Below are 72089 nucleotides of genomic sequence, written 5' to 3' on the forward strand. Positions count from 1 at the left end.
AACAGTCCCATCCTGTGGGTTTTTTCTTTTTTGGTCACACCCATGTTGTTTATAGTAACAATACACACTGCTGTTCATGTGAGCCTGACATTCGATTTCATCATGTGCTTGCTGTCTAATATGGTAAAACACTGTAGTCACTATCCTAGCTTTTAAATGAAAATAAAAGCAACTTTTATAGACAACTTAGTGAAAGGATCTTTTGTCTAGGATTTAAAACATCAGCTTTGAGTTTTTGAGGTTGATCTTGGCTTGCTTTCTAAACTTTGGTCACATTCACATGTCCTTTTTGTGATTTTGTGGCTTGACACCAAGCAGCACGTATGGCTGCATTGAAGTCTTTGTAACACATAGAACAGAAGAGCTCATGCTTGTGGGATCCGGCTGCACTTAGAATAATACCAAGGTGTCAATGACATCAAAAAAAGTGTGTTTATTACCAAAATTACACATACATAAAGAAAAGATTAACACAGGCAGATAGATCATAAAACACAAAAAGAAACAATGAATTATTCATACCCAAGCTGTTCATTTTCCCAGTTACTGTCTACCAGGCGGGGAGGATTGCCCTCTTATCTACCCTCAAAGGACCACCAATCACTGTCTCTACTTATTCAATGTCTCCTCAGGTCCCACTCCAGCCTCAGTTAAAGTTCAAGGATCAAAACTCCATAAAAGCTTTTGGGGTTGAAAGATTGTTCTTCCTTGGTTACACAAATACCAAGTTTTACTGTCCCTTAGTAACCCATTGTGATCCTGTGCCCCTGAGTCCTATGTATTCCTTAAAGGCCTTGCTCCATAGGCATCTTATGGACTTTCTGTCTTGAAAAAGCAACAGTCCCATTCATCATAGGTGCAATGTCTGATGGGATGGAGAAATGTTGTCATTTTGTCAACTGTCCTTGGCCTAGCTCTGTCTTTGGTGCCTTCAGGTAAGCTGCATCCTGGGGTATCTGCTGCACCTACAGGGATTACCACCTGCCTACCTACTCTGAGACAGACAGATGTGCACCTATCACCAGTGTGGGTATTCTAATCTCTGTTTGGCATATACCAGGCTTTTTCCTGCCATGACTACATACCATTGCTAGATGTGCAACACATCAAAAACCCAAGGGATTAAACCAGTTAATCACCAGCTGACAGTGCTGATAACCATTATTAGAACATCAGAACAAATCTGAATAAGAACAGGCCATTCAGACCGACATGTTTGTTAATTCTATTCACCTATTATCCTCAAAGTGGCATCAAGTTGAGTTTTGAGTTTTTGAATGTTGTCCACACTACTTGGCAAATTATGTCATATGTTTATGATTTACTGTGTGAAAGAAAAAATATTTTAAAAAATTACATATGTGTCTGAAAAATCTACCCTGAACCAATTTCCTTTTTTGTCCCTGTGACCTCATTGAAGAATTTATTTTAAAGTAACAGAATGGATCCAATATAATATTTCCTTTCATAATTTTGAACATTTCAATCATAACTATTCTTAATCTCCATTTACTTAAACTCAGAAAGGTTAGCTCTTTCAGTTTTTCCTCAAAGGTCATACGTCTCAGTCCTTTAGCCAGTTTAGTCACTCTCCTGTGGACTTTCTCTATTTATGCTACTTATTTTTGTTAGAATTTGGAGACCATAACCGCATAATTTATTTGAGAAGGGCCCTCACTATTGTGTTACATAACTTAACCATAACCTTCTTTGACTTGAACTCCACACTTTGGCTTATGCAACTGAACATCCTATTAGTCTTCTTACTACTCGCTTCTGTCTGTTGTCTGTATTTAGAAAGTGAAGGGTCCACAATTTTGTACCCAAATAGACCCTGCATTTTGAATTCCATCTTCTTTAATTTTGATTGCTCACCTTTCATGTTCAAAAGCCTTCAGAATTTCAACACAAATAATGTCATAGGCAACAGTCTGACAGCTCTGATGAGCTGCTTCCTAATGAAATTAAAGCATGTTAATAAAACATAATATCCCCACATCTAAACTCGGTTCAGCCAACATTGAAACAAGTCAGAAACAAAGCCAGAATGGACTAGGAAATGGAAAGAGAAATACTGTAACTGTCAAAAGTAAACGAAGCTGTTGTTGCACTTCCAAAGTGAAACAAAAGAAGATGAAATGAATGTGCCAAGCCAAGTCTGTAACCAGAAGGTCAATCCTGCCATTCATCAAAGCACAAAAAATGTAAACAAAAAATCATTTTGTAACAATAAATTCTTCATCAGGAAATTGCAACACGATGTACACCAGAGTTTATAGTTTTTATCTGTCTTCTGAGATAACCTGGAAGTGCACGCCATCAACCTTTATGAGGTTGCATTGATGACAACACGTGCTGCTCACTCCCGTGGATAACAATAACATATAAAAGCAACCATAAGCAAAATTTCCATAGAAAACAATAATGGCGGCATGGTAAGAAGTGATTTAAATATAACCATAAGAAAAATACACTAAAAGTAAAATTAAATGTCAGATGTTTATTTCTCTGGTATTAAAAACCACAAATAGTATCCAAATCCATCAAAAAGGAAGATAGATAGTGTAGGAAATCAATCTCACAAGAGACAGAAATAAAGAGTTAGGGAATTGTCCCCTTATAATGTCCGGCAATCTTGAGAAAATCAGAGTTGCAGAAAGTGTGCATAGTACAGAGCAGTTGAAGGTGAGTATATATAGAAAATGGCGACCGGAAGGAAGTAATGATGGAAATGATGTCATGACTGTGTGACCGGAAGTGACATCATCATGAGGCGACCGGACGTGATGTTGCCGGAAGTGGTGTCATCAGGTGGGGTCAGAAGTGATGACATCAGGGAGCGTCTGGAAAGTGATGTCATCTTCGGGAGTCAGAGGCAGAAGTGGCAAAACGGAAGAGGAGCCATTTGGGGAATCCAGGACTGTCTGTGAGTGAATTAATTTGTTGTTTTTCTTTGTTAATTCTGGTGGAAAAAGGAGGGAGGCATTATTACCCAATCTTATATGATTTGATTTTGTCAGTGCAAGCTGCGGACTAGTTGAAATGAGTCATTAGGTATCTCAGACTAGACGACTGTCCCCGGCTCGCTAAGATTATGTAAAGGAACTCTACAACTGAAAATCGCTGGAAAAGTTGTGTAATGTAGCTTTGTGCTTAGGGACCATCAGATCTTGACTTAGATATTTTTCCCCACAGGGAAATTTGACTTTTTACAGGAGCCCTTTAGATAAATAAATACATAAGTAGGTAGATAAATAAGTTAGGTAATAAATATACACACACACTGTGGTCTAATCAGACACTAGAATTACTATAAAGCAAGAAAAATTCAAAAGAAAGTGTGGCAGAAAGTGTGGGACCCATGCTCCAGCTGGAACGCCCCCTTGGCAGTGAATCCAGGGAGCAGACATGGGCTGCACACTATGTCCCCTGGAACGCTTGGTGGCAGCCCCCCTGGGTTGCATCAGGACCACAATCATAGAACACTGGAGCTCAGTCCTGTTGGGCTCCGTGGCCACTGCTAGGGGGAGCTGCATGGCTTCCTGAGCCTGTGTGGGACAGTAATGCAGCCACACCCGGAAGTGCAGCCTGAAGTAAGTCAACGAGCACCTGGAACACTTCCATGGGTCCTATAAGAGGAGCCTGCAGCCACTACTCTGGGCACCAGATTCAGGAGGAGGAGGAGGACAAAGCTGCCTGGGAGTAGTGGAGGAAGAAGTACCTGTGTGTGTGTGTTTTGGTTTCACTTTGGGTGTGTTTGTGCAGGACTGTGTTGAGCCGGTGGGACATGGGGAAGATGTGCCCCATGGCTAAAGAAAAATAAAAGCACTTTTTGATTTTTACACGTGCCTCCGTTGTCAGTCTGTGTCAGGTCGGGCACCTATATAGCACCTTTCACAAAAGAAAACTTCTGTGTTGGCTGTCACAGTCACATTGAGGTGCTATACAGATGTAATGCTGTTGGTATAAAGGAGCCCTAGTCGCGTCTCTTCACACACTTCTGCTGAATGATTAATTGGCTGAAAGTCCTCAGTGTTGTTGTGTGACAGAAAGGAGTTGCAGCATTGTTCATAATGGCACTCAGTTTTGTTTTAATTCTCTCATTCACTACAACAATCACCTTTTTATATCATTTGCCATCTTTTAATTTGTAGGAAGAATGGGTTCATTGGTTATTAAGATTAGCCTTGATGTGGTGACTGCTTCATATGAGACTCTGCTATCAGTGTGGGGCCAAATGCAGGCAAAGTTCTTTCCTATCAGAGACTCACTGGTTGTGTTCCTGTGCATATTCTTGCCAAATGGATGATAGCAGAACACGGGTAAGTCATTGGCTTCTTTAGTAGCAATTTCTCAATTCTTTGATGCTCATTTCTGTGTATCTGGAACTTTATTTCAAGCAGGCTAATGGAGTCACTCAGGGATTCAACATTATGTCAGGTGTGAGATTTAAACAAGAAGCCTGATCTGTTTATGTTGTGAAGGATGGCCGGCCATATATTCCGGCCCACACCTCCAAACCACCAGGTGGAGCCCTCCCAGCAGTATGGAGGCTCCCCGAATTCCAGCAGGGCCTCATGGACCAGGTAGTTTTTATAAACAGCCCTGCTGGATACCATGGGGACCACCAGGAGCCACTGTAGGGAGGCTTACGGAATGCTACATGCCCTATAACCCAGAGGTACGTCCTGATCATATGACCAGAAGGAACGACGTGCTTCCGGGTTGAAGAAAAGAAGCTTTTATCTGACCCGGAAGTGTTCACAGTCTCATGGACAGAGAGAGGCGAAACACTTCCGGGTCAAGGACTATAAAAGTACTGTGGAAAATTTTGCTGGGTGGAAGGGTGGCAATGCGTTTGGAAGTGGAGGATTGATTGATTATTGATTTATTATTGTGTTATTTATGAGTATAGTGGAGTGGAGTGTGCCTCGTGCACATAATTATTATAAAATAAAGTCATATTGGACTTTTATCTGGTGGCTGCCGTCTGATCTGAGGGTTCAAGGGGTCGACAGTGCCTCTATCTTTCACAATGTCTTGTGTATTACCTATTAGGCCACACAAATGCATGACATCTGCCTAACCAATAATATTTTTAGTGTATATGTGTGTCTGAATACACAGTTCACATACACAAATCAGTTTTTTCATATACACTAGCAGAAACAATATGAAAGTACAGTCATTTGCATTCCAAGAAAAAAAATAATATTAGCCTGAAAGATACACCTACAGCTTCCTTTCCCCAACCACATCAAAGAGCCACATTAAAAAAAGAAACCTGATGTGGTTCCTGCTTCATATTAAAATAGCATTAAAGGTCAAGCAAAGACTCAGCAAGCTATTTTACAATAAGGAGTTCTTGTCGAATTTCAGCCAGGCTCCCATAATAATGAAAAATCAAAATAGAGATCTTCTTAATATATTTTTGGTTTCTCTTAGACAACAATGAGATCACAAAGAAATAAATTGAGACGTTTTCTTTTGTCTCATGCTTCTCAGATTTTGTTTCTGAGAAAAAAATACCCCGTTATCCTCACAAGCGTCTCTTCTTGAGTTTCAACAAAGATATCAACAAAGTCACACAGTGGGCTCAAATTTTCCAAATGTTGTCTTGACAAATTTTTTTACAGTATTTGCATTGTGTGCTCAATAATATATGGTGAAATGTATGGTGTGGAGAACAGCCTGGACACAGACAGGCAGACACCGATGGTTTACACCCAAACACACGTTTATTGTACATAACTGCTATTTACAAGTGCACACAACCCGATGCCCCAGCACCACACACCCTCAGTCCAGGCCTCTCAACAACAACTGCCTCTTTTCACCGCCTCCTCTCCTCCGAGCTCCGTCCACTTCGACCCGACTCCAGCTGATGAATGGAGGGAGGCGGCCCCTTTTACGTTCTCCAGTTGCCTCCCGATGAACTTCCGCCGGCACTTCCTGGTGTGGCAGGTGCCGGCTGAGCACCTGGAAGCACTCCGGGTGTTCCTGGTAATCCCAGAGGTGCTGGCGGAACTGCTGACGTCCAGGGCTCTTCAGGCATCCGGGCGCACCCTGGCGGTGACCATGGGCCCCTATAGGGTTGAGCTTCTATGCTCAGTTTCTGTGGTCCCCATACCAACCAGTGCAGCTGCCCTCATGGTCCGGAGGAAGCGTAATTCCTCTTCCGGTCCTTCCAAGCGTCCTGGCTGGGTACCACCCCCAGCCACTCGCACAATGGGTAGTTGTTTGTAGCAATTAAACTCTAATTTACTATGATTACAAAACTGTAGTCCTTGCTTCTGAAAAACATCATTAGTTTCTCTAATTTATATTGCATTCCCCCAATCAGATCATATTCATTCTGGAAGAAAAGGCAGGTAGTGTGGCATAGTGGTTAAGACTTTTGACTTCAAGCCCTGAGTTTGTAGATTCAAATCCCAATACTGACACCATGTAACTATGAGAAAGCCAATTTATATGCCTGTGCTCCAATTGGAAAAACAAAAGAAATGTAACTTATTGTAGCTCAAATGTTGTAAGGTACCTTAGATAAAGGCACAAAACACAAAGTCCTGAAAGATATTACAACAAAGACTAGACAGAAAACTCACAAAATATCAAGCTTTTCACATCAAATTCTCAATTTTGACTCCATTTACCTCAGTTGTATGTCATGTCTCATTCTTGTCTTCAGCTATTTGTCCTAAGGAATTTTAGGAGAAACATCTGTGACAAAGTTCATTCTTAAATTAATTAAAAATGGTAATCTCTTTTAATTCTCATGAGCAATTAACAAACTTTGAACAGTAAAATTTTCCCATGGTATGAGCTTTCTGGCTCATGTTTATTTTAATATCTTTTCACATTTTTGTTATTTCTGATGTATTGTTTGTGTATGTTTTAATTCATTATGGAAATTATTTATTACAGTAATCCCTCCTCCATCGCGGGGGTTGCGTTCCAGAGCCACCCGCGAAATAGGAAAATCCGCGAAGTAGAAACCATATGTTTATATGGTTATTTTTATATTGTCATGCTTGGGTCACAGATTTGCGCAGAAACACAGGAGGTTGTAGAGAGACAGGAACGTTATTCAAACACTGCAAACAAACATTTGTCTCTTTTTCAAAAGTTTAAACTGTGCTCCATGACAAGACAGAGATGACAGTTCTGTCTCACAATTAAAAGAATGCAAACATATCTTCCTTTTCAAAGGAGTGCAAAGCAAGCAGTCAAAAAAAAATCAATAGGGCTTTTTGGCTTTTAAGTATGCGAAGCACCGCCGGTACAAAGCTGTTGAAGGCGGCAGCTCACACCCCCTCCGTCAGGAGCAGAGAGAGAGAGAGAGAGATAGAGAGAGATAGAGAGAGAGAGACAGATAAAAAAAATCAATACGTGCCCTTTGAGCTTTTAAGTATGCGAAGCTCCGTGCAGCATGTCCTTCAGGAAGCAGCTGCACACAGCCCCCCTGCTCACAACCCCCTACGTAAGCGCAAGAGAGAGAGAGAGAGAGAGAGAGAGGGAGAGAGAAAGTAAGCTGGATAGCTTCTCAGCCATCTGCCAATAGCGTCCCTTGTATGAAATCAACTGGGCAAACCAACTGAGGAAGCATTTACCAGAAATTAAAAGACCTATTGTCCGCAGAAACCCGCGAAGCAGCGAAAAATCCGCGATATATATTTAAATATGCTTACATATAAAATCCGCGATGGAGTGAAGCCGCGAAAGGCGAAGCGCGATATAGCGAGGGATCACTGTATTTAGTTTTCAATATATTTGTGTTCTCCTATGTTTCTTGTGCTTTGTGGGGGGAACCAAAAGAGGTGGGACCACCCATGTATCACAACTGAAGGACTACCCTCATCCTACATATTTGATGCTGGGACGCAGGTCCTCTAGGGGATCATTAATGTTTGGAGAGTGCTATTATAGTAAATTATGATATTTTGCTTCTGTTTTTGGCTTTTTGATTACTAGATAGATAGATAGAGATAGATAGATACTTTATTAATCCCAAGGGGAAATTCACATACTCCAACAGCAGCATACTGATACAAAAAACAATATTAAATTACAGATTGATAACAATGCAGGAAAAAAACAGACAATAACTTTGTATAATGTTAACGTTTACCTCCCCAGGTGGAATTGAAGAGTCGCATAGATTGGGGGAGGAACGATCTTCTCAGTCTGTCAGTGGAGCAGGACAGTGACATTGCAGATTACTAGATCTAGTTACTAGATTGCAGATTTAGTTTTGCTGTGGGTTGACTTGCTAGGCAAATTCTTTTTGCTTTTTTGATTTATGCTATTTTTTGTTCTTCAATTATTTATTGCATTAAATGTTATCATTGATAAATTTTGATTATAATAGTAGTAATAATTTTAAAATCTGTCCCTACTTTATAAGAACTAAATAATACAAGAGTACCTTTTACAAACTAAACATATTGCTAACTTTAATTACAGTATATATTAAAGAAGAGATAGGCTTTACAAAATGTGTTCTTCATTTTCCTAGTGGGTAATCTCTGCTCCAGCCCTTATTAGAGCCTATTTATGATTTAAAAATAGTGGGGGTAAATCTTTTTTTTTTAAAAATCTTCAGCTTTTTCTGAAGAGTTTGAGATGTGAAAATTCATCATAAACATACACTTTAGTTTTATTGGACAATAGTTTATTATATCTATATAACTTCTTTTAAAACGTACATATTTTATTTTATAGTGCTAGTTTATTTTTAACTTGTAGTTTTTTATAATTTTTTTAAAATTATTTTTAGCTTTATTGGAACTAGGCTGAGTGACTTATTGTTCTCGTCATACACATTTCATTGTAATGTTGACCCTGTGTTAACCTATATATGACAAATAAAAATAAACCTAAACATAAACCTAAACCTAAACGTATTGTATGCCGATGCTGCCTCAAATTAAAATAATTTTTTTCCCACAGTTGCATTTTAGAAGTCCTAAAAGATGTGGACATTGCTGTTTTAAAAAAAAATCTCTTTATTTTCCCTAATGTGAAGTAGCATATTTTCCTTTTTTGAGTGGTCGTCACATCAGACAATGAGAACTTTCGGAGAACATTTATCAGGTAAGCAGTATGCCCTTTCTGCTTCTGGATTTTCTTTGAGCTCCAAAGTGAAAGTATTTCCATTTTTATTTTTTCTTCTCCATCTGTCTTCAGAGCAGTGGTGTTTCTGCGTCAATGGCCAGTGAGGCACAGCACCACCAGATGTTGTCTGAAATAATAAACTTTTTCCAATTTTAATTCATATATTCAATGATATTTCTTGTCTAGAAAAATATTGTGCTATGACAGATGCAAAATTATTTTTGTGCAGGATGATGCAAGCCTATTTTTACGTGAGGATGCCTAGTTGTATTGACCCTGCAGTGTTCTTACCCCTGGGTGTGTGTGTGTGTGAGACATGTTAAACCTAAAGCGATGAGGCTTAAAAGCTAGAAACCCTTATTCTTGGCTTTAAGATATCCACCATTTTTACGTTTTGTATAAATCAAACTATTGCAGTTCCTATTCAAGCTTTTGCCAAGGAAAGAGGTTTAAAAAAATCCTGTACCATTTGTTCTTTTAAAGGCATCCATAATATTTTGGGAAAAAAAGGAGATCAATCAAGATTTATCTTGAATTTCAGAAACCATTTGATAAGGTGCCGTATGAGAGGTTGGGCATCAAACTAAAAGAAGTGGGAGTTCAGGGTGCTGTGTGTAGATGGGTGCAGAATTGGCTCAGACATGGGAAGCAGAAGGTGATGGTGCGAGGAACCTCATCGGAATTGGCCAATGTTAAGAGTGGTGACCAGTAGGGGTCAGTGCTGAGCCTGCTGCTATTTTTAATATATGTAAATCAGGGGTCCTCAATTACGGTCCTGGAGGGCCACAGTGGCTATGGGTTTTCATTCCAGCCAGTGTCCTAATTAGCACTCAGACCTTGCTGATAATGATTAGTTGGTGTTTAACTCTATGCCTTGTTAGTGTCTTCATTCATCAAAGACAAATTTGAGTTCCTTTGTAGATCAGTGGTCCTCAGTTACAGTCCTGGAGGTCAGCTATGGCTGCAGGTTTTCACTTTAACCAATTTCTTAATTAGAACCCTTTTATTTACTACTAAAGCAATACTTTTTTGGGCTTAATTTTAGTTCTCTTGCCTGTTAGCATTCAGAACCCTTAATATGCCTATTTTAGATTTTATCAGCTGCATTTAAGTTTTAATTGTTGCCTGTTTTCTTAATCAGACATTAGTTAATAATGAGATGCAGATAACCAATAAACGAGCAGCTCTCCAGCTAACGTGCTTACCATGAAGTATCTGTGATACAAAATGTTTAGAAATGAATGAGAGGGGAATTGGAAGGACCGTTAAGTTTAAATCTGTTCTCTTGATTAATGTTCTCACAGAAGGAAACTCTACAGTGCAATTAAAATTGCTCTTGGATGAATGCAAGCATCAATAAACCAAACAGTTCAATACCAAATTTCATTATCAGCATGGACTGCTTTCTAATTAGGAAATTAGTTGGAATAAAAACCTGCAGCCACTTTTGCCCTTCAGGACCGTGATTGAGGACCCCTGATATAAATGATTTAGATAGGAAAATTTTATTTTGCAGATGATACCAAGCCAGATGGATTGGCGGATAATCTCAAATCCATTGACTCTAACGGCCGACCCCTTACCCAGCCGGCAGCTACACCTCCAAGACATGTGGCCTGGATAATTTACTGAGATGAATCGAACTATCAAGCCGTACCTCTAACAAATTACACTTTTCCCCCACAATCGACGGTGTAAATATAAACACGCAAAAAGCAGATGATGTAAAAATAAACTGATTAAATGTATTAAATAAAAACCACAAGACAAATGCAAAAATAGAAACATATAAATATCCCTCCAGCACATCAACAATGAGACACCACCATATATAAATACAACAAAACCCTCCCTTGCCCCTGTAATATATAACACACAACACGAATAACAAAAATGAATGATATACTGAATGATTGTGAACTTGAGTCCAGTTATAAAAACTGTCCTGAATACGGATGACTGAACTAATGATAAATGAGTCGTTTGATTTTCCTGGCAAATGGAGCAACCTCACCGTGATTCCTCGGCGTATGGTGGATGGCGAATCGACCCCGGGATCTCAGCAGATGAAGGATGAAAGACAGTCCGGCAAAATGAAAAACAAACTGATGCAAAGGCGCGATGTGAAAAAAAAGCAAGTAAGTTGATACGTGGTTGAAAACAATTGGTCTCCTTTCTCCTCTCTCCTTTCTGATTACTTAAATAGTCCTTGTGACGGCTGTAATTGATTAATTGCGAACAGGTGTTTTCCAGGTTAGAGGCTGTGGTCTTCTTCCATCATCCGTCCCCCTTTATGGGGACGGCATTTACTGATACACACACAAACAGCAAACGGGACAACGGAAACGAGATGCACTCAGAACTGACATTTGACAACACTAACTATGTAGCCCCGCTACAACTCATTACATGGGGACTTGGACAGCAGATAGGATTGTGCAGATTTGTGGCAGATGAAGATTAATGTCAGTAAATGTAAAGAATTCCATGTGGGAAGTAAAAATGTTAGGTTTGAATATAAAATAGGAGGCATGAAAACCTAAAGTACACCTTCTGGGATGAATTTAGGTTTAACACCAAGGATGTTAAGCACAAGACAGGCTGAGCAGCATTTTGATCTCCATCCACCACTTTACATTTTCTCCCCATGTTGTTGGTTTTTCCTTCTTCTGTCTTTCCAAAGATGCAAAACAGTGGCTGACGGTTGAAAGCTAAAATAAGGCATGGTGGGCCGCATGTCTCTGGGCCTGACCCACCACCTCTTTCCTCTGTGACATATCACCCATTACTTGTGTAGTATCTCTTACTGTTCCACTAACAAACCTCTGCCAAGTCTCATATTTACTGCAGAGAGAGATAACCAAGAAATGCATTTTCACCTCTTCTTCCAGTTTGATAAGTGCACAGAAAAGAGAAGACACAGGAGTTTTTGAAAATAAATATTTTTTATTGAGTGGTATCATTAAATAAATACATTTGAACATGATGGAGGGCTCAAGGCACTTTTTTGATAAAGACAATCTGGAGTTAAGCAGAAGCACAGATAGAAACTCAAGAGCTCAGAGGAAGGAAGTGTGGAGGAAAGAGAGGAGATTAGGTAGGCAAATGTCTCATGTTTGTTTCGTCTGTCACAGAGTTTGTTTCAGGCTGACTAAAAAAAAAATCTGTGAAAAGGGAAGATAATGTTGCCGTCGCATAGGCTTCTGGCAGTCCTTATAGACAAAAAAATAGGTCTTTCATGAGGACTAACAAAAAAAGGTTTGTTCAACCCCCACATACGGTCACGTAAAGTAACGCTTCAAGTCAAGGACCTCAGGTGCTGGAGCTTCTTGAATCACAGGACTATGTCATCTGGCCCGTACCTCATACCCTGTCTGCGTTAATTGCCTCAAAATTTTCTAACTCTTCACTTACCCTCCATAGTCCTGGAGTAAGTGTGGCAGCAGTTCTTTCAGCTCAGTGTCCAACTCTCAGTCTAAGCTTAGATTTAAAAAAGTGGAATCAAGATAAAGAACGGAAAATAAAGTGAAGTCACAATCAAAGAAGGAGCAGAGGAAAAGAAAAAGAAGAAGTAGAGCGAACCATAAAGAGAAGAAAACAAGGAGGGAGATACCGAGGAAATCAGAAATGAGATGTAAGCATTAAAAATGACAAGAGGCAGACATAAAAAAAAAAAGAAATAAAATCGTCAAGTTGTGGGAATAAAGCAGCATATCGGGTATAGTAGGACATGCTTTTAGGCCCATCCATGACAAACATTTTGTACATGAAAGCTAATTCTAGAAAAAACAAAGATACAGAATCTAATACAATGAAAGTAATTAATTTAGCCACTTTAAGTAATTAATTTAGCCACTTTAAGTTGTAATGCCTTAAATAACAAGTGTAGAAGGTGCCTACTATGCAGGTTCAAGCTATCACCATCATTCTTCTCATCCCATCAGATATCAACAGACATTTCTAAATGTCTTATTTTGTTGACCTGCTCACCGATACATTTATAATTATAAATATGTTTAAGTCAAGTCGGACAGTTCCATCCCATAAATTAATAGTAGAAGGTGCCTGCTGTACACATCTGCATGTATCACCATTGCTTTTGACCTCAACAAGCATGTCTGTGCTCATGTTGCGTACACCGCTAATCACTTGGTTCACATTCACCTAAATCATTATCGTAGTGCTTGCTGTGAAGGTTTGAGCTGTAGACATTGTATCTCATTGTATCTCTCTGTCATCAATAGACATGTCTAAAACGCTCAGAGTAGTGAGAGTGCTCACCTCGGGGTTCAAATAATTTTAGATACAATTTAATTATACAGGACAGTCCCCCTTTAAAGTTCCACTGCAGAAGGTGCCTGTCCATCTTGTCGTTACTTCTGACAACAACAGACATTTCTTAGCTTAATGTTTTCTGTACATTGCTCAACAATGAGTTCATTTAGTTTTAGATATACTTCAACAATCTAGAACATTTCCATTCCATGGAACATTTTGTGTCTTATGACTGGGATTATATTTCAAATTAATTTAAATTATATCTCAAGGAAGAGTGGGCAGGTGCATTCTAGGCATTTTTAAGCTGTAACCGGCGTGACGTATCATTGTCTCTGACATCAACAGACATGCCTGGATGGTGATGGTGGACCACGTTACTCATCACTACTCTTTTATATATACGTTTCAGCGTGTTTGATTGGTTTAGTACAAGTGTGTCTCCAGAAAGGACAGTAGGGGTGTCTGCTGCGCATGTTTGTGCCGCATTTCTCATCACTTTCTGTGACATCATCAGAAATGTGTAAACTTTTCACATTGTTGATGCAGATCACCACTGAGTTTATGCCTTTTTAAATAAGTTTAAATAATTAACTCAATGAGGAGCCTACAATTTGAGTCCAAGCCATAACCAGCATGTGCAGTCTTTTGTCCTGATATCAGTAGACATGTCTGAACTTCTGACATTTCCATTATTACTTGCTACTGATTTTACAAAACGTAAATGAAGTTTTATTAATGTAGGCCTCCCTGTGTCGAAGATAGTCTTAAGCAGGTGTTCTATTGCTCATACCTGAGCAGTAGCCAATATATCTCAGTATTGATTTTGTTATTGACACTCTTGCCTGAATATTGTCATGTTACTGACACTGCTCAGTATTGATTCACTGTCTTAAACACCCTTAAATATTATGAAACATGTCCTTGAGTTGTACCCTGAGTATCTCACTACTCTTTCTGATATCAGCTGACATGTCTGAACTTTTCACATCACTGACACTACTCACCCACGTATTTACATCCTTTTAACTAAATTTTAAATCTCTTCTCGAGTATGGACAGGAGAAACCACCTACTGCACATGATTCCCACGCAACCATTATATCTCATGTTACCCTCTGACATCTGCAGACATGTCGGAACTTCTCACATTACCAATATTACTCACTAGTAGGCCACCCTGTAGTGAGAATGGATCGGAGGAGTTGCCTATTGCACATGCTCGGTCTGTAACTTGTAACTCTCCTGATTCCAACTAACATCAACAGACATGTCTGAACTTTACACAACACCCCTTCATCTTCATATTCAAATAAAGTAGGCAGTTCCTTCTTAAGTGTTAATTGTAGAAGGTGTCTCCCATAAACAGGGTGGCTCATCATGTCTGAATGTTTCACATCACCAGTGCCACTCACACTGGCTTTGCATCTTTTAAATAAGTTTTAAGTAGTACAGGCCTCCATATTTAACATTGACCTGAAGAGGTGCCCACTACATATTTTTGGGAAGTAACAAGCGAATCTTATTGTTCATTTTGACATCACCAGATGTGTCAGCACATCTCACATGGACAAAATTGGCGCTTCTGTCTTGTGTGTGATGTTTCTGGTCTATCTTCTGCTACCATGAATAACAGTAAGAGGGGCTTGCACATAGATGGTGGTTTGGATGTTTCCTAAAATGAGATTGGTAAGGCAGGACAAGTATTGAAGAAGCTACATAGAGGATCTTTAACATTGGCTAATTATTTAATCAAAACTCCACAATCTGCCCTTCACTTCACTGGCTCACCAGTGCCCCCTTCCTACAATACTGCCACCTCTTGGTTTTCACATGTATTTATTAAGTCTGCAAAAAAAGGAGGTGAGCTTAGAAAGAGATCGACAAAGTAAATGGGATAGAAACAAAGAGTGGAAGAAAAAATAGAAACGGCATTTCAGTTAGAAAAAGGGCAAAAAGAAGGAAAAGCAAAGGATAAGAGAAAAAATTAGAGAAAGTAAATAGGTGAACAGAAAGACTTGACTGAGTAATAGGAGAAAGGAAGAAAAGGAGACTTAAACCATTAAAAATGAGTAAAGAAAAGAAAAGACAAGAAAAGAAAGACAGAAAAAAGACAAGAATCAAAAAAGAAGGAAAGAATAGATGAGAGATGAGAGTAGGAGAAAAAAATTAAAGGAAACACAGAGGCGTGAGAAAAATAGATAAAAGGAAAGCTAAAGGGAGGTAGGAGAAAAGGAAAAAAGACTGGAAAGAAAAGAAATTTATTAGATAAAGAAGAAAAATTAAAAAGTGGAGAGAAAAGATAAACGGTAGGAGAAAAATTAAAAGATAAAAATAAAGAAAAACGGGCTACTCAGTGCACTGAGATCACTTGGTAGAAAGCACAGAGAAGGAAGGAAGAAAGAGAGATTGGAATGAGCAAACAGAATGAGATAAAGGAAAAAACAGAAAGAATGGAGAGAAAAAGCTAAAGACAAAAGGAAAAATAAAAACAAAGAGGGAGAAAAAGTAAAAACAAAGAGGAGCACAAGCAGAAACAATAGAAAAGAGTCAAGAAAAAGGGATAAAGAGACAAATGAGAAGATCAGAAAGTCAGCCAAAGGGTGAAATTATAAAGATTAAAGAGAAAGAGAAAATAGAAGGAGAGAAGGCAAATTCAAAGAAATGAAATAGATATGAAAAGTCACGGGTTAGAATGTAAAGAAATTAAAAAAAAGAGAAATGAGAACAGAAAGAAAAAGGGGACGAAGAGGGAAAGTACAAAATTAATAAAAAGACAGAAAGTGAATAACAGAAAAGGAAAGATAAAAGACAGAAAAAAAGGAGTGATAATGAAGATATAGAAAGTTAAAATTAAGAAATAGATGGCTTTTAAAGAAAGAAAGAAAGAAAGAAAGAAAGAAAGAAAGAAAGAAAGAAAGAAAGAAAGAAAGAAAGAAAGAAAGAAAGAAAAAGAAAATGAGTAATAAAAGTGAAAGTTATTTCATTTAGTAGGAAGGATATTATTTGCATAGATATGAAACAAAAAAAAAAAACTGACTTTGTGCCCACTACACAACCCCACTGAGGCTGATGGAGACGCTGCACTAAAATGATAAAGCGAGGTCACCAAGACGCTGGCTTACGCTCAAAGTGGCACGCAGTCATCTTGTTGACGAACCGATTTAGTGCTGGGACCACTCAGCTGTCCAGTGCGCCTTAGCAGCCTGTTCGACTGACAGACCTCCGCCCCATAACATCTGCATCTGTGGCACCAGTTACAGGCATATTGTTATCATCTCATCACCCAGATGTCAAGCACACAAATGTGATTAGAGAGCAAAACTGACTTATGAAAGTGATGAGAAACATTTGAAGTGAAATAACTAGACTGCAGAGAACCGTTTAAAAAAATAACATTGAGTGAAGAAGTGGTAGTGAGCAGGATGAGCGCAGTATGACAGCAGAGAATTAGATGCCAGTGAGAAATGAAAGGGGAAAGAGAAACACATTTTAGAAGAAAGTTTACAAGACAGAGCAGTGGGCAAGCAGGATGTTTAGATTGTGAAGGGAAGAAAAAGGAAGAAATAAAGATGGGAGAAGGAGATTATGAGAGGAAGAGGCAAAGAGGAGGCCATCCAGTTGAAGAGGCAAGCAACAGAGAGAAAAAGGACAGCAGAGGAGAGCGAAAGAGAACAAAATCTAGTAGAGGAGCAGAAAGTCAGAGGAGAGTGAGTAGTGAAAAAGAAATGAAAAGAGACATCAAGTCAAGGAGATCATCTAAGAGCAGAACAACTAGGAGAAAAGATGGTTGAAGACATTAGTCAAAAGACAGGCCAGAGTAATTAAGGAGAAAGAGAGTAAAAAGAGGATTAAAGACAATCTGACAGAGAAAGAAATCAGGATTTACTTGGAGAAAGAGATTAACAATTGAGAAAGAATTGAAAAGAGAGAAAGAGTACAGAATTAATACAGAGATCAAGGAGTGGACAGAATCCTACAGAAGAAAGCAGAAAAAGAAAATCCCCTGATAGAGAAAGAAATCAGAAACATCGAGAGAACAAAGGAAAGAGAAATTAATGCCAGAAAAGAGTAGAATACAGTAGATGGGTAGATAGATGGGAGAAAGAGAAAAAGCAGGAAAAGAGAAATCAGCTAATAGAGGAACAGAGAGAAAGAAAAGGCATGAGTGGAGAAACAAAACATGATGGAGAAAGAAAATAGAACAATTCTAGAGAAAAAAGGGGAAAGAAAAAGTTAAGAAAAAGAGAGAAAGAATAAAAAAATAGAAAAAATAAAGATTAAGTGATGGAGGAACAGAAAGAAAGAAAGAAAGAAAGAAAGAAAGAAAGAAAGAAAGAAAGAAAGAAAGAAAGAAAGAAAGAAAGAGAGTAATAAAAGTGAAAGTTATTTCATTTAGTAGGAAGGATATTATTTGCATAGATATGAAACAAAAAAAACTGACTTTGTGCCCACTACACAACCTCACTGAGGCTGATGGAGACGCTGCACTAAAATGATAAAGCGAGGTCACCAAGACGCTGGCTTACGCTCAAAGTGGCACACAGTCAGCTTGTTGATGAACCGATTTAGTGCTGGGACCACTCAGCTGTCCAGTGAGCCTTAGCAGCCTGTTCATCTGACAGACCTCCGCCCCATAACATCTGCATCTGTGGCACCAGTTGCAGGCATATTGTTATCATCTCATCACCCAGATGTCAAGCACACAAATGTGATTAGAGAGCAAAACTGACTTATGAAAGTGATGAGAAACATTTGAAGTGAAATAACTAGACTGCAGAGAACCGTTTAAAAAAATAACATTGAGTGAAGAAGTGGTAGTGAGCAGGATGAGCGCAGTATGACAGCAGAGAATTAGATGCCAGTGAGAAAAGAAGGGGAAAGAGAAACACATTTTAGAAGAAAGTTTACAAGACAGAGCAGTGGGCAAGCAGGATGTTTAGATTGTGAAGGGAAGAAAAAGGAAGAAATAAAGATGGGAGAAGGAGATTATGAGAGGAAGAGGCAAAGAGGAGGCCATCCAGTTGAAGAGGCAAGCAACAGAGAGAAAAAGGAAAGCAGAACAGAGCGAAAGAGAGCAAAATCTAGTAGAGGAGCAGAAAGTCAGAGGAGAGTGAGTAGTGAAAAAGAAATGAAAAGAGACATCAAGTCAAGGAGATCATCTAAGAGCAGAACAACTAGGAGAAAAGAGTGAAACAGAGTGAATGGTTGAAGACATTAGTCAAAAGACAGGCCAGAGTAATTAAGGAGAAAGAGAGTAAAAAGAGGATTAAAGACAATCTGACAGAGAAAGAAATCAGGATTTACTTGGAGAAAGAGATTAACAATTGAGAAAGAATTGAAAAGAGAGGAAGAGCACAGAATTAATACACAGATCAAGGAGTGGACAGAATCCTACAGAAGAAAGCAGAAAAAGAAAATCCCCAGATAGAGAAAGAAATCAGAAACATCGAGAGAACAAAGGAAAGAGAAATTAATGTCAGAAAAGAGTAGAATACAGTAGATGGGTAGAAAGATGGGAGAAAGAGAAAAAGCAGGAAAAGAGAAATCAGCTAATAGAGGAACAGAGAGAAAGAAAAGGCATGAGTGGAGAAACAAAACATGATGGAGAAAGAAAATAGAACAATTCTAGAGAAAAAGGGGAAAGAAAAAGTTAAGAAAAAGAGAGAAAGAATGAAAAAATAGAAAAAATAGAGATTAAGTAATGGAGGAACAGAAAGAAAGAAAGAAAGAAAGAAAGAAAGAAAGAAAGAAAGAAAGAAAGAAAGAAAGAAAGAAAGAAAATGAGTAATAAAAGTGAAAGTTATTTCATTTAGTAGGAAGGATATTATTTGCATAGATATGAAACAAAAGAAAACAACTGACTTTGTGCCCACTACACAACCTCACTGAGGGTGATGGAGATGCTGCACTAAAATGATAAAGCGAGGTCACTAAGACTCTGGCTTAGCAAACAAAGTGGCACGCAGTCAGCTTGTTGATGAACCGATTTAGTGCTGGGACCACTCAGCTGTCCAGTGAGCCTTAGCAGCCTGTTCGTCTGACAGACCTCCGACCCATAACATCTGCATCTCTGGCACCAGTTACAGGCATATTGTTATATTGTTGAGCTGTGAAGTAATCCAGAAATGCAAGAGGAGGGCAAAGAATGGAAGCAGAGAAATAAAAATGCCTGATTGAGAAAGAAAGTGGAATCATTTAGAGACAGAGCAGGTAGAGAAGGAACAGAGAGAAGTGAGTAGATAGAGCAGAATAGGTGCAAAGTGCAAAGAAAGTGCAAAGGAAGAAATAAAAAAGATAGCAGGAGGAAAAGAAATCTGGTAAAAGAAACAACAAAGAAGAAAACTTTAGGGGACAGATTAACAAACAGAAAAAAGAAAGAAGAATAAATCTAGACAAAGATGGGTAAAAGAGCTAATGAAGACAAAGAGAGAAAGAAGTGATAAAAAATAGACTGAGTAAAATGAGAGGTTAGGTGATGGAGGAACAGAAAGAATTAAAATAGAAAAGCAAGAGCAGCGAAGTTACACAGAGGCAAGTTAATAGATAGTGTAGAATACAATAGATGAGGACAAAGAAGGAAAACAGAGAAATAAAATAATCTGATTTAGAAAGAAAGCAGAATTATTTAGAGAAAGAAGAAAAGAGCAGCTAGTGAAGGAACAGAGAACTGAGTAGATAGAGCAGAATAGGTAAGTGCAAAGGTGGAAAGGTAAATGAAGAAAAGAAATCAGAAGAGATCAGCTAATAGAGGAACAAAGAAAAAGCATTTAGAAGACAGGTTAACAAACAGAAAAAATAAAATATAAAAGAGTAATGGAGGTGAGTAGGTGGACAAAGAAAATATTATGGAAAAAGAAAGTAGAATAAATCCAGAGAAAGAGGAGGAAAAACTAATGAAATAAAAAGAGAAAGGAGAGCTAAAAGAATTGACAGTAAAATCGAAAGGTTAGCTAATGGGAGAAATTAGAGAAATTAATAAAGAGAAAAGAATAGCTGACAGAAAATGATGCAAACTGAAACAGAGAAGATCAAGAAAGAAATAAGAAAGGAATATGTATAGAGAAACAAGGATAGAAACTCAAGGAAGAACAAAGAGGATGAATAGAAAGGAGAGATGGGGGAGTGAGAGACATAAATGAATAGACATAGTAGAATAGATAAGGGCAAAGGAGGAGAGCTGATCTGTTAGAGGTACAAGTATTAAGAATATTAGGAAAAAAAGAGGCAGAATAGAACAGAGAAGGGAAAAGGCGGCAAGCAAAGGAAAAATGCTTGAGAAATAAAGCGCAACACACCATGCGGAAGAAGAATTGAATGTAGAAACAGAGAAATAATACACAGACAGGATGAATGAACAGGCAATAGTGAAAATGTAAAAGCGAAAGTGGGAGAGAAGAACTCATGGAAAAACAGAGACTGAATACAGAAAAGATAGAGACAAAAAGATAGAGATAAAATAAAGAAGAGTAGAGGAGGTGAGTAGAGAAATGAAAATTAAATAACAAAGAAAAAAGCAGAATCATATAGAGTAGGAGGAAGAATGTAGAAAATTGAATAGACAGAGCAGAATAGTTAAAGGCAACTGAGATGACCTGATAGAGAGGCAAAGCAAAATGCATCTAGAAAAAGAGGGAGAGAGCAACTAATGGATGAACTGAGAGAAACTAGTAGGCAGAATAGAGCAGAACAAAGAAGGCTAAAGGAGGTGAGCTGAGAATTACAGATCGTCTGATAGAGAAATAAAGTGGAACATATCAAAAGAAGAGAGGAGAGAGAAATTAATAGAAGAAGTGAGAAACAAATAAATAGTAAAAGCTGGATATTATCTAATAGAGAAAAATAAAAGATTTAATAAAAAAGCAGATAACAAAGTTGTAAGATTAACTGATAGAGTGAAAGTGAAAAAAGGAAAAAAGAGATAAAGACTTAAAAAGAGCAGAGCAAGATGTGAAAGGTGGGATCCCTTTGATTATCCCCTTGGAACCCACTGATAGCCTAAGATCAAAATTGGGGGTGATGGGGGGGGATGCATGAAAGTACAATTCATACATATGTTATAGTTTTACAGGAAAATGATACAGCAGTCAGTAGGCAGCATTTTACTGGGAGGACTAGAAGGCAGCTATCAGCGGGCATTTCAAGAGATGGGCAGAGTCACAGCCTACCTGGCAGGGAAGGGAAGGAAATGGCATCCTTGAGAGGATTCAACAGGCATGAAAAATTTTGAGGGGAAAAAAAGGATACATAATATGCCATGCATTTATTTGTGTTTGAACAGCATCACAGTAAGTTACTAATACAGTGATAACTACAGACTGCACTGCTTCACCCCCCAAATGACATGCCTCTGCCTTCTATGAAAACTGCCTTAATTCCACATGATGAAACTGCCATTTCGGTGATGGGCACTAAGTGCTAAGTGAAAGTTCTACATGATGCTGGTCAGAGGCCCATAAGTGGTGTATCTGTGTATGATATCATTTGCCTATTTCAGATAAGTTTATTGCACCTGACAGCATTCTCTGCAGCTAATTTATTTCATATTCCACAATGCAGTTTTTAACCAAAACTGACAAAGTAATAGATCCCCTGTTACTATGGTTTATTTCACACACTGAAATAGAGTATCAGATATGGGGATAGGAGGCAAGCAGAAATGAAGAAATAAAGAGGGAGAGAAGAACTAATGGAGGAATAGAGAGAAAGATCACAAAGAAGAGATTCCTGATTGGAACAGCACATCTAAGGAGATGAGCTGAAATAAAAAGTAAAGCAGAAAACATGCAGAGAAATAGAGAGAGCAGCTGATAGGCACAAAGAAAGAAATAATAAAGAAGAAAGATAAAAATATGCAGAATGAAATAGATATGGCCAAAGGAAGTAATTAGAAATGGGGAGAAAAGTCAGAGAGAGAAAGGGAAAAGAGGCAAACAGAGAAATAAAATTGAATATGTGTAGAGAAAGCTACAACTAATGGAGAAACCGAAGAAAATTCAGAGTAGAAGAAATTAGTGAACAGACTGAACAGAACAGATAAGAGTAAAGGCAGAGAACAGAAATGGAGACTACATTTTAGAGTAGTAGATGAGAATTAAAAGTTGGAGAGCAAAAGATGGAAAAAAGAAAAAGAAAATAAAATAGATCAGGATAAAGGAGGTGAGCAGAGAAATGAACAAATAAAGTATAATCTACAGTATCTATCTATCTAAAAGATGATCAGAAAAAGAGGGAGACAAAGAATAATGGAGGGAAAGGTTACAGAGCAGAGATTCTTGAAGCAAGCAGCACAGAAAACATGCAGCGAAAGAGGGAGAGCAGCCAAAAGGAAAGAAAAAATAAGGAAAAGAGATAAATATAGAAACACAATAGAAAAATATAAAGGGAAAATGGAAAAAAATTAGAAAGAGACCAAAGGAAAGAAGGTGAGCAGAGGAAAAAAAAATGTCTAGAGAAAGCAGAAGAGCAACTAATTAGAGAAATAGAAAGAAAAAGTACAAAGTAGAGGAAATTAGTAAACCAACAGAATAGGCCAGATAAGGGCGAAAAGAGCAAACAGAAATGGAGACCATTTAATAGAGTAACAGAGGAGAATAAAAAGTGAGAGAGTAAAAGAAAAATAGAAAAATAAAATAAACAAAATAGATCAAAGCAAAGGAGGCGAGCAGGGAAATAAAACAAAAGAAGTCAAGAAAAAGAAGGAGAACAGCTAATAGAACAATAGAGAGAAAAGAATGAAACCCATTGAATATGCTAAACAGAATAGATACAGTAAGGGCAAATCAGGCAAGCAGAAATATAGACTGTTTTAGACTGTTTAAGAGAGTAATAAAAGAGAATAAAAAATAGGAAAGCACATAATGGAGTAACAAAGGTGATCAATAGAAGAAATAAGAAAAGAGGAAAGGAGCAGATCAAAGAAATAAAAGATGTATTCTGCTATCTTTCTCTTTCAGATTGTCTTGTTTCCCTCTTTCCTCACATGGAGAAATTAAGCAGAATACATTTAGGAAAAGAGGGAATGAAGAATGAATGGAGGAACAGAGAAATAGAAACATGTGAGAGATACAGGAACAGAAGAAACAGAACAGCTAAAGGCATCCATGAGCAGATAAGTAAAAATATTACATAAAGAAAGAAGGCAGAATAAGTCCAGAAAAAGAAGGAAAGATTATCTCATGGAGGAACAGAGAAAGAAAAATGAGCAAACAGAATAGAAAGGAGAAGGAGGAAAGCAAGAATGGAGTTAGAGAAATAAAAAAACAACATGCATAGAAAAAGAGGGAGAGAACAACCAGAGCAACAATAGAGAGAAAAGGAAGATTGAAGGGAAAAAGAGACTGAAATAATGTGACAGAAAAGTAAAGCAGAATACATCTAGAGAAGGAGGAAAAGAGCAGCTGATAAATGAAATGAAAGACTAAAGAGGAGATTACCAAACGTAAGAGAAATGCAAGTCAGAAGAAAAAAGACAATTTAAAAGAGAAATTAAGCAGAATACATTGAAGTAAAGAGGGAGAACACAAAGCAAGAAAAGAGTGATAGTATGGAGGAGAGAAGAATTTTAAAGCTAGATGATACAGATAAAGAAGAATAAATGTGGGTAAAGAAGGAAAGGAGCTGATAGAAGAATAGAAGAGAGTGGCGATTAAAGAGAACGGGAGTCAGCTGAAGAGGTGGAATAGAATGGAATACACAGGAGAGAAGGAAATTATTAGAAACGGAGACACTCTGACAGAGAAATAAAGAAAGAGATCAAAAGGAGCTAGTAAAGGAAATGAGGGAAATGTTACAGCATAAAGAATTGTCAAGTAGAACAGCAGGAGACACAAAGAAATGGAGTTGATTTGATAAAGAAGTTGCAGATTAAACAAAGCGGGATAGCTGCTAATAAAGTAAAGAGAGCAATAGCAGAGAGGAGAGGAGATTTTTGAAAAGAGAAACAGAAAAATATAACCAAAGGCAAAGGAGGTTAGTAGAATCAAGCAGAATCTGAAGAAGGAGTGAAAAAGGTAAGAAAGGAAACAAGATAAATAGAATAAGACCTAAAAAGATGAGTAGAAAAAAAGAATCAAACAGAAGTTTTTCTCAGCAAAGTGGGAGAGCAATTGGATGAGGAACAGAGAGAAAAACTAAAGAAGGAAAAAAACTGATAAATAGAGAAACAGAAAAGAGCAGTTGAGAGGAAGCAGAAAAAGAGACCATCCGACAGAGTAATAAAGAACAATTCTTGGACTAATAGGAAGAGAACATCTGATGAAGAGACAGAAAATTGAGGGGAGTGGGCTATTGGAGAAACTGAGTGGAAAAAGAGAAATGGAAGAGAGCAGCTGGAGACATGAGGTGACTGAAATAAAGAAGAATAATACAGATAAAAGGGAGAGAGCAATTAATGGAGATATAGAAAAACACAGCCAAGAGAGAAAGGAGCCATAAAGTAAACAGAGCAGAATAAGAGAAAGTGAGGAGAGCAACTGCAGATGTAATTTAGCAGAAATAAAGGAGAATACCTGTAGGTGAGTAGTGGAGGAAGACAGAAAGTAAAGGTGAGGGGAAAACAGCAAAGGAGCTGTTGATAGAGAAATATAATAGAAGGCATTCAGAGGAAGAGGGACAGCATCTAATAGAGGAAATGAGAGTAGAAAAAGAGTAAATAGGAGATTAGCAAAGAAAAATAAGTATAAAGAAGGCAGAGAGTAGTAAAGGTGATTTAATAAAGAAATAAAGAAGAAACAAAGTGAGAAATATGAAAAGGGAAAATAATTGGACAGGCAAACAGAAATGAACAACTAAGAAGAAAACAGGTGTAGTAAAGCAGAATACATCTGAACAAAGAGGGGTGGACATCAAATAAAGAGGAGAGGAGACAAGAGGAGATGATGAAGCAGACAAATAGAATAGAATAGAATAAAATAGAATAGAATAGAATAGGCAAAGGAGGTGTGCAGAAACAAAGAGAAGGATATTGAAGAGGAAAGAAGAAAATTAGTCACCTGGCAAAGGAAAGGGCAAAGAGAAAAGCAATAAGAAAGGAAAGGACGCAACTAAACAAATGGAAAGGATTTCTTGAGAGAGAAGGAGGTAAGCAGAAATGAAGAGTGAAAGAAAAATAGAGGAGAAGGTAAATGAGAAGGGCAATTAATAGAGGAAGTGCAGTGTAGTGGAGATGATCAGATAGAACAGGATGCTTAACAGGACAGGAGGAGAGGGGATACAAAGAAATGGTGATAGAAATAAAGGAGAATTTAGGTAAAGAGAGAGTAACAAAGTTAAGAGGTGAAAAAAGAATATAGAAAGAGAGCAAAGCAGGTGAGCAGCTATAAAGACAACATTATAGAGAAATCGATCACAGAATAGACAAGTCTTTAATAAAGAAACAATGAAGAATAGAGGAGAGAGTGCAAGAGAGAGACTTCATAAAGATGGAAAAGAGGAAAACAACTAATAGAGGAACAGAAAAAGAAAGAAAATAAGTAGGGACTGGAGGTACAGAATGAAAGAGCCAAGCAAGATAGAACATCAGAGGAGAAAGGAGAAGTATAAGTAGCTGAGAAAAGTAAAAAAATGAAAGGAGAGTGAAGACCACCTAATAGAGAAGTGACGTGGAATATATAAGAGCTAAATGAGGAAGAAATATTAGAATAAAGACACTACACACTAAAGAATTTTCAAGTTTTGAAAAAAAAAAAGTAAAGAATTGGAGGAAAAAAATAAAGAAGAGAAAAATTAATAAAAAAATGAAAACAGAGCACCAAGCAGGAGAAACAGAATAGAATATTTGAAAGTTAAGAAGTAAAGTAAACAGGAGCAGAAAATAAAAGTATTTTATCGAATACCAAAAGAAATTAATTAAACAAAAGAGTAAAATGTCATACTTATGGATAAAGTAGTGCAGTGATTATTATATTGAGAAATACAGCAGAAAAGCAAACAGGCATGCAGAGGAGAGGCTATTGGAATAAAAGAAACAAAGAAAACAATGAGGAGGAGATCTCAGTAGAAGAGAGCAGAACGTATGTTGAGAAGAGTTAGCTGAACGACGGATGTCAGAGATGAAACAACAGAGCGCTAAAAAGATGAGAAGAGTGCAGCAGTTAAGAAAATCAGCCAAGTGTCTAGTAAGCAAGAGGACAGTAAATAGGGAGAGAGGAGATATCAAGAAAAAAGATGTAGCCAGTTATAGAGGAGAAGAGAGAAGCATTGTCATGGTCTGTGAGTAACTATTACAGTACAGAAAATGCCAGTTAGAGAGCCTGAGCAGAACTTGTAAAAGAAAATGTGATAAAATATATCAAGGGAGGTGCAAGAAATAAATTAACAGCACAGCCAAAAAAGGGAGTATCTAGTAAAGGAGCAGATAAAAATCCAAGCATGTTATAGGTGACTTTATCTAACAGGAGTGGAATGATTGAGCTTCATTGATCTATGAGTTTTAAAAGTTAAAATTAACCCTCCCATTAAGGTGTACTGTACATGTTCATGTATACATAGGGCAAGCACAGTGGAACAGTGGACTGCTCTACTGCATCTGTATCAAATTGTGGTCCAGTTAACTTGTTTTGGAGTGTGCACAATTCCTAGGTGCCCTCATATATTTTCTGTAGGTAGCTCAGATTACTGTATACATCTCAAATACAGGGTGACTCTCTATAGGCCTGGTGGGGATGAGTGTGTCCAACAATAGACTGGTACCACCACCAGAAGTATCTTCTTTCCTCCTACCAGTGCTTCTGGGACAAGCTCAGGCTCCCGATGGCAATACAGTTATTAAAAGCGAGGTCAGAAAAAGGAAGGAAAAAATTAAAGGGAGCATACCGTTGATTGTATAAGAATTCATATGGCTAATAATTAACACAGACAATAGAAACATAGTAAATCAAACATCAAGTAGATTTGTTAAAAGAGAAACTAAAGAGATCATAAAAAGAAAAGAAGATGAGCAGCTGATAGAAAAAGACTGAAAAGCTCTACAGCATGGACAGTCACTAAAACTGAAACAAAAAGGAGGCATGTGAGTAAGTAATGAGGAACAGAGAGAACCAGAGGTAGGTGTTGAGTAAATAATAACGAAAGAAGGCAGAGGAGTTAGTAGAAGACAAGAGGAAACAGAGCAGGTGGAATAGAGTGTTAGACTAGACTAGAGCTGAATACCAAAGGGTAAAGAAAAGAAACAAGAGTAAGTGAAAAAGGGGTACCTAAGGAAAATGAAGGAGGAAAGTAGAAGAGGATTAGAAAAATAAAATGACTACCTAAAAAAAGAAGAGAGAAGGATGGAGTAGAGTCTTATATTAGAATAGAGGTGAAAATCAAAGAGTAAAACAAAAGAAACTACAGTAAGAAAAAAAGATGAACCTAAGGAAAATGGAGGACAGTAGAAAAGGATTTCAATATTTAGAAGATTGCCTAATAATAAAAGAGCAGACAGTCAAAAGAGAAAATTAAATATGAAATAGAGCAGGGTGGAGGAGAGTGTTATATTAGAAAAGAGGTGAATATCAAAGAGTAAAGGAGGTTGGGGCAAGGGGACAAGAAAAAAAGAAACCTATGGAAAAGAAAATAGGAAAAATTGCATGAGAGTTAGAAAAATAGAAAGGTATTTAATAAAGTGTACTGCCTGACTGAAACAGGAAGAGGAGTAATTACAAAAAATAATATCTGGAGATGTAAATGCACTTGTATTGAAAAATCAGAAAACGTTCAGAGTGAAAATGTCAAAAAGGAATTTCAAACAGAAAATGCTAACCAAACTCATTGTGAAAATTGTGCGCTGATTTCCCCAAAAGTCTGTTTACTGATTCCAGAATCTTAGATGCTGCCATACCCTCTAGGAGATGACATCATGTGATGCAACATCTAGGTGTCACGTGGCAGCAACAGGCTACATTGCTACCAACAGCATGGCCAAAATGCTGGCACCTGTAGTACAGAATATGGCAGCATGAAAATAAATAAAAATGCTAGAATTTTGTTACACCTTAAAAATGAAAACATGTTACAGAAATAAGTGCAAAACTTAAATCTGGACTGTTCAAAAACCAAAATCATAACATCAGGAAAAGGAACACGAGGTGAAAGAGAAAGGGAAATGAGTAAATAACAGTGGAAAAGAAGAAATAGAACAAGATGGAGGAGAACTAGAAGAAGATAGAGTAGAATATTATAGTAGAGTTAAATATCTGAGAGCAGGTAGAAGAGTTAAGAATATAATCAAGACTGAAAAAACTAATTGAAGTTTAGAAAAAGAGGAAATTATACACAAAAGGAAAGGATCAGAATGTTTAAGGGAAAAGAAAAAGAGGAATTAAAAGTAGAAAATTTGGAATAGAGCAGAGAGGAGTAGAGTGTTATAACAGAGTAAAGATGAGTTCACACATAAGATTATCAACTAGAGAAAAATGTTGAAACCTAAATTAAAGATGACTATAGTCAACACTGAGGAAGCAATTTAAGATTAAATAATAAGAAAGTTAAACCAAAAAAAGAAGTAAAAGGAGCAGATTGTTTAAAAGAAAAGAAAATTAGGAATGAATAGTGGAAAAGAGAAAACAGTAGGACTTGCACATTATTTTAAATATCCAAGAGTAGAGGAGGATGACTTGCAGTAACAGATAATCAACTAGAGAAAAACAGTGTATAGTCTATAGAAAACATTGAAAAAGTTAATAGCAAAAGAGGAAATTGCACAAAAAACTTAAAGGAACAGAGCATTGAAAAGAAAAAGAAACAAGGAGCTAATAGCAGAAAAATAGGAAATAGAGAAGGGTGGAGTACAGTGTGATAGTAGAGTAAAGTAGAGCTGAATACCTAAGCCTAGAGGAGAATGAGTTGGCACAAAGAGAAGATTTACTAAAGAAAATACTGGAAGCCTAAGGAAAAAAGAGAAGGTTATATAAAAGGGAAAGGAGTGGAAACGAAAATGAGGAATTAGGAGTACAAAATAGAGCAGAGTGGAGTAAGGTGTTATATTAAAGTACAGATGAGTGTCAAAGACTTGAGAAGCAGAAGTCGAAGTTAGAGAAATAAGTTAAATCAAATGAAAAGAGAAATACAGCCCACCGTGGAAGAGCAAACAAAAAAACAGGAAATTATCGAATAATGAAAAAGATCAGAATATCTGAGAGTAAGGAGATATTGCAGGAAAGAGAAAGAGGGCTTATCTAGTAAGGAAATGTGAGCAGCATTGTAAGTTTGTAAATGGAAGTTCATTATATATGAACAACATAACAATCTTAAACTTGTTAACTCTAATTCAGGGTCACAAGGTATATCAAATGTAACACCAAAATTGAATTGTTGTTGGTTATTGATGTGAGAAATTAATTGAAAAAGAGAGTGAGAAAAAGTAGAGAGTGGAGAATCTATTTAAACAGGAGTACAGCTGCAATTTAGCAGTATGTGAGCAGTTATTAGAGGATGGGTGGAAAATCTACAAATGTGTGGTAGAGAAACAGAGAGGAATAGTAAAGGAGGTGAGTGTCTAACAGAATTAAAGAGAACTTAACTTTGTGTGGAATATATCACTGAAGCAAAAAGAGAAGGGCACGACTTGACAGGTAAAAGAAAATCAATCAATAGAGATGAAGGCTGGCAGTGGAGGAGAACATTGGATAAAGGCATCCAGAGAAATATTTAAATTGTGCAACTGAAAAAGATTGAGTGGTATAGGTACAGCAGACACCTTTGGATATCATTGACACAAGTGTGATAAAAAATCTAACTAAATTAAAATGAAACATAGATGAGCAGGAGAGGAGGAAGCCAGATAGTCACATCATAGAGCACAGTAAATGGAAATGGTCACTCAAAAAACTGGACTGACATGCAGCCTAATCACTAGTGGCAGTTTGTTAGGATTTATGAACAAAGTCCCAATTCAGAGAATGAGTATTTTATAACATAATTAAATATTGATAGGACTGCTGTATAATGGTGTTAAGTTAGTGCTACTGGTTTACAGCTCCCAGGGCTTTTCGAGTTCTTTAATTCAAGGCATGTTCTCAACTTTTATTAGAAGTCTAACATGGACACCGTTTGCTTTGTATGTTCTCCCAGTTTCAATGTAGAGTATTCTTTGTATACTCTAGTTTGCTCCCAAAGACATCCATGTTAGGCTTGTTGGTGGTTCTAAATTGGCCTTGTCAGCACAAGTGTGCTCTGTGATAGACTGGCACCCTATCCAGTCTTTGGTCTTGTCTTGTACATAATGTTAGTGATAGACCTCAGCTCACAACAAACATCCGATGGAATAAGTGAGATGAGATGATGGATGGGTAAATATTTTGATAGATGTTGAGAGGGGAGCCCACCCCAGAACCTCTAGGATGAGAAGAAGGTGGCAATAGCTGGGCTAGACTCTGCCCCATCACAGAGTCACATAATGGGGCTGACACTAGCCCAGAATGCCAGAGAGAAGAACATCACAGCAGAACACCAGCAAAGACCACTGAAGAGAAGTTCAAAGCGAAACAGAGATCAGAGAATGAAGGAGGAGATGACAGAATCAAGACACAGGCCAGAGTTTTATTGAAAGAGAGCAGCAGATAAAAAAAGAGGAAAACAGAGTTTAAAAATGAGGATGTTTATTAGCTGAGAGGCACATGTTTAACACAAAGGAGGACACAATGCAGTGTGGAAAGAAAGGAAAGAACCAGAGAATTTAGAAAAGCAAGCAAGAAAGAAAGAAAGGAAGGAAAAAGAAAGAAAGAAATCCCTTTGCTGTGCAATATATACAAACCTATCCCCTTCCCTTAACAGGAAACTCCCTTTTTTATTTGGCTTTAGCCCTTTCACAATTCTCTACTGGCCATTGTGGAGCCACATGACCATTTTGTCACTTCTCTTGTCACTCTTGGGCTCCTGTCACTTCTCACATGGCAAGCTTGCTCCCTGACTCCTAAAGCTTTTTAAAACCAGTGATGGAAAGTGATGCCTAAAATGAGGTAGTGATGCCAAATTATTAAACTCCAGATTGTGTTTCTCCTAACAAACCTGCCCCGTCCCATTCAAACCCACAGTGCCCTGCCCCTGCCCACCCTGCTCCACATCACCCTGTCACCCCACTCCACTACCCCCATTTGACTGTAATACTTTAACAAAGATAAATACAAGGAGATGATTGACAAATGTGCACTTTGGTGCAAGAGCCCAAGAAATGTCCCTGAAGTTGTCTTGCTAAAACACTTATAAGCATCAAGTTTTTTTGTTGATGTTGTGTTTTTGTTTGTTTATGAATTTCCAAAAACAGGAAATTGTATCATTTCCACCATGGAAAACCTGACTTCTGGTCTCATGAAGCAAGGTCAGCATACAACCCCTGATGGCGCTCACTGGCCCTTCTGCAAAACTCTGCGCAGCTGCTCATCCAGGTGGAGCTGGGTGCTGGTCAGTACGGGGTGAAGCGGTTATAGCCCCCACGATACAAACTGGCCTGCAATGACAAAAAAAAAAATTAATTCAGTAATCACTTAGTGGAAATGAGCAACTTATCTCACTGGGTGATTCATGTGAGGAGCAAACCTGACATAGAAAATTGGCAGCTGGTCAGCATAGTGGGCATGAGGTGCGTATGTTGCACGATAGAAGTGGTCTGCCTTTGTCATAAATGCTACCATAGAGGTCAATTTTACCTTATTTAGTTAGTGCTATTACAAAGAACCTTACACAGCAAGTAGGAATACATGAAGAAAATTAAGGTAAAATTTCAATGTTACGCTTAGAAAGCATGATAAATCCTTATTTTATCTCTTCATTGTGATGCTCTTGATACTTTTTGTTTGCAATCATTTTATTCATGTTTATTTGTGTTTTTCTTTGTACAGTGGAAAATCGGTTTGCGAGCATAATTCGTTCCGGAAACGTGCTTGTAATCTAAAGCACTCGTATATCAATGCGAATTTCCCCATAAGAAATAATGGAAACTCAGATAATTCATTTCACAACCCACAACTATTTATATAAAAATGATTAATACAAAATATAAAGTAAAAATATGTAAAACAAATTAACCTGCACTTTACTTTTGAAAAGAATCGTGGCTGGTGTGAGGGAGACGAGAGAGAGGAGAGGAGGAGGAGGAGGAGGAGGGTTATTGTGCAGGACGACTTTCACTCTAACTAACGGAATCCCCGCTATCTGTTGGCTCACTAGAATCTTTTTCTTTTTTTGAGACTTTAACAAGGAAACCTATCCAATGACAGTTGCTTTTGCCTGAAGAGTCACTACACTTAGACACAAAATAAAAAAATGCTTTACGCACTGTAAAGTTTCTAAACCTACAGAAGAGCATCCCGAAGCAACCGCAGGCATTTAGTGCTGTAGCAGTTCTCCGTAAAAGTGAATCAGAAAAGATTGGGGTCAAGCCACTAACCTGGCCCCGACCATGTCTGATTGCTGTGTCTGTGTTTAGGAGAGCTGCAGATCCCGCTACAATAAATAACCGTGCTGTTCCTGTTTCACGCTGAATAAAGATGGTTTTGCTAAAGTACTGAGACTCAGTCTCGTGTTTTGGGGTGCATGACAGGGACTCACACGTTACAACACACACACGTGGTCACCATGCTATAGTAAAAACAGTATACGCTCTTACGGATACTGACTATATGACAGAGGCACGCTGACTGAGAACAAGCATGGGAGACGATTACCCACAATCCCCACGTCACGCTCGCCGGACAAAGTGTATATGTACTACCGTATTGTAAGACGTTTATCAAGTTAAAATTTATTACAAATTACAAGTTCATCTTGCAAAACACTTGCAGACCAAGCTACTCACAATCCAAGGCTTTACTGTATTTGATTTTGTCAATATATAAATGCTTTGTGTTTTGTGGGTGGTCCCCAAACAGTCAGGACCTCCTGCCCATCACAGCCAGGGACTGCCCCCAGTTCTATAAAGGCGAGTGTTTCCTTCAGTTCCTGGGAAGTTCATTGTGAATGTGCTCTGGAGTTGGTGAGTACTTGGGTCCTTTTCTGTGCTTTGTGCTTTATGTGAGTTTCTGGATTTTTGACTTTCTGCTCTGTTTTTCGACTTTACCATTGGATTACAGAAATAGGAACTGGTTGCTTTTGGAATTGCCTTTGCAGGCATTGTATGTCTTTTGTGTTCATTGGAGCTTCACAGTGTAACAGAGCCTTAATGTGAAGTAAGTCTTTTTCTTTAAAAACATCCACATTTACCCTTATGTCTACCAGGGGTTTGATGGTATATCCCTCTCTAGTGGGCATTTTGGAAACATTTTCGCAACTTTTTAATGTGTTGAACTCCAAGTTTATGGAGATGGCTAGGCACAGAGCTTGTTTTAATAAGTAGTCTCTCAAACTATAAAGGTAAAAAAAATGCTGTTATTCCGTCTTACATAATGCAAGAATAATAACATCACTCATATGCCACCATAACAAATGATAAAAAATAATAATCAAGATGAAAAATGCCGAACTAAAAAAAAACTTTTCTGAACATCACAAAACTTATACTGATTATCAAGACACTGTAAAATGACAATAAAAAGGAAGAGGAGAATCGTAAATTAAAGAATGGGGTAAAGGTCAAAACTGAGAGTCAAGGAATTATTTCATTAGTGCCGAAAACACAATCGGAAAAATTCAGAGTCAAAAACTTAGCGAAGAACTAAATAATGATCTACTAATGGAACGAAACAAGGACCATTGTGTTGTCACAAAATTGATGTCACAAACAAGCATACCCTTGAGAATTTCGGGAAAGATCTTCATGGAAAAGGCAGAAATGTAAACCTAACATAATGGTGGCAAAACGGGAAACAAAATGGCGTCACAACAAAATGGGATTAAATAATGAACTTCCACAAAACAGGTTCAAGACAAAATTAAACCCCCAATTTGAATTTGTTGATCTAATAAGAACTGCACAAGAATTTACACAAAAAATTATATAAGTGAAGTTCATAACACTACTTCCACTAGAAGGGTGGTTCACCCACTTGCTTCTCGAAAAGTGCCATCATCATCTCTAGTCTCTCAATCTCTTTCTCTCTCAAACATGGCTTCGCACTTCCTTCTGCCAGTCTAGCCCTTGCCCTCATTCAACTCTTGACCACAAGCTCAGTAGATCTATGAATTCAAGGCACCTTTAACGTCCATCCCTCGGTATTACTTTAGCTACTAGGTCCTAATATTCCTAGCAAAGACATTATTCTAGAGTTCATTTGAGTTACTCCTCTGACATTGCTGAATCTCATCACCTTCTTTAATTGTGACATGTCTCCAGGCAGCCCATCTGCTGGCTCAGAACTTGACAATAAAACACTGTCTCTGCCCACCCAGCTTAAGCCAATGTCACACTACACAACTTGTAGTGGTTGGATATCTCTGATTGCCAACTGTAGTTGCTGATCTCATCCCTGGCCCATCTCAGTTTACATGACTTAAAACTGCTGGCCATGTTACTTTTAGTGATTGCATGCTAACCTTTCAGCACAGTCCTTCTCACCCATTTTTCTGAGAACTGATAATGTGCTGCCTGACAGAGATGGTGTTGTACAAAGGGTTAGCAGGCGCGGTGATTTCAGTTGCAATCTCTGCCTTCCTTTTGATTGTTTCGATTCTGTCGTGGTATGTACAATATGAGACATCAGACAGACATCTCTTCTGTTTTTGAGGTCCAAAACATCTGTGTTCTAATTCCTCATCACTGCATTATATGCACTATACTTCCAGATGATCATTTATTGGTTATCAGCTCTCATACATACAGAGCCCTCCCCTATGACTAGCAAGTTACAGACAAGTTGGATGGGGTCACTTGGCATGTCACTTTATACAGCTCGCTTCATAGAAGCACACAACTGACTGGCACAAATTCACTAAGTTTATGTAAATGAAGGCAGTGACTGAAATCAAAGAAAAAGTCGCATAATGTGAAATGGCCATCATGGACATATGTTGCTCTCAATTATTCTTGAGGTCTGTCAACCTCTTCTGGACCTCTGTGGTTTCTTTCTATAAAGAGGGGGCAGCATTCCTGACAATTGCCACACAAAATGAGTAACCAGAACCTAATACTCCACACACATGGCAACTGGATTCAGTATTAAAACTCATGATGGTAGGTGCTCTCCACTGCAAGTCCAGGCTGCCCAATAAGAATACTGGCTACACAAATGAAGGATAAGTAAAAAAAATACAGAAGTACAGAGTTAAGAGTCTGGAAACACCTGGCAGAAAATGACAATAAAAATCAATGAACCGAATGAGTGTTAGAGTGTAAGTACAGTAAGAGCAAACTGACAGCAGCTGAGCTGAGCAGGGGACAGGTCAGGATGTACAATATAGCAGAAGGGGTTCTGTGTCACAATGTCAGAAAGACAAATGGATAACTCACCACTGTCCCCACTCCATAGGTGGCGGTTGGTCCAACAGTGTGGTGATAAGGGTCGGCGGCTGCTGTATATACTCTGCCGTACCTGCAGAGGTAAATCATAAATTACTGTTCAGCAATCAAGAATTTGAATTGCATGATGTTGGATTATTGCCTATTTTATGGTGACCATGCAGGCAGATACCAGCCATATGTGCAAAAGTCATTCTGTTCTAAGAAAATTGAATGCCTCACTCCCATCACTTTCCTCAAGACAACCACTGCCCTCATCATTAAGGAGGACTTACCCATCACTATAGGTAGTGGTGGCAGATGCTGGCTGAGCCACCCGGTAGGCTGGATATCCTCCCTTGAGAAAAGGATGAACGGAGAGAAAGAGACAGAGAGAGAGAGAGAGAGAAGGGGGAGGTTAATATGGTAAAATTAACAAAAAATTTATCATTAACAGACTCAATGAGTAGGATAAATCCAAAGATTTTGGTACTTACATAAACTTCTGCCCCATAAAGACCATCTTGGTAAACAACACTAGAAAAACACCAAAAGATGTAATCAGCTTACAAATATGATATAAGAACAATCTAATGATATTCTCAGAATTAAATCAATTAAGCAAGAATGGCTTAAACCAATTCAGGTAGCACTCCAATTTATGAACCCCACCCAGTACAGGTCACAGTAGAAGTCAAGAAAGAACAACAGAAGAAGAGACCATTCAGTCAGTCAGGTTTGTCTGGTTAGCTAATGGTTGTGCTGTCCCAATATCTGAGGCAGAGAAGTTTTCATGGTCTCTGCTTCAGCTTTATTGCTTAGTAACTGTAATAGTCATTTGGAAAAAAAGTCTAAATAAGCTAAAAATAATACTAAACAACACAATAATGAACTGTCTTAAAGGAAAGAGTAGTCAGGTAGCAGGCAAGGGACTTTGGATCCAGGCAGCAAAAGTAATGTTACCCAAAAATCTGAAGATTTTCTGACAAATTGATTTGAATTACCAATGGAGGACCATGTTGGGCCCTCCATAACTGACTTGATTGCCTACTTTTCTACTAGATACTTACCCAGGGTAGGCTGGGACAGGTGTAGGAGTAGCAGTAGCAGTGGCCGATCGAATCGTGTTGTAGACAGCACGTCCTCTCCCTCGCAGAGTTGCCCCCCTGTAGGCCAGCGCTGGTGCGGCAACTGGATATGGGAAACTGGCCACTGGAAAAGAGGAAGGACTATAGTGAGCAATACTGAGTGAGTGATACTGATCCTAGCTGTAATGCTTCAGCCATGTGACCTCCAAATAAAATGACAAACAGAAAACAAAAGTTCAGCCCAGTTTTAGTGTCCTTCACTGCAAACTGGAACAAAGTGCCATATTGCTTGCCAATGTAAATTAACACAAATTGTATGTACTGTAGATTTTAATGGTATCTGAAATGTATAATACTCACAAGGTGTGTGAAAAGACATGAAGACTTAAAATAATTATTGCAGAATATTAATGATGAACAGAATGATTGACTAAAATCTCTTGAAAAGAAAATATTTTCAGGTAATCTTAAACATAAATGAAGTCACAATTTCACAGTTTGGTGAGTTTGTCTTGAGTGATAAACAACAGGAAAGATGAAGTCTGCTAAAATACACCCAAACTGACTTTGATTACTTTAACAGCAGTGCTCTTAGAGCCAAGACTTCTAAAATTGCTAGCATCCGCCAAAGGGATTTTTGGAGAATGAAGCTAATTCTGCCAAAGCAATCAGCTTCTGTTGATCTGCATGTGCCAGCCTAGACAAGTGAAAGCCTTTGAGAGCCATAAAGCAATTAAAATGTGTAAGAAAATAAGTCATCTGTTTGACTTGATATGCTTGATTTCATATTCAATTGCCTCAAAACTGAGTCACACCATTCATTAACTCGAAGAAGAATTTCCTGAGAGGTTTTCTTGTTATAACTAGTTCACTTCAAACTGAAAGGAATATAAATTCATCCATTTTTGACAAAAGTGTCTGAACCTACTGTGGTAGCATCAGGAGCCAAACCCAGATGGGACATCAGTCTATCACAAGACACGCTAGTTCATATTTGGCCCATTGTTCATTTATTTATCACCTTTCTGTAGTGAACGGTACCTGAAGGTGCTCTACAAGTAGACAGATATATTACAATTAACCTAACAAACCACATGTGGGAACTTGAGGGGAATAAAAAACTGTCTGATGTGTGACGAGTGTGTAAACTACATACAGAGAGTGACCACGCTGGAACTAAACGCAGGCCCCTTGTGCTATGAGGCAGCAGTATAGATAGATAGATAGATAGATAGATAGATAGATAGATAGATAGATAGATAGATAGATAGATAGATAGATAGATAGATAGATAGATAGATAGATAGATAGATAGATAGATAGATAGATAGATAGATAGATAGATAGATAGATACTTTATTAATCCCAAGGGGAAATTCACAAATTTTAAACAACAGCACCACCATAATACCCTAAAAGGTGACAGATGATAACTGCTTTTCATTGCTTTCATATTTCTTTTAATTATTGGATCCTTCTAGTCCAGGATTTCTTTGACTACATTTCAGGCTTTATTGATTATCATTTTTAAAACATATACATTTTATGCTAATGAGAAGATCAACAGCCATAGCTCTTGGTGAAACCTTAACCCACTTAAATGCTGAGAATTCATAAGGGGCCATTGATGCGGATGCTACAAATCACCTCACTTACTGGTGGAAATGTAATGGACATGGCTATCTGCATGGCACAGGGCAGAGCTGGGGCAGGTTTAATAGTTTACAAGCGTCAGTTGAGTTGAATTTGGTCTACTCTGATCATCCGGCAAAAGCTGTAGCTGTCAGCAGGTCAAATGGAGAGCAGAATGGATGGATGGATATGAACATGTCTGGTTGAATGATAAATGGATGAACTGACAGAGATTCATAAATAAAAAGAGACGACAAATAGAGACATAATACTTACCAGTATAAAGCTCTGGTGCATACACTGCTCCCACCATTGGGTTTATCTTCCACCCAGCTGAGGAATATTATGGAAAGATATTGAGAATGAAGAGGTGTTAATGTTCTGCTATTCATGTCTGCTGCACTCAGCAGCAATCAAAGAAATTAGTTTTCTGACTGGAAGTTGTTACACTGCCTTTGAACAGATTATATGTTTCAGATTGTCAACTCAATATTCAAATTTTATTGTTAAACATTCTTTTTTTCTAAAATTTGAGTATGTTTTGAATTTATGCTTTTCCTTTTTGTACATGTTGGCTGCTTTTTAATTTAAATTAGTTTTTCTACTTTTTCTAGCTCTGTAGTGTTTTTGTTTGCTCTCTAGGAGCTAGCTTATTCAAACAGACACTCACATCTGTCCACCAAGAACCAAGTGAGTGAAGCAAATTCTTGACATCTCAACAATCAGGCTTCATTGTTGTCCTATAACCTTAACCCTTGGTTGGCCAAGTGTTTGGTATTCCAAGGGATTTATAACCATCTTCTTAGCTTTTGTTTAGTCTTCCAGTTGCTGTTTTATTTTATGGAAGCTGATGAATGCCAAACATTTTAGAGCATTGCCAGTGTTATATGTGTCACATGCAGATTCAAATGGATAAAGGACAATTAAATGCTTGGGCCTAAAGAGATACTTGAAATTGTGCTTCAGTTCAATTGGTTTGTTACAAGTTGTGTGACTACAAGACAGACTGAAAAGCTTCAGGGCCCAAGCAACAAATGCCAGCTTTTTAGTATTAAAACTTTATAAAAAAATACATATATAAAAATAATAAAGGACTCACCATTGATTAGTGGAGTCTGGGCCTTTTTGGTCACTACTCTTGCTGTTGCGTTATTGACCTGAAGCAAAAGGAATCAGGTCATCAGCTACTGCACATTTGTTACATTGAAATTCAAGTCAAAGAATTATAGAGCAAGAAATTAATAATGACAAGAGCAGCAACAATGTTATTTAAAAGTAAGCTGGCATAATCAGTAGAATTTAGAAACAAATTAGTTGTTCTGGAAATGCAAAGTATGGAATAGCACCAAGGTTAAAAGGAGGTGCAGCAACATTAGGAAGAAAAATCTAAAGGGAGCCTTTTACCTCAATCTTGCGCCCTTCCACTATGGTTCCATTCAGTTTTTCACGTGCTCTGTCAGCCTCTAAGCTGCTCTCGAATGTCACAAAGCCAAATCCCTGATGGACAAGGATAGTGGAAAGTAAGTTAGAAGTTATTATGTAGCACTGATTTCCAAAACAGTTCAAGTAGAAGAGTTACTGTATATACAAGTGGATAATGTAGCACAGATTACAAACAGCCCAAAAGAATAAGATTTCTGAGACAAAATGGTGTATTCTGACCAAATCATCCATCCAGCAGAGCCATAGAGTCACTACACTTTTAAGAGCCATTCAAAAAAAAAAAAAGCTTTACCTTTGATCCTCGTTCATTGAAAATTATCTCAACATCTAGAATTTTTCCAAATTGCTGCAAATAAGGAGAGAAAGGAAGGTAAGAAATGGCATCTACTTCTACTGTCTCCTGGTGCTGCTTAATTCTACACTCGCCCCTCCTATTTAATAATTTCTCTCATTTAGAGACTTTACACAATTAATTCTAATTCTTTCACTTTCTACATTTTATTGTGCTTTATTTATATAACACATAATAGCAGGACTACTTCACAATTGTAATCATCTACTGTCCAAACCCACTCTATTGCAGGTTATAGGGTATTGGGACCGCATGTTTTAGGCTTTGACTACAAGGCAGGATCCAACCAGTCAACACAAAATGCAAAACACTTCTAAACAGAATGAAAAAATGTTTATAGTTGTGTTAATGTTGTAATGAACATTGTACAATATCACAATTTGCTCTTCGTTTCTACTTTTACAACCTCTGGTTGCATCAAAGAGAGGATTTTAAAAGCTCCATATGCCTTTTTGCTCCTTTCCTTTGGACAAAATCAGAAGCACTTTGTCCAAATCACATCTTAAACGGGCCACTGGAAGCCATTGGAGTGTAATCCTGTACCCAAGAGGATGCTCGGTCAACTCCAGGAGGAAAGCCGAGGCAGTGTGACCGGAAAGGCCTTTGAGAGACCTCATCACAGTTAGGTCCAACTTAGCTTTAACTAATAGGTGTCCAAATACAAAAAAAAAGACCCAACCAATATACCTGGACTTAACAAACATCTGTGTTCTGCATTATGATTGGCTGACCATTCCCTACTGGTCTCAACATAGATTGGCACAACATGCAAACGTTAAATGAATTCCATTCTTTATGACACTGCCCACCACACCTCTCCCAAATTCCCCATCTCCTCACCCCAAACATCTGACGCAGGTCAGGATCACGAAAGCGAAAGGGGATGTTTGACACATGCAGGCGTTTCGGCTGTGGCTTTGATGAATCATCTTCATCTTGATGAAGGCTCTGGGTCAAGTCAGCCTGCGATGAGGTCTCCTGCTGAAAGAAGGGAGTGAGAAAGGGTAGGAAAAGGAAGGAAGATGATTTTAATCTGAAATGCGTGCATTTTAGTGCTCATTCTTCAACCTCATTGCAGCAGCATTCTTCCGCAATATTAGACTTGGAAAGAAAGTGACATTATGGTTCAGTTAATGTGTCTCTTGCAAATCCCTGAAGGGATGGGGGGCTGTGTAGTAAATTAGTTGGTGTGCCTCTTCCAGCCAGGGGCTGGTGGTCAGTCAGTCCTTGGCCATGCAGCAGTCGGAAATGACGGTTCTGTTTAACCCAAATGACATTGCAGAAATAAACCAACAAAGTCCATCCAAGCTGGTGGGGTCATTTAATTCATGCCCAGGAGTTAAAACAAAGGTAAAAGCAATCAAGAGTTCTGCTACAGCGAAACATCAGAAAAATGACAAGGCACAGGCCACTGTACCTTAGAGGACTATGATGCAGATTCTGGTTACCATTTACAAGAAGGCAAACCTGTGGCAGCTGAGATCAAATTCTTCAGATATACCGAATACTGTACACTTGTGGCGGACACTACTGAAGATATTGCATGGTGATGTAGCAAGATCTGTGTGAAAGCATGTAGCAAGTAAAATTAGAATAATCTGCTAAGTAATGAAAGTTGTTTTTTTTTGTTCCCTTAATTTTACTCTCAAGCTCATTATCAGTGAAGTGCACATGCCGCCACATTGCGTGGTCTCATTATACTGGTGGGCATTAGACCGTGCCAACAAATCACCATGCATTCAGCCTGACAAACGATTCAGCTTTACAGCGAGTGACCGGAGTGCTGCTTGTGACCCTGTTTGTGCGGCAAGCCACCCCACCCCACATGCAGTCATGTGCCAAGGCCAGAACGCAGATATCCCACGATGCATCACAATGCGATTGGCTACCGTGACAACTACAGCCTTTCTAAATGATTAAAGAAGGCCTACTATGTAAAGATTAAAATGGAACGAGCAGGAAAATCAAACCCTGGGAGGAGAAAGAGGGCAAGTGCAAAAAAGAGAAAACAAGGTTTCCTTCAAGAAATAAAAATCAAGATGCCCAGAGTGAAAAGAAATCCAGGAGGTTATAAGAATAGATTCAGACTGAACTGAGAAAGAAAGAAAGAAAGAAAGAAAGAAAGAAAGAAAGAAAGAAAGAAAGAAAGAAAGAAAGAAAGAAAGAAAGAAAGAAAGAAAGAAACTCAATATTGTGTAACTTATTGCAGCATACTTACATTTTAAAAAGGTTCATTCATTACCTGACTACCTTACAGCTCTCTTAGGCATTATTACTGTGTAATTGCTATGCAGTTATAGTAACAGTGTAGGTAAGTACTTATTACTCTATATCTGACTGTATGCTCACTCTTTTATTTGATGTTCAAAGTTAGTATATTGTAATAATACCTAGTTACACTGCAGGCAGCCAGGAAAATAGTGAGTAATTATATTGTAAGTACACTGTAAATATAAAAAGATTTGTTATATAAAGTAATAAATGTTACATAACTCTAATACTTTCAATATGATGAATGAATGCTTCAGTTAATCAACCAACCAGTAGTTAATTTTATTTTATATTACACAGTCACAGCCACTTCAATGCAAGTGATTAGTCAATAAAAATAATAATAATTAACCACCTTATATTACAGATGATATGCCACTTTTTCACTAGCCAATCAATAAAGAAAGAGGCAGACTCATTGTCTAATAAGGTATGTCACTGATTCTCTGGATTAGAGGGGATTATTCAAGAGCAGATGCTGGAAAATGTGAATCTGTTAACTATGGAAATAAGGAGGACATGTGGTTTACCTGACCAAGCTTCTTATTTATGCACTGATATATCTGCAAATCTTTTCTTGTTCCAGAAAATTTAGGATTGATTAATGACTGAAGAGATAAAACTGTAATGGTGCTGACAAGTTACATCAGCCAGGAATTCAATCAATCAATCAATCAATCAATCACTTTACAGACTAATGAAGCTACACTCATAATATGCTACCAAGGAAGATTATGTCTAGCATCAGCCAAACAACTGGACAGACCTTTACTTTATAATAAATGTTATAAGGCCCTCCCTAGTTTTTAGAGGTCATTAATTGAATCAAACATTCAATCATTCATTGAAGAAAGAAAGAAAGAAAGAAAGAAAGAAAGAAAGAAAGAAAGAAAGAAAGAAAGAAAGAAAGAAAGAAATATCCAACTACAGATCTCAAGCCTTTAAGAGCACAGTTCAACAAGAAATGTAGAATGGATGTACAGTAGGTAAAAATCTGCAAGGATGACCAAAAAAGAAACTTTTTCCAAAACCACAAGAAAAACCTCATACAGGCAAATGTAGTTGCAATAGAAGCAGGGGGTGAAAGTGAAAATCAAAGGTGAGTTGACAGGTCACTGTGGTGCTGCTGCTGCTGCTGCTAAGGTTAAAATTCATTACCCAATTTCCAAAAATCAAATTAATAAAACAGGTGGGGAGCACAAACATACATACAGAACATAGATAGATAGATAGATAGATAGATAGATAGATAGATAGATAGATAGATAGATAGATAGATAGATAGATAGATAGATAGATAGATAGATAGATAGATAGATAGATAGATAGATAAGAAAAGGCACTATATGATAGATAGATAGATAGATAGATAGATAGATAGATAGATAGATAGATAGATAGATAGATAGATAGATAGATAGATAGATAGATAGATAGATAGATAGATAGATAGATAGAACAAGAGGCACAGCTGGTGGGTGAGATGGGGAGGGTTGAATGCCACGATGCCAGAACAGTAAACCTGAAAGTGTTATTCTCAGCTGGTCTGCCTGCCCATGTAATTTTGCCGTCAGTTGGATTCCTGTCTTAGAAAGGAGGAGAAGGTGCGATTAAGAAGGGATAGAAAGGAAAAAAAAAGTCTGCAAGTGCCCATGCTGAAAAGAATTGGGTGAGAAATCAAAAAGATAATGCCAATATTGCTTGGAACACTTCCATCATCATTATTTTTTTATTTGTTTTTAGTAAAGGATTTGAAGCTGAACTGCTCCGGACCTTTGGCTCCTCATTGTAGGATGAAGAAGCACACTACGACCCTTGTTTTGTGTCGTCTGTAAATGTGCACTGAGCTGTGCAGTGAACCAGAAGGACACTATGAGTGTATGAGGCCTTATGAAGATGTATTCTGTACACATTCGTTAGCCAAAGACGTTGTTCTGTTTGACATTCAGGGATCCCTTTTAAGAGATAAAGATGAAACATTTTGGAAGTTTGTGTCGTTTAAAAGGTACATACTATATTGCATTTATATTCAAACTAATATTTAATTGGCCTACTGTATATTGTACCCATAATGTTACAGCCTAATTACATTTAAGGTACTTTTGAAAGTAATTCATTTGTCTTCATTCAGTTGCTTGGATTTTAAATGACTATTTTTATATTATGCTATATTTTCATGTTTATATTGCACTTTTTTATACTGTATTTGTAAATACTAGATAGCATAGTGCTCTCATTGGTGCAAATACACTTAATAAGAATCAATTCCATGTAATTGAACTGAACATTTTTGAAAGCACCTATACAATAATTCCTACATTATCTTCGCTGCCCACCTTCCTTCTCCTTCACCAAATTAAAGCACTCACCGTGCCCGCGGGTACCGTGTTCTCAACACTCTGCTCGGCCAGTGGTGGCTGTGGTGGCTGATAGACTCTCAGAGCATGATCTTGGAACTCTGCCCCTGTGACGGCAGGGTGTGCAGCACTAAACTCCAGTGGGATTCGGCCTGTGGCAGGTGGTGGGGGCTGTGTGGGAGGGTAAGCTGGAGGTGGCCCATAAGCTGGTGTCAGGGCAGGGTCAGCAGTTGCAGAACCTCCATCCTGTGCTGGGGCACCCTGAAAAAAGAGAAAAAGAAAAGACAAAGGCAATATGAACATATTTCTTTCTCTGTATACTTTTTTATACCTCATTTGCAATTTTAATATTTTTTTCTGTCAGCCTCATAAGTGTCTAACAGCTGCTATTTTAGACAGGACTTTGGTCTATCAAAATCCGTCACATTGACACTCAATTATATAGGACTAATGTAGAGTTGGCAGCCAAACTAACACCTTTGGAGAGTGCATATGTGAACACAGGTGGAACAAACACTCAAAGAACAAAGAGACTAGACTCAGTATGATAGATAGATAGATAGATAGATAGATAGATAGATAGATAGATAGATAGATAGATAGATAGATAGATAGATAGATAGATAGATAGATAGATAGATAGATAGATAGATAGATAGATAGATAGATAGATAGATAGATAGAAATGAAACATGCTATATAAACAGAAGGGATTCTGGAAATTGTATTAGACTTCTCTTGAAATCCCTTGAGATTTCATATCTGATTTATAATCTGAGGTATTCTCTTCCTCAACTATGCAAATTTGTCTTTTGAGTAATATCATTGTACCCCACAACTCCATTTCTTGTTTCCAAATTCAGTAATGGTTTCCTATACCTCATCTTGAACCTGGACTCTGTCCGTTTTCTAGATACATAAGGTAACCTAACAATGCAAACAAACAATACGCAGTTGTTTAGGAAAGTGATTTTGATGGAAGCTGCTGCATATGACTTTTTCTCATCATAAGAGAAGTTTTCACCTTATGATTTGCAATCATATATGGGAATGGGGCTTTACTCTGTAAACAGTTCTACCAGGATGGTGGGATGCTTGTCATGGTAAATTTCCATGAAAACTACTCTGCTCATTGATTGCACAGCATTACAAAATACACTGAGAATGGTATGTGTACTCACATTAGAAAATACTGCAGCCCCCATATCCATTGTCTGATAATTTTAAATCTACCTGTTGCTTGAGAAAACTCACTTATACTTAAATACAATATTGCCTACTTTAATGATAAGATTTACATCAGCATGTCTTGCAGAGGGAACCTGTAAAGTTTTGTGTTTTGGCCACCATAATTTTTTTTTGCTTAGCTCATACTAGAGTCATGGTAGTAAATTCTTATAAGGTTTTGACCTGAAACATATCTGAGCCAATTTTATTAGGATGTTAACTTTGGGTTTTGCCCACACATGACTTCAACCAGATAAAAATCTGATCAATCCCTAAGATAGTCCATAAGAGAAGATACAAAAATATGGGATGACACATGTCATACTGTATATTGGACTTTGGAGCTCTGAACAGACATCTGTGAAGCATGAAATGAAGAAAGGAATGGATACATAAAGTAAAAGAGGAGTCCTGAGACTGATTTCAAAGTAACCCGAGTGCAGATATGTAATAAATGACAGAAGGAGACACTGAGGCAGCAGAAGTCGGGTCCTCCAGCATCTGTGACCAAGATCACATGACAGTGCTGTGGAGGGGACTTTACAGGTATTTTTGGACCCTCCCTGGGGACTCACCAGAGACTTGTGTGCAGTACAGAAATGTCCGGCCTGTCCGCCTGCACTTTCAGCTGGAGGACACAAGAAGACTAATGAGATGACATTCTTTACTTAGATATGCCGGGGGGTTGCATGTGTATTCCGAAATATCACTCGGGATGCCTCTTGTGTGTTTACTACGAAGACTGACATTATATCAATAGATTCTGAAGTAATAATAAACTATTTTTTCTTCACGAGCACAAAATAAATATAAAAAGAAAGATGGATTATTTTCAATTCTCCTGCCAATGATTGCCAAAACCAAAAGATGCCAAGAAATGTCTGCAAAATTATATTTCTTTTGCATCAGTTCCATACTCTACTGAAGCGATTATCCTTGTCAGTGGCAGGACGTGCTTAACCATATCCATTTTCATTATTTCAGCAGCTGCTGTGCAATGAATCAGACTTCACATTTGTATGCCTAATTGGACATCAGTGCCTAAAATGAATGGAATAAAGAGAGAGGACCTACAAGATGAGCTACTAAAAATCTTTAAATCATCCACCATCTACCAACAGCCATCGCTGACAGCTGTGTCCAAATGAATAGCAAAGTCATCCAAGCGGCACTGGGCACAAGACAGGAACCAGCCATGGACAAGATGCCAGGGCACACTCTCACATGCAACTACTGTACATTGACTTGGAGTTGCCAACTCATCTTTGGATATGTGTGGAAAGCTCACATAGACAATAGTTTGGGTGGAATTCAAGGCTGGGACGCTGCATCTGTTGATAAAAGCAATAACTTCAATAAGGACTTTACCTTTCTAATAATTATATATTTGCCTTACATAAACTCATAATGATTTATTATTTGTTAGTCATTCTTTATTATTCTTATCTAATTTAATTAGTTTTTTCTTTCCTTGCAACTATTTCTTTGACATCTTGTAAAGCACTGAGCTACATCCTGTGTATGAAAAACTACTATAGAAGTAAATGTCATTGTTGTCCTATACTCAATTGATCTGTTCCTCCATAACTGAACCTAAGTGAGTAAGATCGAGGTGACAAGACCTTCATAACCAGGAATGTCCAAATTAGCTCTTAAATGTATTCATAAGAGTAGTTGAATTAAGCAGGTGCTGAAAATGGATGCTCAGATGTAATAACGTGGTATGGGATTTACCCATAATGCAATTATACACTGTTAAGCTGTCTTTAGATTTTTACCATATGTCTCAAGTAGCTGCTCAGTACACCCCAAATTAAAAACCTTTTCTGACATTTGCGATATTTCCTGCTTCTTACTTTAATGAAATATTTAAAAAGTGTTCTACGACACTTTTTAGGACTCTTTTAAATAATAACTACTGGGATACATGCAAACAATACATGCTAAAAAATGTATGTCATCCTTGATCCATTTTCAAACCTGCTTTTTCAAGGGTTAGAAAGAGAAGGAGCCTATCCTGAGAGTATGAACTGCAAGGCAAGGACCAACCCACCTCAAGGCACATTCAGACTGAAATATTTTAGATTTGCCAGTTAACACCTGGGAGAAAACCCCAGGAAGACACATGAAGAACATGTTTTCCAGGTAGGATCAAAATTATCAGAACGCTTGTGTAATAAGGCAGTGTTAATCATCCTGTAGTCTCACTACTGTGTTATTAAGATCCACCAGTAACACTCCATCTAACACCCAGCCCCGTACTGTAGAAACTGAAAGCCTACAAACACAACGTTTACCTCACATGCTTGCTTATACAGCTGCTTACAATAATAAACACCTCTCCCTCCATTTTCTAACCAACTTATCAAATTCTGGAGAACCAGCCCTGAAAGGGGCCACAGTTCATTAACATACATTAAAGAAAAAAGTACATATTTGCACAGGCAGTAAACAGTCCAGAATCTGAAGACAGAGTTATGCTGCTGGGAGGTCATAACACTTACTACTGTGCGACAGTACCTCACATTATAGTCTTTTTTATAAAATGATTTTTGCTGCCAGACATTTTTGCCATCCACTATTTTAGGTGCAGTTTTGCAAGGAGTCAGAGGTAACCCTGGCAGCATAAACCCCATTTTGGGATGCAGAGGAAAGTGTGTGTTGCAAACTAATAATACACGTTCTCAAAATCCTCAAAGACATCGATAAAGCAGAACTAACAGAATGCTTTCACCTTAAGAGTGAATTACACACTCAAGGACAGTAGTGGAAATTAAAGGACATTGCATTTAGGACTGAAGCCAGGAAGCTCTTCTTTACTCAAGGAGTTAGTGGATTCTGGAACAATCTACCGAGACATATAGTTGGAGCAGACACCTTGAAAACCTCTAAGAAGTTATCTGGATGAGATTTTGGGTCAGCTTAGCTATGAGCTGAATGGAATCCTCTCATTTTTTTCAAATTTCTTATGTTTTTTTGGTGCCTGTCCCTCATGGTGCACACTCAGTGACATTGAGAGAACTTAGTGATGCCAGTTAAACTAATACCCACAATATACTTTCTGGGGATGTACAGCAATTGAATTAAAATGAATGCAATTCATTTGCCATGATTTCACGCACATATTTGAGCCACACAAAATCGCTGTTAGTCCTAAAACCTGTTTTCTGGTTATGGGCACTATGCCCAACCAACATGTAATTAAGAACTGCATATCTGCCCCACGCTATAAAGGCAAGGCACTCTTAAGCAGACCCCCGTGACCCTGTGTTAGGATATAGAAGGTTGAAAATGACTGACTGACTGACTCTTAGAATTCTTACTCAGTGTGTGAGCTGCTTCTGTGTATGATTTTTTTTTTCAAACCTTCCTAATCACTTCCCTTTAAAAACTTCTGGGCCCTCATTTTTTTGCACAGGTCTCAGCCTATGAGTGGGCTGTTAATTGACCCCCTGTGCAAGTGACTTTTCAGCAGGGTTCAAGCTTGGGGAGATCCAGTAGGGTTAGGTCTGAAAGGCTTCGATAAATCAGTTAATTAAATTATTTTGTATAGCACTGTACACAATGATCCCTATTACACTTCATAAGCTAAACAAAAACACAATGCATCCATCCTCCATCCTGAATATGTCACTTATCCTGCTTCTTGTTCAACCTTAAAAAATGTAAAAACAATAACATATTTAGATTGTATAATATTTTCAATAATATCTATGCTTTGCTTCAACTTAAGCAAAAAGTATATAAAAACATTTACTAAATATCCTGCTTGTATAAGTTGCCTCAGGTGAAGATATCTGCCAAATAACACTTTATAATAAAAACTACAGGAATAATAAAAATAAAAAGCTCCAAGAGGTACCCATGCTTCAAGTCCTACCTCCTCTCTGCGGGCCACACTGTCACCACTGGAGGGTGCCTCTCACCTCAGGTGCCACTGACTGAGATGTAGGCTTCCTGGACCCTACATATACACGGCTTGAGCCAATTACAGTGCAGTGGGAGGAGCCAAGCAGTGGATCTGGGTGACCTCTGTCTCCTTGTCCCCCACACCAGATCGAAGCTGGGTTTTTTTTTTTTCACCACTTGCTCACTATCTCCTAAGTGGCTTAAAAAAAAAGAAGCAGAACAAATTTTTGTAGTTGTCCTCATTGTTGGTGGGGGGTGGGGGTTAAATTTAGTAATGCCCAGCTGCTTGTCTATGACAAGTGCTTTTACAAGTGACTGTGGCAGACAGCTGACGCCTAAGTGATAGGGTTGTGGGGGTAGGGACTGAAATAAGAGAAAGGGATTAAGGAGAAAGAAAGGACGGAAGAAAAAAATAAAGAAGGAAAAATGGTAACATAGGCTCTCTCACATGCTGGCCTGCCAATCCTCCTAAATGTCACCAATGTCACTTTGAACCCCGGTAAGGCTGTAGCTTGTTTAGACAAGACAAATTAAAACAGAAGCCTGACGGAAATAGTACTAGTAAGAATTTAGTCAACACCTCCTCCAGTTACATAGGGAGCTACTGGGAGTGTGGACATGATGGCAACCCTACTGGGCCAGAGCTCGTGAAGTGACACCCCAAAGTACATCATCAGCAACCTGGAACATAGCCTCTGTAATAATGTTAAAGATTAACAAATTCAAAGCACATATATGGCCAATTTATCCAGCAAAAAAGAATCAAATGCTATGGATCTGCAAGGGGATTGGCATAAAAATATGCTAAAGTTGGTATTTCTAATCAAATTTAGGGGTATATTATTTATTATTATTTATTTATTTAGAAGGCATCTTCATCCAAGGCGATTTGCAAGCAAGTTATAATACATACAAGAATGACTAGCATCGAAAGCACCAGAGAACGAGAAAGAAAAGTGAGCAGGAGTGAGCAGAACTACTACTGTATGATAATAACTGTAAGCCTGTAGCCCTCTCTTCCCTTGATGTGTGAATTTTAAGTCTACCCAGCAGAAAGAAGAAAGAGAAAATGGAACTAGAATAGACAGTACAGCTCTGTGAACAGTGAAAATGAACTGACGTACCCTCAAGTGAGGAGGAAAAGGGTAGAGGTTGGGGGTTAAAGGGAAGAACAAAACCCAGGCAGATGAAGGCATGTGTGATATGTGTGCTATCACTGTGTAAAAGTGTAATGCAATGGCAGGGACATGAATACTGCTTTTCATATGGCACCAATGAAATCTTGCTGGGCTGAAAGGGTTAAATAAAAAAATGGCAAAAAATGAGAAGATGAGGGTCTTGATTTTAGGTTCCAGTTCCAATATCTATCTATCTATCTATCTATCTATCTATCTATCTATCTATCTATCTATCTATCTATCTATCTATCTATCTATCTATCTATCTATCTATCTATCTATCTATCTATCATTCTTATTCAATCCTGCCAACTACACTATCTATCTATCTATCTATCTATCTATCTATCTATCTATCTATCTATCTATCTATCTATCTATCTATCTATCTATCTATCTATCTATCTATCTATCTATCTATCTATCATTCTTATTCAATCCTGCCAACTACACTATCTATCTATCTATCTATCATTCTTATTCAATCCTGCCAACTACACTATCTATCTATCTATCTATCTATCTATCTATCTATCTTATTCAATCCTGCCAACTACACTATCTATCTATCTATCTATCTATCTATCTATCTATCTATCTATCTATCTATCTATCTATCTATCTATCTATCTATCTATCATTCTTATTCAATCCTGCCAACTACACTATCTATCTATCTATCTATCTACAGTGCCTTTAGAAAGTTTTTAACCCTTTGGAGGTTTTCACATTTTATGATTATACAACATTGATTTACAGTGAATTTAATTTGACTTTTTTGCACTGATTAACAGCAAAGGACTTTAATACCAAAATGAAAACAGATTCTTGCAAGTTGGTCTAAATTAATTACAAATATAAAACACAAAATAATCAATCTCATATTCCTCCCTTTCAAGTCAGTATTTAGTAAATACACCTTTGGCAGACATGATAGCTTTCAATCTATGTGCACAGATCTGTCTCTCTCTATCATTTTGCATGTCTACTCACTGTAGTTTTTCTTCATTGTTCTTTACACAGCTGCTCAAGCTCTGTCAGGTTGCATGCTGATTAAGACCGATCGGCCTTTTTCAAGTCCACCCACAGATTCTCAATTGGATTTTGATCTGGACTCTCACACAGCCACTCCAGAACATTAACTTTATTGTTTTGGAGCCATTCCTGTGTTGCTTGGCTTTATGCTTGGGGTTGTGGTCTTGCTGGAAAACAAGTCATCTTCCAAGGCACAGTTTTCTTGTAGACTACATCAGGGTTTCCTCTAGAGTTTGCTTTAATTTCACAGCATTGATTTTACACTCCCAAGCCTTCTAGGTACCATTACAGAGAAGCAGCCCCATGCTTCATGGTGATGCCTTCACCAAGTTTTTGATAATGTGCAGTGTTCAAACATGACCTTTTTTGTCTGATGGCAATTTTGGACTTAACAGACCATAGAATCGTCTATGAGCTGAGTCTCCCATGTGCCTGTCTGCTGAAATGCCACAAGCATTTTTTAACAGTAGGTTTCTCTTTGCTGCTCTCCCACAAAACTATGACTGGTGAAGCACTTGGCACAGTTGTTGTCTGCACAGTCTCTTCCAATGTCACCTGTTAGCTCTTTCAGATCTCCCTCACTCGTCTTCTTTTACCACAATCATTCATTTTTTTGTAGTCGACCGTCTCCAGGCCAATTTGCAGCTTTGCCCTACTCTTTCCATTTCTTAATGACTGATTTAAATGGACTCTGAGGGATTTTCAGCAACTTGGAGATTTTCTTGTCTTCATCCCCTGATTTGTGCTTTTCAATCACCTTTTCATGGAGATGCTTGGTGTGTTCCTTTGTCTTCACTGTGTACATTAGGCCACTTTGAGCTACTTTTTTTGTATGAAAATGTGCTATACAAATAAATGTTATTATTATTATTATTACTGTCTCACCACAAGTTGGCCCTTTCACATTCAGCTGCATTCATACGACGATCAATTGAAACTCAGACAGGTGACCTCCGTTGAACTAATTCTGGGACGTCTAAAAACAATGGGCTGCACCAGTGATGATTTAGAAGTGTAATTAATTTGTTTGTGTTTTAAATCTGTAATTAATTTAGACCACTTTGTATAGATTGGTTTTCACTTTGACCTGAAAAGTCTTTTTTCTGTCAATTAGTGTCAAAAAAGCCATATTGAATCCATTGTTAGTCAATGTTGTATCACAATAAAATGTGAAAAGGTCCAAGGAGGTGAATACATTTTATAGGCAGTCCCTCTATTCCAATGTTTCATTTATAGAGCCATTGTACCTCTAAAATTCAAATTAATTGCAAATGCCTCATAAAGTATCGTGGAACTTCAGTATAAAGTGGTGTCATTGTGGTTATGTGTATATCACACTGTTGAGTGCTCTGGGACCCAGACTGACCTGTACTTTCTTTCACCCTACAGCTGATTCAGCTGTGTGCATCACTGCAGCCCACCCTCACTGCTGTCCAGCTAGGTGGTCTGAACAAGCCATAAAACAATGACGTCCCAATAACAGCCTGCTGTGCTGTCTTTGTTCATTGGTGGGTTGTACTGCATAGGCCACCTATTTGCAGTTCATTGATTATATTCATGTATTGTAGTAAATTAAAAAGAAAAACCTGTAAAGGAATCCCATATTATAGAAAGTAAATTTGAGCCAATAAATGATTGTAGGGAAGATTTTCTTAAAAGAAAAAAAAAAAAGCCTCACTCTTCACCTCACCGGTATCAGTGATTACTGCATACCTCTCTCATTACAGAGTATGGAAAAATTAGAATGGACTCTGGACACATTAGCGAGATAAAAAATATTGCGGCCATGCTCAGCCATTTGTGGCCTGAGACTCCACTCCATTGTGTTTCAGATCTGCTAATCCCACATTCAAATCATGAACTACTAACTGTATTGTAATGATAACTGTTTTGTATGATTATTATGATCTACATGTTATTTGTCTGGCAGCACGGTGGTGCAGTGGGTAGCGCTTCTGCCTCACAGTTAGGAGACCCCGGGTCCTCCCTGCGTGGAGTTTGCATGTTCTCCCCGTGTCTGCGTGGGTTTCCTCCCACAGTCCAAAGACATGCAGGTTAGGAGCACTGGCGATTCTAAATTGTCCCTAGTGTGTGCTTGGTGTGTGAGGTGCCCTGCGGTGGGCTGGCACCCTGCCCGGGGTTTTTGTTTCCTGTCTTGTGCCCTGGGATTGGCTCCTGTGACCCTGTAGTTAGGATATAGCAGGTTGGATAATGGATGGGATGGATGTTATTTTGTCTATTTTATTGTGTATCTTTACTTCATTGAGTTTTTTATTGGGAATTTTTTGCCCCTGTGATTGCAGCCTCCACCTGTTTGTCTCTGCATTTCATTGCCATTTTATTTTTGTTAAATGCACATTAAATCTGTGTAGTAAAGGCTTGATTTATACTTCTGTGTCAATCCTACATAGCCTACATACGCCATCAAAAACAGGTTTATACTTCTGTGTCGAGCCGCCACTGCTGGGACGTGCTCAACACTGGTCAGCAATGTTTGTAGCATGCAACAAAAGCAAATGATCCGTTGAAAAGCAGGCAGTTTTTGCAGTACAGTATCACCGCTCTCTTACTTGCACATTTTCTTCTGTAGGCAAACATAGTTGTCCCTCACATTTTTAGCACTTTTTTCATAGATTCGCAAACTTCTGAAAATGATTTAGCTGATATTTTGCACCATGAATTAGCAACGGCTTGTTGTCTTTGTAATGTTTGTGATGCTGTATCATATAAATGCATATCTTTTCTAAACTTCTTCAACAAGTTCTTCTCTCATCCTGCTCCATGTTTACTTCAGAATAGCAAAAGTTGAATGGAAATGAGTTTCAGGAAATGCACATTCACCAACCTGGCCAATCAGATTCATAGGGGTCTGTGTAGGGTCCTCGTCAATGCAATGTGTAATCACATTTTGGGGACATGTGTATCAGGCTATGTCGTAGCTACACTGTAGGATACACGGGCTATGGTGTAACTACTGCGTGGGCTTGCCTCAAAAGTTTAATATATGACTTAAGTGAGCATGTCCTGGTACCCCAGGTTTCCTATGGTCCCACAATTAAACAACCACATCTACAAAATGGATGATGATGCAGAAAATATATAAAAAATGTATTCTTAAAATTGTTAATCTCTGTGCATTAGAAAAGTATTATAAGAACATGAGAAAATTAGACACACTATTTTACTAAGTATTAAGATATAAGAGATGGGATTGAAAAGATTTATGCCTGCCTATTTTTTATAATTCTGCATGAGTTAGAAACTACCAATAGTTCATTAAGCCAAATATTAGATGTGCGGGATAGTTGGAGAAGGATGGGCCCCTCGCTTACAGAGAGAATGTGAACTCTTTGGATGTAAATAACGGTAGCAAGCGTCAAGCTAGCAGGGAGTAAGGAGAGGCCTTGTCAAACAGAAATGATGGACAGAGAGGGGCTTTGTCACTCCTTTAGCTAAGAAACATTGGTACAATTAATTAGCGGCAAGATGAGAGCAGTGAAATGATAGGAGTCAGATGAGGATGAATAATGGCTTGTTTGATAAGAATTGTAATAAATGTAAAAGATGCCTAAGGATCAGGGCTCAAGTCATCTGAATTGAGTCTGTGTGTGCGCCATACAATAAATCTTGATTCTGCTGCCTGTCCTGAGACTCTGAGTGGCTTATTTGGGGCTGAGTGTACCTGTGCTGCTTAATCTACATCATAATCTGCCAAATACTGTCTTTGCAACCTAAAAGTAACCAGTGTGCAATTTTTACAGCTTATAAAAATGTAAATGCCATCCAGTTAGCACTTCCACTTGATTTCAGGTTATTTTTCTCAACCGATAGCCTTGGATTTTTGGTTAATTTTCTCAACGTATAGCCTTGCACAAGTCAATTTAACAGTTTTAAAGAAGTCATCGTTAATTTACATTTTCTATAACTGGAAAAATTATTCTTTGTGTTGGGACAAATTCCAGCTCCTATAACCATAAAATGTATTAAGTGAGTTTATAAAATAGATGGCTAGATTAATGAACGAACATTTTTCTTGTTATTTATTGTTCTTTTGAGTTATAATCTTGAGAGTTTTGTAAAGCAACTTGTAATACTATGCTCAGTGTAAAAGACACTTTGAAAAACTGTAGCTAATATAACAATACCTTCAAACTTTCTTGGTTTAATTTAGGATCAAGAGGGGCTGGAGTCACCTAAGGAGCATTAAATACAAACTAGGAACCTTCTCTGGATCTGGGGACAATCCAAAATAAAAAATCAGTCCTCTCTTTATTTTAACATTTTAATATGTTCACTGGACCAGCCAGACTACTGTATCTTCAGCAATGTCTTGCAGCTCTGTATGGTAAACATATTGAAATGTGAGTGCTCATGAAGCATTGATGCATGAAGTGGCAGCAACCTTGAAAAACATATGCACAAAACAACAGTAATTGTGACATTGCTCAAGGAATGCTAAAAATGAAAATTAAGTAATTAATTGAATAAAAATAATCCATTATTTGTACAGTCCTGACAAAGGGAGCCAGAGGTTTTGTTTTGGAGAAAAAATTAGAAGAGTCATCTGGACAGAAAAGAGGTGAGCTCATTAAGGATTAAGAAATCACCAACCAAAACAGAGGAGAACTTAAATGCTCAAAGATGAGACAAACCTGAGACAAAACTGAAGTCAGAACCCTTGAAAAGAAATTGCCATGGAAACTAAATTACTAAAGATAACAAAAGGTCCTTCCTCTGTAAGCAAAGTTCGGACAAAGATAGACACCGCTTGACTTGACCTTAAACAGCATGGCTGCCATACCATGTGACATAATATGCATTCATGTAGCCGCGCTCCTTAGTGATGCAGTACGTCATAGCAACAAAAATCCGACATGGAGATATAAAAACATCATAACTATCATCAACGTCATCATCAAACAACATCTAAACAATAAAAATAAATACAATTTCCCATTGGGATTAATAAAGTATCTATCTATCTATCTATCTATCTATCTATCTATCTATCTATCTATCTATCTATCTATCTATCTATCTATCTATCTATCTATCTATCTATCTATCTATCTATCTATCTATCTATCTATCTATCTATCTATCTATCTATCTATCTATCTATCTATCAAAAGATAAATATAAAAAGGCTTTGCAGTTAGACTGAATAAGATTTATATTATTTATTATATAACTAGTTACGCTTACCTAGATTATAAGGACCATTATGATTTTTTTCTTTGGCCGGCTCCTCCCCATATACCATTATGCCATAGACAATTATATTAAGAATACAAATCAAAGGACAATGCCTCTAATGATCATTAAGGAACACAAACCACCCAGCAACAAGTCAAAGTCACATTGCTGGAAGAGGATGACAACTGTCTGACGGCTAGAATTTTATAAGGTATGTGGACTTTTCAAAATTGAAGGGATCTTTCCTTTCCCAACTGAAATAGTCAGCATGGTGCTTGCCCATGTCCCTACCATAAAGTAAAGTTAGGAAAGAGAATGGAACAATCCTGAGTTCTCCAGCCCACTCAATCCAGTGTGGGGTTGTTGGATTGGCAGGGTGCCCTACTCACATAGGACCAGACAACCTGACATTTTTCATAATGTTAGAGGTGTCAGGTCAGGACAGAAAGTATGCACTGGTACAGTGTGTTGCCATGCCCACCACCTGACTAAACAACTAGGGATCCTGGTTGGAAACCCCCCAGGCAGACACTCGGTCCACTCCCACCCTCCGAAAATGACCGTATATCTGCAGCAGCCAGGTGTTATGTGGACATCACCTTGGCCTGGTCCAGTCACTCGGGCCCTCAACAATGAGGATCCTGCGAACCAGATTACCCTTTTGGAATCAGGCCACACGGCCATAGTGCCTTAACTGACGCTTCCTCAAAATGCAGGTAATGTGCCTCATTTGGGACTTCATGAGCAACCACTCGTTCAACACAAAGTAAAACCAGCGGTACCCAAGGATTATGTCAAGAGACACAGTACTGAACAAGTCCAGTCTTTATCTCAGGTCACTGGATAGCGTCCATGTCTCATAACCATTTAGCAAGACAGGAAACACCTTGACTCTAAAGACTTGGACCTTCGTCCTTTACATAGATATTGGGAGCACCACACAAACTTTTCGAGCGACTTCATGACCCCCCATGCTCTCCTAATCCATCTACTGACTTCATAGGAAGAGTCACCAGAGACATGAATGTCACTGCCGAAGTAAGTAAACCTCTTAAGAAGGTCGACACTCTCTCCGCAGACAGACACACTGCTGATGGTCGTGCTATAGAGGTCATTAAAGGCCTGGCTCTTGGTTTTTATGGGGACACTCGCAAGCCCAGACACTCAGACTCCTCACTCAGTCTCTCAAGAGCTCCGATCAGAGACTCCATTGACTGTGAGAAGACCACGATATTGTCAGCAAAGTCAAAATCAGTGAACCTTTCTTCACCAACTGGTGTCTCACAGCCACTGGACTCCATAACTTTACCTAACACCCAGTCCATGCAAACATTGAACAGAGTAGGAGCTAGAACACACCCCACGACGAACCCCAGAATCAAAGTTCTGCCTCCACTCTGCATAGCACTCACAGTACCAGTGTACAGACCGGCCATGATATCCAGCAACTTTGATGGGATCCCGCAAAGTCTCAGGATGTCCTACAGGGCAGCAAGATGAACTGAGTCGAACGCTTTATGAAAATTGACAAAGGCTGCCAAAGAAACTCAGCTGATATTCGCATTTGCACTCCATAAGAACCCTCAGTGCCAGGATGTGGTTCATGGACTTCTTAGGTTTAAAACCAAACTGGTCCCCATAGATGGTAGTTGAACAAGTGATCATGGATCTTTTGAGGATGACCCTAGTGAGGACCTTACCTGGCATTGAGAACAGTGTTATCTACCTGTAGTTGCTGCAATCCAGGCCATCCCCTTCCTTTCCAGATAGGAAGTGGCAAGTCCTGTTCTCCAGTCAGTTGGGATGACACCTGTCTCCCAAATTGGAAGCAAAAATTTGTTTGCAATGCCAGAAGGACAGCCTTACCCACCAAGCCTGGATAAGATCTCCCCGGATACCACAAACCTGACTGCCTTCCCCTACCTTCAGCTGCGCAATCTCAGTGAGATTGGGGGTTCACAGCTAATTGAGGATCAGCCTCAAGAATAATGGACCCAGAGATATCCAATTGTCCTAGCCGGAGGATCAGCTTTGAGAATTGCTGCTCAAGAGTAGCCAGCCCAGCGGGTCACAACTGCAGTGTCATCCATAAGGATGGTTCCATCAGAGAACTTAGAGAAAAATAGAAGAAGGCATGGGGAGAGAATGCAAATGTCAGACTGAAAATGACCAGGCGTTCAAACCCAGGATGATGGATCCATGAGTCAGCAGTTTCAAACACTGTACCACTGAGCCACTCTATTGTAGAATGCCAAAGGTTGATTTTTGGCTCCCATTGTCAACTGAATCAGTTAATTTACATGTAAACATAGCAGAAGTCAAGGGCAAAAAAAGCCAAACAGTCAAAGGAAAAAATGACACTACTGGGGCAACACAATTCCTCAGCAACTGACAAACAGGTCAAAATGAACTTGTTCTCCTTTAGTGACAGCATAATGATTCAAGTTAACAAATTCCTAGACATGAGCAAAAAATGCACTAAAAAAGATAAATATCTACCAAAAGACACTGATCCAATGCTGCACTTGATACCCCCCACATTCAAGATACTGTGCTGGACACCCCATCCACACTCTGAGATGACAACTAAATACAATTAAGAAGATGCCCTGAAACTGGACTCTGTGCTGTTACTAAATTAGACAAACTTCTCCCCACTGGCTTTTTCAGGGCTCATTTGTACTCTCATTCCTTACTAACTGATTAAAAGTGATTCACTCCAAATCACTTCAAATTTTTATGGTGAATTGCTTAATTGCTAAACTCTGTGCATTTAAAAAGAATAAAAAGGGCAACAACAACAACAATAAATGACTTTATAAATATCAACATCATTAATAGAACTATAAATATATGGTAAATAATAAATAATAACTAAATAAATAACTTAATAACTGAAGTTAACTCCATCAACGAGTTCCCCGACAGTGACGATTTCCATTTTACTTGCAGCTGCTGAGGTCCACACCTCTGAATTCCTGCCCGTCATGTCTGGGACAGTTGTCACTAACAGGTGGATGCTACTGAAGAGAACATAAAGATCTGTGATATCTGAAAACACATAGGCACCATAAAACCATGTAAGGACATCATGTACACCTGACAAGGCAAGTAAAGTGTCCCTGACGGTGGCGATGATGATGACCAGATGTTTTTTATGTATCTAAGACTCTTGTTTTTATCAATAGTGTCTCAGGCTGTTCTTTCTCAACAGTCTATAAATTCAAGTCAGTCTCCTTAAGTGTTCCCTCTGTTCCCTCAACACCCTGTGCCTTAAACCCCTCTGACGTCACAGTGCCACTCCAGGGTTATACCATACAAGGTGGCGCTTGACTGCAGTCAGCCCAAGATTAGATAATGGAGGGGACAAAAAAAGCACAACACTCTCACTGATACTCATTCTGTCTCTGTTGTGTTTTCCAGTCGTCAATTCAGGTCTGATGGTCTATCTCGATCAGATTGCTCTTATTAATAGTGCTCCTTAAATGTTTTTAACAGAAATCAAACTCAGATCCATTGTATTTCATTCCTTGCAAATATTTCTTATTTCTTCCACAGATTTGCAACAAATTACTGTATATAAAAAGATCTGAACATTGGAAGGTTGAGTTTATTTCTGGCAAAAAATTAATGTGCTTATCAAGGGAGGGCAAAGAGCGCTCTGCTGCATCTGGAAGTTACTGGCAGTAAATAAAGTGAATTGGAAAGGCCTGGAAAATAAGAGCATTCACTCACCTTAAATCCATTCACTTAGCCATCTAATGTTTCCCTGAACCTACTTTTATCCAGGACATTGGAGCTTATCCCAGTAGCACTGGATGCAAAGCAGGAACTAACACTGGACTGAATGCCCAGTCTATCAAAATATACATTCACAAATACGCAAACAGTCACCAATGTCATTCATGGATCAGAAAGGAAATTGAACCAAGATCCATGGATTTGAGAAACAGCAACATCAAACATCTTCCATATCATGCTATATTATATTATATTATATTATATTATATTATATTATATTATATTATATTATATTATATTATATTATATTATATTATATTATATTATAGTTATATTCCATCCCAGAGCAGGTTTGTAGGGAAGCTAGAGCCTACACCAGCAAGCATTACACACAAGGAAAGAATAATCTCTGGAGATGATACCATTCCATTGCAGGGAGAACACACGCACACACTTGCACTCAGTCAATTTAGCATTGTTAGTCCATCTAACCTACGTGTCTTTGCGCTGTGGGAGGAAACCCGAGCTCTTGAAGGGAAGCCATTCAAACGTTAGGAGAACCTAAAAGCTCCACTCCACTGCACCACCATGCTGCCCTATATTATATTACTAGCTGTCCCCCGAGGCTTAGTAGTGAAACAGGACAAACTTTGAAAATCAATAAACAAAAAGGTATCACTAGCTAAGCGGAGGCAAGTTACACTCCAAAATGCAGAGGTAGGCCAATTCCCCACTCCTGACTTCACGCTTCCCCCTCCCCTCTGTCCGCAAACTCTGTCTCGGATTAGAGCAAATATATCATTCCTGCAAGGGAACTATGATTCTTAGAGAGATGTGAGAGGTTGCAAAATCAACCGGTTCTAAATCCGTCAAGTAGTTCTCTCTTGAAAAGCAGACAGACATACAGACAGACAGGCAGACATTATATTATATTATATTATATTATATTATATTATATTATATTATATTATATTATATTATATTATATTATTTGTGTTACCCATCTAAGACAGCATTAACATTTACAGTTTACCATCTATTAGAATTTATTTTGTAATGCATTAAAATGCATTGCTTTTGTCATTCCAACAGATGTCACATTACAAACATTTGTAGTAAAAAATGCATTACTACAAATGTTCTTGATATGCCATCTGATAGAATGACAAATGCATTGCATATGTCTCTGTTAGTTTTAAATTCCATGTCCAAGTTTAATTCTTATTAGTAGACTAGCTGTACTACACATATAAGTGTGTCGCAAACTCTAAATATTTTAACTTAAACCTCAACATTAACATTTGTGCATGTTTCTGTTATAATTTTGGTACGGGTATAAATTTGGTACGGTTTTCATGAAAGTACTGTTAATGTTTGTGCACCATCTGGTGGAATGACAAATGCAATGCATTTTATTACTACAGATGTTTCTAATGCACCTTCTGTTGGAATGACAGAGACATAGCAACCAGAGAGAAACTTATCATTATATTATATTATATTATATTATATTATATTATATTATATTATATTATCCATCCATTTTCCAACCCGCTATATCCTAACACAGGGTCACAGGGGTCTGCTGGAGCCGATCCCAACCAACACAGGTGCGCGAAGGCAGGTAACAAACCCTGTGGCAGGGCACCAAGCCCACTGCAGGACCACACACACACACCCACACACCAAGCACACACTAGGGACAATTTAGGATCGTCAATGCACCTAACCTGCATGTCTTGGGACTGTGGGTGGAAACTGGAGCACCTGGAGGAAACCCATGCAAACACGGTGAGAACATGCAAACTCCATGGCAGGGAGGACCCGAGAAGCAAACCCAGGTCTCCTTGCTGCGAGGCAGCAGCGCTACCACTGTGCTAACCGTGCCGCCCTATATTGTATTGTATTGTATTGTATTGTATATTGTATTGTATTGTAATTAAAGACTTCCATTATGGTAATAGTGATTAGGCAGCTATGTTCTGAAGGTTAAGGTTCTGAAGTCTTGGTTTTGAATCTTGTGGCCTAGACACTGTCCTTTGTGCAGTTTGTTGTATGTTCTACTTGTGGTTATTTAGGATTTCCTTACATGTTAATTTTATTTTTTTTTCAATTGAACCAGAATATAATGGTATGGTATTGGTATGTGAGGCCCTGTGATGGAATGACTTCCCAAGGCCTGGTTGGTTTCCTTCTTTGCAAACAATACGGCTGATAATGGCAAAGGCCTAGGTGATCCTGAACTGCATAAGAAAATGGATAGATAGATAATACAATAGATACTTTTTGGCATAATATATATAGTATGTATTTTGGTGCCACAGTGTTCAGTTCTGCTGCTGATAACACCAAATTTCATCTGAGTTCCATTTCTAGCTTAGTCTCTGTTTTGTTGTTGAGTTTTCTGCTTCCTCCTATGTCCAAGAAGTGTGGTCTACATTGGGAATATAATATAATATAATATAAAGTAATATAATAATATAAATAATATAATATAATATATATAATATAATATAATATACTCCGGGCGGGCCACGGGTGGCGCAAGGTGGGTAGCGCTGCTGCCTCGCAGTTGGGAGATCTGGGGACCCGGGTTCGCTTCCCAGGGTCCTCCCTGCGTGGAGTTTGCATGTTCTTCCCGTGTCTGCGTGGTTTCCTCCGGGCGCTCCGGTTTCCTCCCACAGTCCAACGACATGCAGGTTAGGTGATTGGCGATCCTAAATTGGCCCTAGGTGTGTGCTTGGGTGTGGTGGGTGTGTTTGTGTGTGTCCTGCAGTGGGTTGGCACCCTGCCCAGGATTGGTTCCTGCCTTGTGCCCTGTGTTGGCTGGGATTGGCTCCAGCAGACCTTCGTGACCTTGTGTTCGATTCAGCGGGTTGGAAAATGGGATGGATGAATAAATAAAATCCAGGGTCACTAGAGCTATTCTGAACAACACAAAGGTACAAAGTTTGAACCAGAGCTGGATGTGTAAGAGCCTTTCTAGTGATCCACTTCTGTTACACTGGTGCACTCACACATTAGCAAGTTTAGAGTCACCAATTAACATAACTTGCATGTCTAAGTATAACGGGAAGGAAACTAGAGAACCTGAAAAAAGTCAGTCACAGGGAGGAGGTTCAAATTCCACACACGGCCACAACTGAGTGTGGGTTTAAAATGCACAACCCATGATCTGTGACTCTGGCACCACTAACCATTGAGGACAGAATAACATAATACAATAAGTTATAATAAATTAAATGGGCATTTATGAAAATGTAGAAAACACAGCTTCAATAGAACCCTTTGAAGAGATCTAACCCAATTCACTTTTCAAACAAAGATCATTTTCATTTTACTTTCTAAAAAATGGAGTACAGTACAGTCAGCTTTGAAGACTGAACTCACAGCTCTGTGACCTAACTACTAATCCACAATGGCCTACTTCTGCTTTTTTCTAATTTTGAGGGATTACTTCCCAAAAACAGTATTTTCACCCAACTGATCAATCCATTCTTAATCTTAAAACAGGACTAAACCCTGGAAGGGAATCCAATATGGAATTATCTAACATGTTCTTTTGGAATGAAACTAGAAACGCCCCTGAACTCATGTGGCTAAACTGGGAATTTAACCTAATCACTGTAATTAAGAGGCACTAGGCACTAACCATACACATCTTTTAGGAAAGTTGGGCAAATATACAAAATAATGCTAACTAGGATGCATTTAACAAAAATAGAAAATGATAGAACTGGTTAGGTTGAAAGCAGCAGAATTTAAAAGGTACTGTAACTTTTTTCATGGGTAGAGAACCAGAGGAAAATCCACACAAATACTGGACATCTAAGCAAATTCCACACCAATGGGGACCTAACCAGAAATCAAACTTGGGGTTCCCAGAGCTGGTTCTGCTGTGTGGCAGCAGCACTGAAACAATACAATGACATGTTAAGTCAGAAAGCCTGCGATGAAAAGAGGAGATAGAGAGCTGCACCAGTAGTGACTGTCTGGATTGCCCGAACACTGACATGAACGGCCAGGCATGGGCAGGTACACTGATGCTTAGGTTTGGATGTCTGTTTATACACATTACAGGGCCACTAGAGGGTCTCAGAAGAGGCTCACCATAATAAGATCATAAGCTTACATATCAGATCATGGTGACCTATAGTATGTGTATACTGTGTTGGTGTCCATTAGTCGTTAATACACCTGTGTGAGTTCAATGGGGCAGGTCGGTCAAAACTCTTGTATTACTGAAGATTCACAAATGGACATGACAGTGTAGCAATGACAGTGACTTTGGGCTACAGTATGGCCTTTTCACTTGAATGGAAATGATTTGGATAGGTCATGGAAAACAACACATGGAATGTTATAACAAGCTGCTACAGCGACCTTCACCAGCAACACCACCATCTACAAAGGATTTGTAGTGCTTGTGGAAAATTATTTTATATCCATATTTGTTTATGCTTAAAGTACTAGGCTTGTTGTACCGTTAGCCATTATGGAATATAGTGAGAAGGCAAGCAAAATGACACCCTTGATGGGATAACTGAACAAATTACAATATGCAAGCTTTTGAGGCCTGAAGAAGGGGCCTATTACATCTGCCTGAAGAAGGGCCTTTTGAGTTGCCTCAAAAGCTGCATATTATAATCCTTCTAGTTAGGCAATAAAAGGTTTCATTTTGCTTGTTTATCCTTAAGTAACTTATGCTGCAGATCCAATTAGGTCATGATAGTTTGTACCTCATTATAAACTATTATTATTCTGTACTTTACTATGAACTACATTTATATAGTATAAGGTAGTTAACTTTGATGTAAGTAAACACCTGCTTTAAAACTTGGCTACACTTTCCTCCAGGGAATATTTTAAACCCATTCGAGAAGTCACATACAATAACAACTTGCAGTTTAATTTAATACATTTATCTCCTTTTGTGAGAATAATAAAAGTCGTTTACTGTATATAAAGCACCGCCACTGCTCCTGTTTTTAGTGTCAGCTGTGACCAGGTTGCTGTCTTTCCTTTAATGTTGAGCTTAACAAAAGTAAAATCCCGACAGACACGAGGAACGATGACCTGGATCTGTTGAGATGCCAGCACTAACTACTGAGCCATTGTGCCACCACCCTCATTCTTCATTCCCTTTCTAAAACCCACTTATTCCAATGCAGGGTTGTGGGATCTGGCGAGGAACAAACCTTTAATGGGGTTCAAGTCCATTATAAAATGAATCTCTGGCACCCAAATGAAACATAAAACACCACACGCGTTTGGAATGTGTGAGGAAATCAGACAAAACTGGAAGAATGTGAAAACTTTTCATAGACAGTGACCATTCTGCAATTAAATCCAGGCTCCTAGAGCTGAGCCACTGTGTTAACCCTTCTAGTGGTCAGCTTGTTGAAAATAGCCGAGGTGTCATTGCCATTTTTAGGGTCACAGTTTACCCAAGCCCTTACTTGTTCAATAGTGAGGCACTTTTTTAACAAAAAGATCAAGTCAGAAAAAGAAAAGCCCACCAGAGCATCTAGTTGAAGCTGACTTTTCTGACTTCAATGACCTGCAGCACACTTACAGCCACACACAGCTGAGCTGCTGCCAACTGGCTCTGTCTATTTTCAGGAGGTGTGAAATGCTTTGTGTCTCTGTGACGCAATCTGCTGTCAGCTGCCAGTGGTCACAGTTCAAGGTTCTGTGCCAGCTGAGCCCATTTAAGGCGTGTTTTGTGTGAGCGAGAAAGAGGAGTGGACAGGTGAGGAGAACATGATGATCAGACAAAAACTGTTTTGATTGTGTTTATGACTCTGGGGGCTCCCTGAGTCGGTGACACCTCTGCTATTCAATCTGAGCCCCTCGTTTCCTTCATGGCCCATGGCTGGGTACATTACAGGGCTCTCCATGTTCCTTCAGCTGCCCTGCCTCAGTGCTTATCTGACTCTCCTGTAATCACTCTCGTCCCAAAAGACAGATTGTGACTTATCATTAAACAGATGACTTGGCAGTCCAACAGATGCAGTGTAACAATACAATGGAAAGCCAAGTCCTAGTGGTGCCTCTGGCAGTTAGAGTCCACACTGGTGTTACCCTACAAATAAATTAGAAAACTATACTGGATTCAGGCCCCAATGTTCAATGTCCAGAGATTATGGTATCTACCTGTATCTGTAACTGGAGAGCTGACTCACTCAGCAGCACAGAGCAAGTCAGTAGTTGTAGCAGAACAAGTACTGCGTCTTCAGGAAATGCTGTTTGGAGCCATATCACCAATGTGCTACATCCACAAGGCACTGAGATGCTTGGGTGTCTACTCCTGCTTGGATTATTTTCAAGTCCTCACATACTTCTGCCCTCATTATCACCAGTCTCTGGTCCCTTCCCCTAATTGCTTGCTCTCCTCCTCCCCTCTCTCCTGAAGCTGGCCCATCTCTTCACTTAGCACTTTAAGAGGGCTTTCTCAGCCACTCACTTAGCTCTAAGTTGGGAGGCATCCAGCTTGTTCAAACCCTGTCAGCTCTCAATTTGCCGGGTCTTTTGATAGCAAGTCCTGGCACAAACTGAACTCTTGTGCTCCTCTGAAGGTAGCTTCTAAGTTGGCTGTTGAACTTTGCATTGGGTCATCCAGTCATTCCCATAATTTTTTAAACAACATCTGCAATCGTCTCTTTAACTTATTCATAAAATCAATCAATTACTAAAATAGCAAATCAATCAGTCAAAGTGTCTTCGTGGCCAGCAAGTGAATCGATTGTGATCCTCAGACCGTGCACTCCTTGGTGAATCAGTGGTCATCAGATCGGGAGGGAATTAAACACGAGTGTCTCCACTGTGTGACCTCCTCGCAAACGCACTTCATGACCCACTGAAAAACCACAAAAACCCACATTCAGTAGTCTGCCAGTGGTCGATAAACCATGAATTAATGCATCAGTTAATTTATTTACTGTTTAAATTATAAAGAAGTTTATTATCGATTAATTATAAATTGGTGGCATTGTAGCACAGTGGTTAGCACTGGTGCTTCAATGATGCAGTATCGCTGGTTCTAATCTTGTGCCCAGTCAATGATGTCTGTGTGCAGTTTGCAATGTTCTCTCATTTTTGTGTAGGATTAGTCCAAGTACACAATTTTCCCATCCTATTTTCTAAAGATGTCTATCTTTCCAATGGGACTGCACTCATCCAGGGTAGTCTCCTGCTTTACACCTGATGCCATTAAGATAGGCTCCGACTGCCCACTACCCTAAAATCAATTTAGTGATTCTGAGAAGGTTTTCTTTTCAATTTAAATTAGTTAATTAAATTAATGATATTACACCATAACACAACATTCTCAGACCTTCTTAATTCAATTCAGGTTTAGGGAGGATGGACCCTAGCCCAGCAGTATCAACTGCAAGACTAGAGCCAGCCCTTGGAGAGGGCACCAGCACCTGGAAGCAACCATTCATGCACTCACACTAATCTACCCAGACCAGCTCCTTTAAGTGGAGACATGAAACAAAAATTGGACTACTGGGGGAAAACTTCACAAACATGAGGAAAATGTGCAGACACCATGTAGACAATGACTAGGAATGGGATTTAAACCCAAGATGATGGATCTATGAGCTTCAGTATATGTATTTATTTACCACAGGCCTGGGAATGCTTGTAACAAGTTCACAGGGCGGGGACCCGGAACCCAGTCTCCCAACTGCGAGGGCAGCAGCGCTACCCACTGCGCCACCGTGCCGCCTAATTACATAATGAAGAATTGCAAAGACACTTACATGTTTAAACTAACAGGGAAACAATTTTACATAAATAGAACCCAATAATATCTGACCATTAATTCATTGTTGAACTATTGATAAGACACAGCTGCACTGTGCCTCTATGCTGATCAATACCTCATACAATGATTTAATTAGCTAATTGATTGATTGATTATTTGGTTAGTATTAGTATATGCAGGACTGTTGTGATCAGAGTCATAAGAGACTGGATTTGACTGTCAGCCTGGGTACTCCAGTGCTTTCCCATAACCTAAAGATGTTGTATGTTAGATGAACTGTGCCCTCTACTTTCGTCTGGTCTGATGAACTGATGCACACTTAAAAGCTTCTTCAAGCTATGTGTCTGACACTTCCCTTAATTAAAATTCAGTTCAGAAAAGTTACATATCATTAACAGTAGTATTAGTCCTTTACTATTATAGAATTAATGTTCTCACAAAAAGGATGCACCAATATTGTAGAAAAAGATGTGAACTAGGACTGAACGAGAAGCCAGAAAACAATCACTTGTGAAATTTCAAAAGATCCATTCTACTCAAACAACACAGACAATATCCATCCATCCATCCATTATCCAACCTGCTGAATCCGAACACAGGGTCACGGGGGTCTGCTGGAGCCAATCCCAGCCAACACAGGGCACAAGGCAGGAAACAATCCCGGGCAGGGTGCCAACCCACCACAACACACACACACAAACACACCCACACACCAAGCACACACTAGGGACAATTTAGAATCACCAATCCACCTAACCTGCATGTCTTTGGACTGTGGGAGGAAACCGGAGCGCCCGGAGGAAACCCACGCAGACACGGGGAGAACATGCAAACTCCACGCAGAGAGGACCCGGGAAGCGAACCCAGGTCCCCAGATCTCCCAACTGCGAGGCAGCAGCGCTACCCACTGCGCCACCGTGCCGCCCCACAGACAAAATGCTAAACCAAAAAAAGTTACAGTGAGAAAACTTTGTCCTAATTCATAAACCTTTATAGACGTTCTATCATTAACATCAGCAATGTTTCTCAAAGGTTTTGATTATGTAACTCACTTTTTCATATGTAAGTGATTTCTTGACCCATTTGGGGGTTCCCCCTTGGTGAATCAAAGATAATCATCAGAACAGGAGTCCTCCTTTGTAAATTTAACATGTCAGAGCTGGGAGAAAGAAAATATATCATGTGGCAAGACTGAGCTCTTAGGTACGCAAAGTGATTAAGTGTTTGTGACCCTCCTATTGCCCACTTCTATTATGAAGAGTAGACACTCATTACCCTACCAGTGCCATGCCTTTGAACCCAAAACAATGGGGTTTCCTGCCTCAGTGGTTGAGAACAACTGCTTTAGAGGTTGATCAAGAATCTAGACTGTTACTGACTGTTGAGTGGAGTGTGGCTCTGAGGCTAGGGATCTGTTGCTGGAAGGTTTGAACCGCGTAAAATGCTGAAAGTGACTCTACTCCTGAAATTGCTCTGTCCCGGGTCAACGATGACTCGTTACTCTTCTCCAGCCCTGCATGTAGGCCCACCAACCTGCAGTGGAAAGACATGGGGGTTGTGGCAGAATTGCCACCACCAACACTGAGGTGTCACCTGTTGTGTGGCCTGCACTCAGGCCTAATCTGGGATCCTGAGTAGGTTTGACATGTGGTGGGTGCGGCAATGCGCTGTATCAGCGTGTGCTCCTAACCCCCCTCTCTTGACTGTTGCCGTCAAAGTCTGTCGACTTCCAGATGTCATGTGACAACAGTTAGTGCCATTACTACAAACTGTGGTTATGGTCCATGGTTAATATTCATTTGATTGCTTTGTGTAAATAAGGCCGTTTCAATACAAAGACACTGAGTTTTAATTGTGGGTGCTGCCATTTCGGTTGTTGTTTTATCTGCTGTCACTTGCCTCAGTTGTCAGTTTGGGACAAAATCATTACATGTGACACCACCACTGTGACAGTGTAAAGGTCAGTGTCACTCACTTTCTGGTTGTCCAAGATTCTGGGACAAAAAACAAAAACGTTAGCAATGCTGTTAGCAAAGTGGTTGGTTTATGAATTTTTCATTCTGATATTGACTGCGATTTATAAATGTGTATTGGGTTTTGATTACTGAGCATTTTTTTACTTTCAACCAGCCTGTTCCTGACAAATGTTTTTGAAGATCTCTTGATCCTTTAATCTTTTCTTTATCTACCAATAGTCAGTTATGTAGAACACAAAATGCGCAAAATGGCGGTACCCATTATCAAAATAAAGAATGCAAAAAGGCATTGTGGTAAATAACAAAAACAATATGAAGCATAAATAACATGCTTAAAATCAAATTCAATTCACAAATTAATAATGATGATGGGTTCTCCATATTCAAGAAACACTGAGTAATAACAATTAATACTAATACTACTACAACATCTAACAATAGTAACAGTAATAGAAATAATAAAGGTGAGGACCATGTTGTTCCCAGGCCTCAGTCTCTCGTTTACTTTAAGTTAATCATTAGAATTTCTCAGCTCTTTTTCGCTTTTTTCCAATTTACAACAATATCATCTGGATTATGAGAAGCAAGCACATAAATCCAAATCTGGGCATTTTTTTTCCCGTGTGGGTGTTTATTCCTGGAAGGTGGCAAGTAAAACCAACATCATCAGGCTAACCTAGGCAAGCCTCTTTACTTATGTCATCCACCAACAACATAATTTTAGAATTGTTCCAGTGCAGTGAGGTCTCAGGCTGGGGTACCACCCTACAGCTTCCAATCCAGTGATCCAAGAAAACCAGAGAAATGCCTCTCAGTCAGATAGGCATGAGTGCGCAGATCACCATGGCTGGAACCGTGAGGACAAACCACCTGGCACAGTAGCCCTGGTCAGAGGCCGGATCAATAGAATTTATTTGCATTTGCTAATTGGTGCCACAGTACATAATGCTAATGTGAATACAGAGAAGTGCTGGTGTGCTGCTATGGACATACATTTGCTTCAATTTCTTTCTAGAAAAAATCCAAAAATATCTATAAATATGAAGATTTTGATTTTGTAAAATAAAAAGACAACCAGAGGATGTCCACATAAGTTGTCTAGAGGCATTTTTACACATATCAACTTCAAATTGTGACCCTTCACATACAACTACATATTTCTTGGTGTTAATT

The 72089-nt window shown here is 38.7% G+C and overlaps 1 protein-coding gene and 2 long non-coding RNA genes across 9 annotated transcripts; 1 reads left to right on the forward strand and 2 right to left on the reverse strand.

The window, feature by feature from the left end:
• Positions 1 to 16348: 16348 nt before the first annotated feature.
• LOC127526018 (uncharacterized) lies at positions 16349 to 19490 on the reverse strand. Its single transcript, XR_007933643.1, has 3 exons — positions 19439 to 19490; positions 17830 to 18016; positions 16349 to 16424 (listed from the first exon to the last, which is right to left on the reverse strand). It is a non-coding gene; the product is annotated as an uncharacterized LOC127526018 (long non-coding RNA).
• Positions 16360 to 18532, forward strand: LOC127526014 (uncharacterized). The gene is made up of 2 exons (XR_007933639.1): positions 16360 to 16493; positions 17898 to 18532. It is a non-coding gene; the product is annotated as an uncharacterized LOC127526014 (long non-coding RNA).
• Positions 19491 to 30951: 11461 nt separating the features above from the next.
• Positions 30952 to 50127, reverse strand: rbfox1l (RNA binding fox-1 homolog 1, like). Of its 7 annotated transcripts, none has more exons than XM_051919834.1 (14): positions 49988 to 50127; positions 44893 to 45141; positions 44046 to 44105; positions 41670 to 41813; positions 41093 to 41230; positions 40193 to 40246; positions 39862 to 39954; positions 39557 to 39614; positions 38734 to 38790; positions 36808 to 36949; positions 36235 to 36274; positions 36034 to 36095; positions 35750 to 35831; positions 30952 to 31816 (listed from the first exon to the last, which is right to left on the reverse strand). In XM_051919834.1, the coding sequence occupies exons 5-14, from the start codon at positions 41099 to 41101 to the stop codon at positions 31772 to 31774; spliced, it is 642 nt and encodes a 213-aa protein (XP_051775794.1). In that variant the 5' UTR covers positions 41102 to 41230; positions 41670 to 41813; positions 44046 to 44105; positions 44893 to 45141; positions 49988 to 50127; the 3' UTR covers positions 30952 to 31771. The 7 variants fall into 7 exon arrangements, with proteins under 7 accessions (XP_051775794.1, XP_051775792.1, XP_051775795.1 ...); XM_051919832.1 differs by having other exon boundaries at positions 41093 to 41233; XM_051919835.1 differs by having other exon boundaries at positions 41093 to 41233; positions 44046 to 44109.
• Between the last annotated feature and the right edge of the window lie 21962 nt (positions 50128 to 72089).

This window comes from Erpetoichthys calabaricus, chromosome 16, assembly GCF_900747795.2.
Source record: "Erpetoichthys calabaricus chromosome 16, fErpCal1.3, whole genome shotgun sequence".
Classification (NCBI taxonomy): Eukaryota; Metazoa; Chordata; class Cladistia; order Polypteriformes; family Polypteridae; genus Erpetoichthys; species Erpetoichthys calabaricus.

Coding starts and splice junctions, on each gene's coding strand:
- rbfox1l (XM_051919830.1), bottom strand. Junction 39,955..40,192: donor TCAATGAACGAGGATCAAAG/GTAAAGCTTTTT, acceptor CTTGTCCATCAG/GGATTTGGCTTTGTGACATT. Junction 38,791..39,556: donor CCAGACTCCACTAATCAATG/GTGAGTCCTTTA, acceptor AATATTCCTCAG/CTGGGTGGAAGATAAACCCA.